General features: G+C 47.1%; 1 protein-coding gene and 4 long non-coding RNA genes across 5 annotated transcripts in view; 3 read left to right on the top strand and 2 right to left on the bottom strand.

Moving 5' to 3' along the window:
• Nucleotides 1–8,133: 8,133 nt before the first annotated feature.
• Nucleotides 8,134–11,958, top strand: LOC140216850 (uncharacterized). Its single transcript, XR_011893557.1, has 3 exons — nucleotides 8,134–9,010; nucleotides 9,651–9,710; nucleotides 11,738–11,958. It is a non-coding gene; the product is annotated as an uncharacterized lncRNA (long non-coding RNA).
• Nucleotides 11,959–16,570: 4,612 nt separating this feature from the next.
• LOC129385746 (uncharacterized) lies at nucleotides 16,571–22,391 on the top strand. Its single transcript, XR_011893556.1, has 2 exons — nucleotides 16,571–16,945; nucleotides 22,223–22,391. It is a non-coding gene; the product is annotated as an uncharacterized lncRNA (long non-coding RNA).
• A 7,541-nt stretch (nucleotides 22,392–29,932) lies between these two features.
• On the bottom strand, nucleotides 29,933–59,566 carry LOC126536588 (uncharacterized). Its single transcript, XM_072287018.1, has 3 exons — nucleotides 59,244–59,566; nucleotides 36,101–36,194; nucleotides 29,933–31,129 (listed from the first exon to the last, which is right to left on the bottom strand). Exons 1-3 carry the CDS (start codon nucleotides 59,564–59,566, stop codon nucleotides 30,014–30,016), a joined length of 1,533 nt encoding a protein of 510 aa, XP_072143119.1. The 3' UTR covers nucleotides 29,933–30,013.
• A 5,046-nt stretch (nucleotides 59,567–64,612) lies between these two features.
• LOC140216670 (uncharacterized) lies at nucleotides 64,613–68,519 on the top strand. The gene is made up of 3 exons (XR_011893247.1): nucleotides 64,613–65,357; nucleotides 65,997–66,059; nucleotides 68,103–68,519. It is a non-coding gene; the product is annotated as an uncharacterized lncRNA (long non-coding RNA).
• Nucleotides 68,520–71,590: 3,071 nt separating this feature from the next.
• The window catches only part of LOC126536734 (uncharacterized), a 5,254-nt gene continuing 5,029 nt past the window's right edge, over nucleotides 71,591–71,815 (bottom strand). The window contains exon 3 of the long non-coding RNA XR_007600705.3: nucleotides 71,591–71,815. This exon is cut by the window's right edge and continues 1,873 nt beyond it. This is a non-coding gene — a long non-coding RNA (uncharacterized lncRNA).

The following is a 71,815-nucleotide window of genomic DNA, read 5'->3' as shown; positions in this document are numbered from 1 at the left end:
GACAATGTCGGTGTGCCCTTCCAAATACTCGACGAGGCTTTTCAACTTCGGGTCTGCTCATTGCTGTTCAGCAAAGTCTTCTGCGCTTAATATTCCAAGGAAGGCGTCGTCATCCTCGTCATCTTGCGGCGGCGAGTCAATGGGAGCGCGTGATAGGCAATCGTCATCAAATTGTTTTCGTCCGGACTTGTAGGTTACAGTGATATCATCTTCTTGCAGTTTGCTCCACCGAGCCAGCCGTCCTGATGAGTCCTTTAAATTCGCTATCCAACACAACGCGCGATGGTCGCTGACGACTTTGAGTGGCCTGGAATAAGTAAGGGCGAAATTTTGCTGTACTCCAAACGATGGCGAGGCATTCCTTTTCAGTTGTAGAATAATTGCATTGTGCTTTTGACAACGACCGGCTAGCGTAAGCTATCACGCGTTCAATTCCGTCTTTGCACTAGGACGGCACCAAGGCCTAGGCTACTGGCGTCAGTGTGTATTTCTGTATCGGCGTCCTCGTCGAAGTGCGCAAGTACTGGGGGCGACTGCATGCGTCGTTGGAGCTCTTGAAATCCGTCGGCCTGCGGCGTTTCCGACTTGAACTCGACATCACAATTCGTTAGATGTGTGAGCGGCTCAGCGATACGTGAAAAGTCCTTGACAAAGCGCCTGTAGTAGCCACACATGCCAAGGAATGTACGCACTGCCTTCTTGTCGATGGCGGCTGTCTTCCGTGGGTCGGGGTGGACTCCAGATTTGCTGACGACGTGGCCCAGGAACAGAACCTCATCGTAAGCGAAGCGGCATTTTTCCGGCTTCAGAGTGAGCCCTGATGACTTGATGGCCTCTGGTACTGTCGCAAATAAGCCGCCTAAGGTGAGTGTCGAAATTTCCAGCGAAGACGACGACACCATTGAAAGTAAAGAAGGCAGGTCTGCCACTTCAATCCTACTAACACCGTGTTCATGACGCGCTGGAACGTTGCAGGCACTGAGCCATGCAGTCCGAATGGCATCACCTTTAACTCGTAGAGGCCGTCTGTCGTGAAGGCGGTCTTTTCGCGCTCTCTCTCGTCGACTTCTATTTGCCAGTAGGCAGACTTGAGATCCGTTGACGAGAAGTACTCAGCGTTGCAGAGCCGATCCAACACGTCATCTACCCGTGGTAGGGTGTATACATATCTTTCTTGGTGATCTTGTTCACTCGACGATAATCGATGCAGAAACGTAAGGTTGCGTCCTTTTTCTTCACCAAGACAATAGGGGAAGCCCACGGGCTTTCCGACGGCTGGGTGACGTCGTCACGCAGCATTTCGTCGACTTGTCTTATAGCTTCACGTTCTCCCGTTGAAACTAGGTAAGGGCTCTGGCGGAGTGGTCGAGCGCACTCTTCGGTGATTATGCGATGCTTTGGGACTTGCGTTTGTCGAATCCTCGATGACGTCGAAAAGTAGTCCTTTGTGACGACCCACTTATGGGGGCAAAGGTTCGTGTTCTCAATGTTTTAACGGTTCTCTAAGGCGGAGCCTCCGAGAACCCAATTGAGGACAAAGCCGTTGGTTTGAACACACACACAAAGACCTTTAATCAAACTAAAAAGGCATAAAGCAAATAGAAAGAAACAGAAAGCATGCATAAAATAAACATTCAAGAAGACATTGCGGTAAGTTAGAAAGAAAAGAGCGTGAAAATAAGCTACCAAAGATGACAAAGTACATACTGAATGCAGCTTCCGCGGATCAGTATGATCGCTCTACCCAGAGTCCGTGTCAAACTCCCAACAGTACCGACTGTGCTTATGTGGAGGACTTGCCAACTCCATCACCACGGTTTCCTGGCAAGAAGCAAGGTTCGACTCATCTTGGTTGTCTGGATCCTGTGAAAACGGCGCCAACCTCGGTCGTCCATATTTCTGAGCAACCGACGCTAACCGAGCCTTGCCCTGTTCCTGAGTCAGCAACGTCTATGCTACTCGGCCGGGCCCCTGCCATAGAGCTCCAGGTGTCCGGTCCGCCACGCCCGATTTCTACTACTGCTGATCAACAGGTGCCAAACCTCCCTGATGAGCCTCCTTCTACTGACGCGCGCCAGGAAACAACACTCCAAGAACCGACTCACTTGTTTCCTGTTAGTTTGGCTTCAAATAATCATGTTCCCACCCACAAAGTGTGCCTCGAGAGGACGAATGAGACGGCTTCTCGTCGCGGCAACAGAGTACAGACACCCCCACAGCAAGAGGTACGTTGCGAGTTTCTCCGAACTGACCGTGCTAAATGGCCGGACGTTATTACTCACAGCTTTCGGAGTGTATGCCTTGAGAAAGGGCCATTGTATTTTCAAAATCGGGCAGAAAATTTTCCGTCTTCCGAAAGGCAATACAAAACTCGGAAACGCTATATGTCACCTCATCTTTTCGTGCGAAAGGCTGTAAATGGGGAGGCGTACGAGCGACACTGGTTAATGTACTCGGAGTCCAAAGGTTCCGTTTACTGTTTCATGTGCAAACTATTTTCGATTTCAAACAACCCCACTGCTTTCACCACGCACGGCTTTTCTGATTGGAAAAGAGCAGAAGGTTTGCGCACATGAAAATAGCGTCGAGCACCGGAACTACGTGGCAGCATGGCTCGCCCGCTCTAACTCGAGCAGCACAATTGACAAGGAGCTGGTGAAGCATCTTGTCATTGAGACCGCTTACTGGACAGAGGTGTTGAAGCGCGTAGTCGTCGTAGTTAAGCTTCTAGCTGAGCGCAACCTAGCGTTTAGGGGCGTGAGGAGATTTTTGGCTCACCGAGAAATGGCAATTATATGGGAGTGCTTGAGACCATTGCTAAGTTTGATCCCTTTCTAGAGGAGCACATCAAACGCTACGGGAACAAAGGAAAAGGTCACCCATTGTATCTGTCAAAAACCATTTGTGATGAATTTATCGAGCATATGGCAAAGGCTGTCAAGGAACGTCTCGTTGACGAAGTGTTGATTCGACTCCAGACCGTACTTACGCTGATCAGCTGTCAGTTGTTTTACGATACTATTTAAATGGGAAAGTGTACGAATGCTTTCTTGGATTTGTTCCAATTTAATCGCCTATCGGCTTATCTTTTCGATACCGTGATGTCCCTCTTGACGACCAATGGCACCTCAATTGATGATTGTAGGGGCCAAGCTTATGATAATGCGAGTAATATGTCAGGAAAATACAAAGGACTGCAAGCTCAAATCAAACACCTGAACGAATTGGCAGTCTACGTCCCGTGTGCTGGTCATTCACTCAACTTGGTGCGTGTAGCGTTGACAGTTGCCTTGAGGCAGTCAAATTTTTCACTGTAATTCAGAGACTGCACTCTAAAAACAGTTGCACCTTTTGGGGTGTATATTTCCCACACAACAATAATCGTCGTCTGTCTTGTCCGCATTTCCTTTCTTTAACGCATTTCCTTTCGTTCGCAGTAACGAACGGCATGCGCGTTATCAGCATGGCATAGCAATACCGACAGGAAAGTGACGAGCGCTGCGTTTTCAAGAAAGGAAATGCGGGCAAGAAAGATGACGATTATTGTTGTGTGGCAAATATAACTCCAAAGGGTGTACACTTTTCTTAGAGCGTGTATGTGTTCTTTGCTGCCTCACCTAAGCGATGGAGGTATCTTTTGGACAGCATGGGCGGAACTGGCCAGCAGCTTGCTTTGAAAAGTCTCTCTGTGACAAGGTGGTCAAGACACGTTGAATCATGCAATGCCATTCTGAAAAATTTTAATGCAGTCTTCTGTTGCCTTGAAGCTATGTCAAAGAATGAGGAAGAAAACGGTGACACTAGGAACGAAGTGCGCTCTCTCTTCAAGAAAATGACAAAACTAGAGACTGTATTCATGGCGATTTTCTGGAGTGAAATCTTGGAGCGCTTTGACAAAACGAGCGTAGCACTTCAGAAACCAGGCCTAGACATTTCAACAGCTGTATTAGGCTTCTAGCCACCCTAGCTGTATACCTGCTGAGCTCACTAGAAGGCTTTATTAATTCTTTGCGACCTCTCTTTGATACCTTCGAAGAGAGAGCACGCACGCTAAGTACCAACCAATGTTATCAGGATGAGGGCAAACGCATCGTTTTGAGTAATCACCCGGACGGAAAAAGCGATAGTGCGCTACAAGGTAGAAAAAAGTTTATCTAGAGACCTACAATGTTGTACTTGATAGTCTAGGCTCTGCTTTGCGAGTGCGAAAGGCTGCCTACACTGAACTATAGGAAAGGTTCGGATTCTTAAAATTGCTGACAGAATTTGGGAGCGAGGCCTCTCTGGCACAGCAGGCTGAGAAGTTGGTGAAAACCTACAAAAATGATTTGGAGCCAGCATTTTCCGTTGAAATCGTTGTTTGCGAACTTTCTGCACAACTCTGTGTGCCAGGACACGAGTCCCCTGGGAATAATGAAGTTGCTGCACGAAAGAAAGCTTATTGATGTGTTTCCGAACCTTTCTATTGCTTTGCGAATGTACTTAAGCATACCTGTGGCAAACTATGAGACCGAACGATCGTTTTCCAAGTTGTCGTTGATAAAAAATCGCCGTCGTTCGAGCCTTCTTGACAAGGTGACCTCGCTTGCTATCATGTCCAGCTGTGTTGTCGTTTCTACGTTCTTGTTCGTCTTGAGTGCACTAAACTTTTCCTTAAAGCCTAGCTTGCTGAAAATAGAATGCAGATTAATCACAACGTGTTTGTGATTAATAACAAAGATTAATCACAATGTGTTGGTGTTTACAACAGCACGCGTATCAAGCAAGTTTTGTTGTTTTTCTTATAAAAATAGCAATCCTAATAATCCCGTTGATCGCACTTCGTTCTTTTTAATTTGGTGGAATTAAAATGAAACATGGCATATTTACAGTAGCGTAGCAGGCGACAGGGGGGCGGGTCAGTATAGGGAAAGGGGGCCTGCATGCGCATTAGATCAGGGCCCCCATTTTTCTTAATCCGGCCCTGATGATGTGACGTACCTGGTCCGACTCCGCCATCGTCGGGTTGACACGCCGGCAGAGGTCGACGATGTCCTCTATGTAGCTGGCGAACGTTTCACCAGTTTGTTGGGATCGGCTTTGTAGGCGTTGTTCAGCGCGAAGTTTGCGCACGCCAGGGCGGCCGAAAACTTCTGCGATGCCGGTTTTGAAGCTAGCCCAAGTGCGGAGATCGGCTTCGTGGTTTTTGAACCACAGCTTGGCGACGCCCGATAAATAGAAGATCGCGTTGCCGAGCTTGAGGGGATCGTCCCATTTGTTGGTGTTGCTGGCGCGTTCATACGATTGCAGCCAATCTTCAACGTCTTTCTCATCGGTGCCGCTGAAGATATCAGGATCCCGCTGACGCTGGGCACCGGCACATACGATGGCTGGAGTAACCGGTGGGGATGTCGGGCTGGGGTCGTCAGGCATGACGGATGGCACAGTTCGGGTGCGTAATTCCAGGTTGGGGGAAGACCGCAGCACCTCCACCAGAATCTAATATGAATGCGGTACAAGATAGCAGCAGGCAGCATGTCTTAACCAGAGCAGCTCAGGCAATCTCGAGCTCTGCCTCCCGGACGACTGGCGATGTGTCCATGTGTCTGCAGCGCCGGGCATTCCTCTTCACTAAAATACGTATAAGTCTCTAATAAATCTACGTGTCTAAGCAAAATTCACTGTATACAGGGTGTTTCAGCCAGAGCGCCTACGAAACGCTTGGTCAACCACACGCTCTGGTTGGGCTCCGTGGGCGATAAGCGATTGATGACACGACGAAATGCATGTTGCTCACTTTCGCATGTAGTGTGTAACGCTATATTTTTGTGTTTTGCTTACTTAGATTTTTAGTCAAGATTAATTAACCAACTTCTGAAGTAACTAAGCTAGGAAAAAAAAATTCAATTAGAAAGTTGCAGAGTGGTTTGTAAACGCCCGAATAAACAGTTTCTGTCTTTTTATCATTAAGTATTAGTGTATTTTACCTTACTTATGATGCCCGCGAAGTACAAAACACCACGTGACATGACCGCACTGCTCCCAAACGTTCTGCGCACGAAGAGCCATAGGTGCGCTGCCGCTTAAAAGGCGACAAGGCAGCGATGTAGGCGTTGGCTGTGCCATTTACGCCAGCTATGTGCTCCAATCGTGAAAGTTCGTTATAGCGATAAGCAGAGGCAGCGGTTATCGTTTGCACTGCCGGAAGCAACAGGTCCGTCATTTCCCGATAGCTGTAAGCAAATTGAACATCCCTAAATACAAGAAAACTCAGTTTTCAGAAGGTTCAAAAGGGTAGAATAAGAGTATCCTAAATGGCCAGACGCTGTCTTTCACTGAATTTGCGTTTATATTTCATGCGCTTTCACAGCAAGTGCTCGAAAAGGTCACCTTCTGGAGCAAGACAACACTGGGGTCTTCTGAGAAGGCTTGCTGTCGCTGCCTTGAGCACCGTCGGTGAAATGCTGTGGCGGACTTCAGTTAGCCTCTCCTGTAAGGCTTCTGGAGTCGTCGTTTCCGTCGTGTATACGTGATCCTTAACGTAGCTCCACAAGAAAAAGTCGAGAGGGTTAAGGTCGGGTGACCTTACCGGCCACGACAGGCCCGTTTCTCCCTATCTATTGCCCTGGGAAGGTAACATCAAGCCATTAGTGCTTGACTGTAGCTGTGGGCTGGGGCCCCGTCATGTTGATACCACGTTGTGCCAAGCCGGGCTTGTGGCATGTTGCAGCAGAAGTCTTCAAACGGCCCTCTGAGCAACTCACTTACATACCTCTTGCCGGTCAGAGTGTTAAAAAACACTCGGCCAATGAGTGTGCTGTCTTATATTTCGCACCAACCGTTAAAAGACCACTGATATTGGTGGCGGGGTCTTCCTAGTGAGTGGGGATTTTGCTCCCTCCAATAGTGTGCGCTGTAGATATTCACTTGGCAATTTTAGGAAAAGTTCGCCATCAGTCCGGAGTACCTTGGTGAGAAAGTCAGAATCCTGCTCCTCCTCAATCAAAATCCAATGCGCAAAGTCGAGTCTCTTTTGGAGATCCCTTGACTCCAGGCATTGATGCAACTGCAGGTGATGAGGGTGCAGTCCAGGTGTTTTCAAAACCATCCAGGCAGTTGAGCTGGACACACCGAGCTGTGCGCTCACGCTGTGCTTGCTAGCGTGTGGATTAGCCGCCATGAAAAAAAAGAACGCTGGAGTGAGCCTCATTATATATAACTGAAGCTCTCTGCCTCTTTCTTGTGAAGCTGTCGGTTTCCTTCAGCGACTCGTAAGTAATGAATATTGTCATCACGTTCGGTCGCGTTCCCGGGTGCCAGCTTCGAAGTATTCTTGCAGCCTGCCGTTTCTATCCGCCTGCGGCTCCTAGGGCAAGGATCATGTCTGCTTTTTCCTCGTTGGAAAAAAGGCATCACGAAATTGCTCGCGTTTTAGCAGCCCATGCACAATAGTCTGTTTATCACTGTCTGGAACTGCCACCGCCACGTCCGTCAGTCGCTTACGCAGCACAAGCGATAACGGTTGCTAGCTTAAATCGAACAGCCAACACTTGCGTCGCTGCCCTGTCGCTTTTTGAGCGGCAGAGCGCATATGACTGCTAGTGCGCGGAACGCTTGGGAGCAGTGCAATCACGACGTGCAAGCGGGCGTACACGTTTCTTTTGTACTTCGCGGGTATCCGCATTAAGCTCAAGAACACTCAATACGAAACAGATGGAAGGACAGAAACTGTTTATTCGGGCGTTTTGCAAACCGCTCCTCAACTTTCTTTTTGGATTTTTTCCCAGCTTCGTTGCTTCAGAAGTTGATCAATTAATCTTGACTAATTATCTAATAAAACAAAATACAAAAAATAGCGTGACAGACTACATACAAAAGCACGACCTACTGTATAAAGAGCGACCTGCGCATCCCGTGGTCGCCTACGGCAGCGCGCGGCCGAAGAAATACAACATGATCATTGAGTGGGGACCAAGCGTGCCGGTAGAGGCCCTCAGTGCTCACCCTCACAGCAACGCCCGAAACGCTCCGGCCCTGCCTTCAGGAGTACGACGATGACGGTAAAAAATCGCAGAGGAGCTGCAGTAAACTCGGCATTTCACATTATTGACAGGGTGCGGCTAGAAAAATGCGCGTCGATACATCCCACGAAACACAGAACCTCTTAAAAACTTCTTGAAACGGCTACAAACGGCTATAGACGTCTTGGTCTATGATAAGACTGAAAATAGAATTTCTTCTAAACATAACCTCAGCACTTGGAATATGCTAGTATATATTCTATCTGCGGCAAAACCCACTACTGGTGTCACTAGAGTCTGTTTTGGTAAACGCATTCAGAATGTCTAACTCAAGAACTTTTCTAGATCTTTTTGTCTAAAAGTGCATAAAATGCCAAACGGCGTGTTAAAAGTGCGGTTACCGTCGGCGTTAGCGAATAAAAGACGCCACAGACAAATCGAACTCGTTGGAAGCAACATAAGTTAATTGGCTTTGATATTAAATAATTTCACACCAAAACTTCAACAATCAAGGGCGTGTTATCGTTTTCCATACGGGGCGCGCACACGACGCCTGGAAGCCATTCTATGCTCGCGCAGCAGGTATACTGACAGCAGCAGGAGCGAAACGCCGGCGTTGCACAGCGGTGTCACAGAGCCACCGCGCTGCGATCACTTCGGCGACACAATCCAAATTTGTCGGACATCTCATTCTGTGCTGGAAACACAGGGAGGCAGGAAGTTTGAAAAAACGGCCACTGCCGCCCGCAATGTCTCGGTCGTGGGCTGGTCGTGGGTTCGTTATGCCAGTTGTGCGTCATTCTAAGCCGTTCTGTACATTTATACTGGATATTAATTGGAGTCATTTAGCTGTGCTGATGCTGTTTGCCGTGTGTTTTGCATCAGTGCTTCGTGACATCGGCTGTATTGCGTGTTTTCGCCGACGGCTTACTACCGGCGGGATCTGCGTTCGCCGCCTTCGTGTCTCGGTGCGTCTTTGTACGTCGCACGTTCGGATAACACTTTTTCCGGTAAGTGAAATACATTGCACTTCGTTTTTCGTCAACAATGTGAATATCTTTAGGTGTTACCCGCGGCAGTTCTTGATATATGGGCTCTTCTGCCCTGCGAGTTTTCGTCATTACTTTTATACGAGGGTTCTGCTTGTGTTCAGCCGTTCAGCACTACCGCGCTCCACGACTTCCGCAACACCAGTCAGAACTTTGCCCTGCTTGTTAGTCTTTGTGGTTGACGTAGCACGAACCAACCGAAAGGAGTGCATTCGAAGACGACGCGCTGGCTGTAATGCTGAACCAGGCTGAACTCGCCCTATTTTGTGTCCTTTTGTTCTTGCGTGTGCGCCCGTGTGTGTCAGTGACTATGCAGTTTGTAGCGTTCCCATATTATAGCAAAACAAAAAATATAACTGCTATGTTTACTTCATCCATACAATTCCAAATTAAATCGTCTGCTGATGTACAAATTTCACTTGTGTTTTGTTCTAAATAAGCAGCAAAACCTTTAACCTAGTAGGTGCTTCATCTGGGAGTGAAAACACGACAGCTTGGCACTTATTATTGAATGACTGTGACTGGGTCACCTTAGTTGTAATTGCAAATCTGCCTTTCAACTGACTTGATGCTATCTTATTTTGTTCCTTTCACTCTATAGACAGCTGGACATCCTTCTTGTACCTTGGCGCCAGCTGGATGACGGGACACCATGATCAGTGTAAGCCAATGTACTGTACCCTCTCTGGTCCTCCCAGTGCTTTTTATATGGGTTAAGGCCAGGGAGTGCTTCGTGGTAAAATAGCTAGTTGGTGTCTCACAAACGGGCATTTTTTTTGCGCTGGTCCATTATAAGCTGCCACTATTATAACCAATTTCTCAGTGCCAGTGTACATACACAGTTCTACTAATAATTAGTTTCCCTAAGCCTTACAAAATGTACCTGTAGGTAGTCATTGTTATGTAAGAACTCAAAAATTAACTCTGCTATGTCATACAAGTGTACCATACATGAGTAAAAATTTGCTACAACAGTGTACATTACACCTTGCTTCCCTAGTGCACAAATGTATTCAAGCCAGTATTTGAATAGTTTGGTATTCTAAATGTTTTCTGTGTGATTTAGTTTCTTTACAGGAATTTACTGTACAGCATCAGCAAGCAGTGTAATTTAAGATTTATGTGTGCTGTAAAAGGTGTGCTTTGCCGCTAGAATTGATAAAACATGGGCTGAGGCTTCCATACAAGGACAAACTTCAATTTCGCTCTACCACCATCAGCACTTGGCTGGCGCTTGCAAAATGAATCACATCAGGTAGCTTGTGCCAGACTGTTTTTTAATCTTATTGTGAGGAGATCACAAAGTGATGTGTGGAGGCGCCTGCGTCTGAGATGTAGATTGCGCTGCAACATATGTGCGTGTAGAACAGGCATGATGCTCAGGGTTCCAGCAGTTTGCAGAGGTGCTTTTAAAATTTTGTCATAACTGCAATTTTACCTGTGCTGTTTTTTATCAGCTATTTCAATAATATCATTGGAGGTGTTATCAGAATTTAGCAATCTATTTGCCCTAGCCCATTAGCCTGCCACATTTGCCTTTTCACTAGGTGGGAAATTATTCAGCATGGACCATTACTTGAATACACCTTTTTGTGTGCAGTGGCTTCTCAACTGCGAGGCAACATAGATTCTCAGAATTACCTGAGGCTATAGATGCACTGATGAATTAGCTACCTATATGAATCACTTTGCTCTTTCTTGCGCAAACAGCATGTTAACACTTCCAAGACAGTGGGGAATGTTATCGTTTGATCACATCATGAGATACTTTCAATTTTGTGTGACGCATCATCCAAGGTGTTGCATCATTTGTGTGAGGTATTGCCCTAAACCAATTGGGGTCACATCAAAATATATCAACAAAAATGATTGATCCAGCTAGGAGTGTTGCTTTGGAACACTATTTTATCACCAGTCCTCCTTTGCATGCTACCTGCTTACTCTGTACTGTGTCATGTTTAAGTTTGAAAAGAAGGCAACAGCTAGGCAGTGCAAAATGTCAAACTTGCTTTTAGTTTAACAATATAAAATGCTATTTAACTTTTTAATTAAGTTAGTACATCATTTACCTGCAGAGTGAATTACTGTTTTAAACTGATTATATTTTGCAGGAAGCTTCTCAGACTTGTTTCACAGGTTGATAAGTGGCTTTTTAGCCACAAAACACCATATAATAATTTAAAGGCTGACTCTGCTATGCAACTTAATGACTATATGGCAGGAACAAGGTCTCCGAGTTGTGGCGCTGGCTAACACTCCCAGGGTTCTACTAGAACACATAAATACCCAAGAAAGTGGATGGGAAAACGACGCCGCTGTAGCTCAATTGGTAGAGCATAGCATGCGAAATGCGAAGGTTGTGGGTTCGGTTACCACCTGCTGCAAGGTGTTCTTTCATCCACTTTAATTTCCATTAATTTATCGTTTCTTTATTTCATTTATTAAGCACAAGTAATTTCCCCTATGTTGTCCTTAGTGTCAGTGTTTGTTGGCTTCTTATGATAGGAAATATACTAGTCAGTTAAACCTTAACCTTTTTACCTTAAGATACCCATAATTTAAGAGAAAGGAGTGCTTAAATTTATTTTTAATGTGAGCAAACTTCTTACTTAGCACATATTACTAATTGAAGTTCCGATTTCAATATTCCCATTTCCTCCCTCGCCTTCTTTTTCCTCTTCTGTGCAGGTATTGCTTGCCTATGTCTACAAGAACCGTCACGCGTGGCCTGTGACAGCAAGCTTTTGTGGGCAGCAAGTGCTCTCCTACGAAGGCTGGCCTACTCTGGCAGCGGCGGCAATCATCTTCAAGATTTATCCATAATCACCTTTGCTGCTTTTTGTCACTCTTGTTGATTACACTTTCTGCGTCTTTTCTAATTTATTAGGTAATAAAGTATGAGTATGTGACACGGTGTGAAGTTGATGTCTTGCTGCATTTTCGCTTGCACTCATCTTTTATGCATGAAAAGCTCATCGTACAGTTTATGAAAAAAGATAACAGCATACTATGATTTATCTTTCAGTTCTGGTAACATGCAACGTACAAGGAATTCACTAATGGATGATATGCCGAAGAACTGGCCATTATTTCTGCGTGATGCTGTGCAAGCATGTGGCGTTACTTACAAGAGGCACCCACAAAGTAAGTTACAATGTACTTTTAAATGAAGCATGGACATCAGAAAAGATATATTTATATTGCTAGTTAGAGTGGCTCGCAGAGTGTTTTTCCAGATGTGTACTATCCTTTATTTCTTAACTCATTGCAGCACAGTGTTCTGTTTCGTATACTGGTGTAATGCTATTGTGCCCCCTGTAGCTGAAACCAGGATGTAATTTTTGCCTGAACTGCAGCATCACTGACAATTTTTCTTTGCTAGAGGCTATTTCAATTTGGTGGAACCCAGCAGGGCGAAGTTTTGTCAATAATGACGTGTTTCATGCAGAGATGTTCTTGTTTAGGTCAATGGGTGAACATTGGAATGATATCATCGTACAATACAGATCTTGTTTCATTTCCAAATAATTCTGACAGGCGGCATTCAATTGATTGGTCTAATTAAAAAGCACTAATTGACCAATGAGGTCTTACTACACTATTCCCATGGTTCACATCTGGAAAAACTACCTGTGCATCACACTTACCACAATATAAACTTTTCTTTTTTCTGATGTCCATGCCTCGTTTAAAATAAATTGTAACTGTGGGAAAACGTCGTGTTGCTGTAACAGCTGCCGCAAAAATTTGAGGGAATGTCTAATAAATGTCTTCAGTTGTTCTTGTGAAGCTGTCCATTAGCCAACTTTTAGCGTAACGTTAGCAGGGCTTACTGAAGTACATCTAGACGTCCATGGCTACAAAATGTCTTGATCAAAACAGCTACTAGGCTTTTGAATTAGCCGTTCAAGACATCTTTTAGACATCAAATAGCTGCTTGCGTGTTTCGTGGGATGCGATACATGCCCCAGATATTTGGTATCTTCGCTGTGCAGTGCAATGAAATTTGAAACTACTTTGAAGGCGCGACCGCGCGGCTGCTAGGATTGAAATAGTGTAATCCCTTAGAGCTTTTTTTTTCCCCTCATTGTCTGCTAAAATGTTGGTTAGTGCTGTGGTGCCCGTACGGTCTGGTGTGCACTTACAGTAGGTCAGTACAATTCAGTAGGTCGTGATCGAGGCCACGACCTTTCCGCGCTAGCCGAGCCCTGAGCGCGCCCGCACTTCATTCTCCCGTAGGTTTCGCTAGTCCCGAGCCGGACGCAATGAAAGCACTACGTACCGCTTTGCAGGGCCCACGCGTTCCTTTGCTGCATTCGGCACGTTCACTGAAGTGACGTGCCGTTGAGAGCGCGGCAGAACGTGAGTAGTTTTAATTGCAGTGCATGCCACAATCGTAAAAATGTGCTGTTGTTGACGTATTTATTTACGCCGCTTTACCAAATGATAACGAAAGTCTAGCTTGAAAAATTCCAAGGGCGCTTTATTGTGCCATCACACAGATAGTCACTACACTTTAAGCACTTTTCCGGAGTTGGGCTGTTGGAAGGAAAAGCTTCACTACGCTAGTCAACACCGCGCTTCGCGCGAGCCGGCGTATGTCGGAATTGGCTCCGTAAGCGTGTTCGGAGTCGGCGCAGGTGGCCACGGCCGCGCGCCGCAAGCGCGTTTATCGCGGAGGCCGACTATATAACAGCTTGCCAGAGAACAGGCGGGTGCATTCAGCATGGAAGGAGAAGAGAGTGATACTACCGATACAGAAAGCTGTGTTTATGGCTGTACAGAAATCACAAGACAATGTGCCCAACAATGATGAATAAAGAAGATTAATAATCCTGCATAACTTATGGTATATATCATTGATAAGCAATTTGCATAACTACACAAGGCACACGTATAGCATAACCATAAGCTTACCAAAGCATATCCATAAGTGAAACCGTAATAGGCTGAATCATAAAGCATAACCATAAGCTAAACCGTAAGAATAACCATAGGCTAAATCATAAAGCATAACTGTAAGCTAAACCATAAGCATCACCGAACCTTTACGCTTCGAGATATCCAGGCTTAACCTTAGCTAAGCCCCAGCCAATTTTTTTGTTTCTTTGTTCAGGTTTCAACCATTGGTTCCCAATATCGGTCACGGGGAACTCATGAAATTACTCTTGATGCTCGGCCGCTTGAATTTCACAACGGCATGCAGAAGTAAACCATCGTGCATGAAGAAGCCGCAAACGCGAAAGCAGGCGCCCACGAGGCTGAGAATCACAGTGTCACTGAAATAGAATCTAGTAATCAAGATCTAGCGACACCAACAGATCACGATTGTTTCGTGCGCGTGCGTTTGCGTCATTCCGTGCTCTCGCTAAAGATGCTTGCTGCCCGTGCGTGCGGCCGGCCACGGGGTTGGGGTAGGTGGAGGTAGAGTTCCTGTATAGCATTATACGGGCCCGTGCACGCCGATAGCCGCGCCACTGGTGGCGGCCTTGCGCAGAACGCACGGGAGAGGAGCGAGCCGCGCGCCGTAGCACGCCGTAGTTTGTTGCGTCGCTGATAGTGCTTCTTCGTCTTATCCGTGTTTTCAGAGCAAAATAGGCAACACCCTTCGCATGTGTGGGATGGCCAAAGCTTCCGAAGAATGTCGAAGAAGAATTGTTGCAGGGTGGGGGGCTCAAATACCGGCGAAAACGTGCCGGCGATACGGTTCTAATTATTGCCCGCAAAGCCTCATCAGCAGGAGCAACGGTGGCAATGGATTGTCGCTTCGGCGCGAAATTTCTTGTTCTCATCCTTTCCTTTGTCGCTTCGGTGTTTTTCTTTTTTATTATTATTTTTTTACTCGATTGTAGTTAGACGCGTAAGCCACGAAGTTCGTCTGCAGTGCAACATGCGGTTTAAAGGCATTTCGCTAAAGTTCGGAATGCCGTTTGCCGCTTATATTGTTTTCCACTTCTTTACCGCGTTGGGCTAGCTAGGCAGCACGACTGCATGAGCGCATTGTGTTGTATGTTAAAGCTACAGAAGTTTGCAAGAACTGAAATTGTTAGTTTTATGTGGCCCGGTAAATCCTCGCACCAGCTGTCGCGCACTTCATGTTTTTACATCTATCTTATGCGTGGTTTCGCACATGTTTAACTGTTGCTTGTTGCTTCATGCATAACTCTTGATTCTTTTGAGCTGCGAGGTTTTCACCCTGCCTCGTTTGTAAAGGGTATAAATCACGCTGTGTCTTATCGGAATGACACCAAGCAAGTGCTTCTTTAACAGCTTTATTAATTTCTCCCGAGGGCATCTTAGATATTGTGGCTTTTTGGGAAATGTGTTTAGAAAATAGGTAGCCCAGGGCGAGAATTGCTAATAGTTGCTGCATATGGTATTTTTGTTCCATTTTTCGCTGATCCATTTTTCGCTGAATAGTTCGCGTCACGTTTGGTAAGTCATCACACTTTGATGCTGTCTGAGCAGACTTAACACGCCGAGTGATTTGTTTGTTTCACAACGTAGTCGCTTCTTGCAAGTGAATTTTGTACTCAACTGAATTATTTCTTATTATGCTTACGCCGCATAGGACTAAACCCGGCCTTGCCGCCAGCGCTGGATCTAATTTGACTGGCGCTGCTCTGCCTTTAAATATATCATGTGGCACCTCTCTCTAGTAACATTTAAAAAAGTACTGCAACGTTAGTCAGACTATAGCTTTGTACGTTTCCAAGCAGCTCCCTTAGGGAATTTAAAATTGCGAAAACTGCAGCGCGAACGGCAGTTCATCGGTGGTACAGCGCTAACACGCGCTTTTATTAACCCGTGCGTTTGGTGGCTTCGTTGACTATAGTGTACGCGTTTCTATCAATAAATTCGCAATTATTCTTCTTCAGGCGACTTTCATTACACTTATTCGGCGGCGTCACATGTATTCATCGGCAGAAAAATCACAACGGCATATGCAGACATCGCACCGTGCGGATTTGTTATCTAAGTCTGCACTAACGACGGGTGCTTATTATTGAGGTACAGAAGCAGCATTACGGCAAGGGTAGAATAAAAAAAAAAAAAAACACGGTCGAGACATCGCATTAGTCAACAAAATTTGTCGGCTAGTTTACATGAGCTCCATTTCATGTAAATGGTCTTCATGGCGTTTGTCTGCGGGACGCACCTGGCGCGTATGTGGACCATGTTGCCCCAAACACCGGTAACATCTTGTTCATATCCGCTCCCACAGAGGTCTGCGTCTTCCCTACAGCTGTCACCGCAGAAGAAGCAGTCTCGCGCCCGAACAAAGGACAAATCGCAGCCGCGAACTTCAGTCACCCTTGCTGCAAAGCGTTGTCGTCTGCTATTGCTCCCGCGCGTATTGTTGGAAGCGCCCGCTAGGTGGCTATCAGTGGCGCGGTGCACGAGGCCTATAGCTAAAGCCCCTCAATTTTTCAAAAGTAGCGCCATTCTTAGATCTTTCCGCCACCCCGCTCACCCTGGCGCGTCCTCCTCCACGCCTCGTGTCGCCCCAGCCTCCTCCGCTCCCCCATTGGCCAATCTCTGTCACGTGGAAGCAGGCGCCGCGCTTTTGTACATTTTTTTCTTTCCAGCGCGGAGCAAGCGCCGCGCTTTTGTATATTTTTTGTTTCCAGCGCGCGCCGACCTCCATTGTTGGGCCTGCTCGACGAAAGTACGGCAGGCGGACTGACGGAGTGCGTTAGCGCAATACAATGTGCAGGGCCGAGAACTTAATTGCGATGCCATGCTGCTGCGCCTTCGGTTGCCGCAACAGACAAAGCGAGGGCAAAAAGCTTTTTGCTTTGCCGTCCGGCGGGCGCAACGCAAGAAGAAGTGTGGATTCGCAGTATCGGGCGGCCTGACTTCGAGGAAGTGGCAAAGAACGCACGGCTTAGTCAAGTAAGGGCCACGGCTACTCACAACCTCTTATTTTGAGCCTAGTTCACGCCTTCCGCTTCGAAAAAGTGTGTGTTCATGCTTTGCGTGCTTTTTAGCGCGTTGCTTGACTTTATTTTTTTTCGAACGTGCTCTCTTTGTTTCATGTAGTTTCGTCTTGCGGTGGAATACACGCGTCTGCAGCTGGCCTGTGACTTAAAAGCGACTTTATTCAGGGTGTGTTTTGAGCTCCACCAGACGTTAGCACATTCTCGACGCTTTTGCAAGGCTCACTATGACTTACGATGCAGTCTTTTAGCTTCGAATGTACGCCCGCATGTATTGACTTGGTTTGTGGTGATTAACGTTTTTAACGTTCCGAAGCGACTAAAGCTAGGATGGAGGTCGTAGTGGATGGCTCCGGATAACTTTATCTAGCTCGCCTGGGGATGTTTAACGTGTACTTTGATCGTAGAGTCGTACGTGTGCCGGTAAATTCCTCGTTGGCGTTTCATAATACTCGCGCGCTAGCGCTGCTTTAGAAGTTGGCGACTCGGCGCGATTGTATTCCTTCAATAAATTTTATTTACTAGTTGTAACAACTTGTCATTATTTCGTATTATTGACAGCGCCTCCAGGGCACCAAAGCGGCAACGGGAACACCAAAGCTAGAACCAGGGCTGAATGGGGCTCGCTGAAGCCTGTGCATGCCACGGGGGTATAAGATCGCGGACAGCCAATTTTGTATGCGAACACTCCCTGCGACGCCTGCAAAAATGTTACGTGCTCTTCAGAGTCCTCCGTTAGCCATTACATGTGCCCTCCTGGAGCAGTACTTGTAAAAAAAAAAAACAATATATCGTCACGATTACCAAAGCACCCCGCAATGAAAAAGCGGCCCTGTTGCCAGGCATTGCTGACCGCACACAGCCGGAATCTCTCACGCGCCGACCGAACAAAAGTGTCCTGCAGGTACGTGAATGAACCTACGAAACCACGTACACATACTTTCACGGTGTCAACACCTGAAACTTTGGTAATTACGCGCATGTTTGAGTACACCGCGTCCTTGCGTCGTGCTTCAGCAACACGAACTCTCAACGTCGCGCGCTTTACGCCTTAAATACGCCTTGAATAATGGTCCGTTTCTCTATTTCTTCCGCAATTCCAACACGAAATTCTAAAGGCCAATTACCGACTGACGAAGAAAGAGCTCGATTGAAAAAAACTGCTCCGCAGGGCTCGAACGCACTTTTCTGCGGATTTCCTCCCGTAGCGTGTTAGCCGTCGTCTGCTACGGCAGGCCCACCACCGGCGGCGCCACCGTCGAGGCCGCGCCGAGCGGAGGAGGAGGGAAGCGAATGGCGCTACTTTGGGGGAGATTAAGGGGTTTTACCTATAGCGGCCATAGACAGGAACACTAGGTGGAGGTGAGCACTAGCGCCACTGTTCGCGGCGGCGGTTTGGAAAACTAAAAAAAAAAACACACACAAGCAAAAGCAAATCAGCGGCGCTGTCGCAGCGCCGCACGCGCAGGTCGCCCCTTATACAGTAGGTCGTGTACAAAAGTGAGCAACATATGCGTTTGGTCGCGTCGTCTTTTTGAGCATCGGCATATTTTTGAACTCTGGCTAAAGTTAGCTGAAACACCCTGTATAATGCGTCAAGCAAGGCAAATAAACATGTTGCTCAATCACAGATCACAGAATCTTAAGGCCCGCCCCTCCTTCCATCTCCCCCCGATGCATCACGTGCGGCGGAAGGCGGCGCGCTTGCTCCCCGCTTTTCTTCGAGGCTCAGACAAGACTGACCCACCATCGTCGGCTCCCCACATCTCTCCCCCTCCCCCCTTACGCCTTCACTCGCACATACAGCATGCGGCGCAGGGTGACGATGTTATCGCCCGTGGAATTCACACGGGACATGAGAGCGACGGCGACTACAGGTATGCGCCTTCAATGTCCATATAATTACTATCGCAATAATATAATACGAGTATACGGCAACTGAAGAGTGCCGTGGGCCATTAATTTCCGTAAAAGAAGTACCAAAATCGAACTTTCACCATGCGACAGTTGGCTGCGCCGCAACAATGTCTTTTTTTAAATCTTTTGTGGGGCGTGGGCACCAAGATGAAAAAACGCAAAGGAGAGCATGTTGACCACAAACGAATGCCTACTTTGGGCACCTAATGTGGTTACCGAAGGAATATAGAATAAAATGTGAGACGATTGTTCCACAGAGAATCATAGGCATGGTACTCGTTATCCTACACTGGCGAGACAGAAGACTTTTTGGGACAAGTTGCGATAACATTGAAGTGAAAGTGATGCCTCGAGCGAGCGTGTTGCAATCCGTTGAGTCCCTACAGAGATGGCGATGAGCGACCATTGTTTCTTTTTCTCTTCTGCTAGCCAGAAAGCATCCAAAATTCTGTGAGGCCAAAATCCACTCGGCCAGAGAAGAGCAAATACACACCGAAGTTCACCGTACGGTTGTCAGGGCAACACGTGAAAAACGCATGACCTCTGGCTGGCCCAGGCATCTTGCGAGTAGCAAGAACAAAAAAACTGAAGAGGCTTAATGTGTCCTTGCGAATAAAATTCAAAGTAGAAAAAATAAATAAGAATGTAGTTATCTTTGCTGGCTTTAGTGTCTTGGCATGGATGGAGGTGGAAAAAATGTTGATATTCTTTTCTGTGACATGACGGCACAAATGAACCATCACAACGCTTCATCTCATCGGACCTTGCTGCGTGCTTTGTCAACTTGTCTGATATAGTGTTGATTTGGCTTGTCTCGTTGTATGGTCTGACGCACGATTTTAGAAAAGTCAATGTACGTTTGGCGTGAAATGCTTGTAAGAACATTAAATCCACAAAGATCTGGAATTGCGCTATGCGACTCTAGGTGCATGGGCGTTGCCACGAAACCCAGCCCAAGTTCACAATCTTCGCCCCAAAATGTCTTTTCGAGCGTGAAAAATACATTCTAGACAAAATCCGGAATGATCTGGCACTGGGGTTGTTGGGGTCGGCAATGCATGACAGCACAAAAAAATTTCGGAGGGGGGGGGGTTGAAGTCCAATAAGCCCTCCCCACCCCCCACCCCGGCTATGCCCCGGCTTCCAGCCTCTCCTGCCCTACTGCGACGAATCGCTTCGTGAGGCTCACAATACGTTGCCTCAGACAGACCAGCAGCAACACCAAGATGACACACGTTTGACGGTTACGGGGTTGATGGATGGTACGCCAACTACGACGCTGAGACCAAGGAACTCCTCCTGTGAAAGTGCATTATAACTTGTACGCCACTTCATTACGGTTGCTACTGGGCCTTACCAGGAGCTAAAACGTGCAAATGGAGTCAAGCGTGACAGCCCCGTCTTCGAGCATACCCTTCTTTCCCTGGGACTGTGAGCCGTGTGCACCTGGATTTTTTTTTTCTCCAATGGCGTTCCGTGAACAAAGGTGCCAGAGTGATTGTGCGCACTCTTGCCCTCAAGGCGACTACGAGTGCTCCGAATGTCAGATGGTGTGACTGCAGAGTTCCCTGTCCTAGCGATCTAGGGAGGACAGAGGGGTAAAAAGCGGACGTCTTTAATGAGTCGGTCATTTGAGGGATTGCCCGACGTTTGTGCACAGGCGCGAGTACAAGTGGGTGCGATAGAGAAAATCTGGGGGCTTTTGCTCCTTCAATATCTGCCTTTGCCTATAGGTACTATGGCAGAGAACTTTCCTTATTCGTTTTGTATGTGCTCATCACTAGGCTAGCCAGAATGTTCGTTTGCATCTGTTTTAGTCGTCTGCTAACCAGGGAACTTGCAGAGAGCAGCCAGGCCAAAATCGTCCTGGCTGTTTCTGGCAGCCTGCGAGTAGCCAGAACCGTCCAGCCCGAGCAAAACAAACGTCCAGCGGAGGTGTGTGGTGCAGTGGGTGGAGCAACACGAGAAGAAGGCGCTCTGGCTGGCTATGGCAAGGGTGGCGCTATGGGCTTGTTGGTCGGTCATCATTGAAAGGTCATCATTGCGGAACAAAACAAAGACACCTTAGAAACCTCTTTAGCACATTTAAATAGTCAGATGCATGTACATTTCACAGCGCTACCAGGTTTTCAGGGAGCTTTTAGATTTGTCGATCATTTTTTTATGCTCCTAGATTGCCCTAGTAAGTGTTTCCAAGAACGTACCAATGCCTTTACGATTTATCGCGAGTGTTTGAGACCTCTTGACGTGACTTTTGAAATGTCTGTCGACAATAAGCTTCGGTTTCTTGACGTTCAGTACATCTTTAGTGATAGTAAGACCTGCTGGTCTTATAGCCCACGAGCTAACAAACCTCTTCTCCAATTTCATTCAGCCCATTCGAAGTTGGTGAAGAGGGGCATAACTAACATGTGTTTCAAGAACGCCCTTAGAAAATCATGCCCACACCTAACGAAAACCAGTCTCCAACAGCAGTCTGCGGGTCTTAAGAAAGCTGGTTATCCTAACCATGTGTTGGTGTCGGTGGTGGAGAGGTTGCTAAAACAGCAATGCTCGAGAGATTGCCCCGGTGAGAATGTCAGAGCTAGCAGCCGTGAGCAGGTGAAAACCGCTGTGATTCCGTACATACACCAGGTATCACATAGCCTGGAAGTCACGCCAATGTACGGGTTGTTTTTTCAGCTACGGATAAGCTGGGTACCTTGTGCAAAACCATGGATCCAATAAGGACAAAAAGGCTGGTGTATGATAAGAATTGCAAAGATCCGTTCGTAGGATGTGCGGTGGGGGTGATCCATCGCATTCTGCTGTCATGTGGTAAATGCTACATAGGCTAAACTGGCAGATGCATTAATGAGTGCTTAAGAGAGCACAGAAATAAGAGTCACAGTGTATCAAGCGATGGTTTTCTAGCTTTCCATTGTAAAATGTATCCATGTCAGCCATGTCGCCCTCTTCTAGAAGATACCACTATTATAGATAAGGATAAGCGCGAATGTGTAAGTTTAATAATAGAAATGGAGTAGATCCTCTCGGCGGCTGACCGAGAGAGTTGGATTATTTGGCCATGGCATAAAGGCTGAACTGCATTTTCCATATGCCATTTAGATTTTCTTGTGTTTTCCTGTTGTATGGTTTTAGATTGTTTTCATACCGTCATGTATGCAAGTGCATGCTCATGGTTGATATCATAGTGTGCACGTGGTTGTTTGCGGGTACTATAAGTATGACCGATCCGGGAAGTAAAATTTTCGTTGTTGAGAGTTAGCGCTTGTCTTCATTTCTTCATGTACATTTGTTTTGTTGCACTATACAGATACCTTTCAATGGCTCTGGCAGTCCGCGGATAGCCAGAAGTGGATATAGAAGAAGCCCAGCAACAGACACGCTCAAGTAATCATGACGTGGGTCTTCGTCCTCATCTTCAACATGCCACAGAAAAGCACAGGAGCGCATCTGCTTCACTAAAACTGTTGCAGAAGTTTCGTAGGCTCTGTTCTCATGTTTTGTGCTAACCGTTCCAGCGTTACTGATTGAGCTGGAACAGTTCGCAGAGCTACACAAACTCAAGCAAATGGTAGAGGATGTGCAAACAAAAGCCGCAGGCGTCCCCTGAAAAACGGTCAGTCCGGGCGCTCTTACCAGGACACTGAAAGCTATAGAGCACACTGATAGTGACAGCAGCGACAGTACCATCCATGAATAGGATGGCAAACAACACAAAGACTGGACACATTGAAATCTGGCAATGGAATTACTGCCCACTACGCAAGAAATTGGCTAATTTCACGCACTACATAGAATCGGTGCCAATCACTGCCGATGTTATCTGTATTCAGGAAATAGGGAAACACAATCAGAAACTCAAAGGATACAAGCTTTGTGCTCACCCTCACGTAGCCACCTTTACCAAGAAGGATGCCGTGATTAGCGTACATTATTTTTTGGGGGAATCTATTCAGCGCCAGATAATCACGATGTGGCAGCAGAAAAGAGGCAAACCTAAAACAATCATTGTCAATGTTTATAGTTGTCCCAGAGAAAAACAGGCGGATTTCCAAAAAGTGGTGGCCGCCGCGATGCGACTCGCTCAAGGTAAGGACAAATTGATATTGTTAGGCGATTTTAATGTACAACACTCAAATTGAGGCTACAGTAGAGACAATCCCAAATGCATCTTGTTAGCATACATCATAGAGCACTACGGACTTTTCCAGCTAACCCAACCTGATCTCCAAATGTGGATCGGAAACAGCATGTCCAAGGACACTTCCCCCGACCTTACATTCACCAACCACAATAGTGAGACACGATGGACGAACCTAGGTGAAAACCTAGGCAGCGATCACTATATTTTAAGCATATCGGTTAATGCAGCCAGGATTTGAAGAGCTATTGGGAAGGCAAGGCTATCAGACTGGACCAAATTTCATGAAAAACAGATAACGATCAGCAGCATAACAGACATAGGAGAATGGGTTGAGCGGGTCAGAGTTATTCATGCCGGGGTCACAAAAACGATTTAAAGTACAACAGAGGCTCCAGCCGTGGACCGTCACCTCTTGCATCTCTGGGAAGCCTGGAGAGGCCTCACAAAAAGATGAAAAAAGCAGAAGCTTAATCGCAAATTCAGGATACGGATAGCTCAGCTAGCACAGGAAGCTAACAAATACGAACAAAAATTAAGCGACAGCAATTGGCGTTCAGCGACTCCATTCGGGGCACGCTGACTACAAAGAAAATATGGCGCATTCTTCGAAGTACGATTGACCCGGGAGGAACAAAAACAGTCGCTAACAGCACGTTTATGTTGCTGGAAAACGAGTTTGAAGGTCGGGAAGCCGACGTGTTAGACAAAATAAAGCAGATATACGTAGGAAGTGTTCTGACCAGGCAATCCACCAAATCTGTTTACGAAGGTCAGGACCAACCACAACTGGACGCCTTCATAACCTTTGATGAGGTTTATGCAGCGACACATTCATTCAGGAAAAATACGACCCCAGGGATAGATCAGGTCACGAACACAATGATTCGCAATCTAAGTGATGACACGTTAAAGAGCTTGACCAAATTCTTTAACAACAAACCAATTTGGCTGTCATATCTGACTCATAAGCGGCTTGCCATCTGTTTCTAAATGGAACGGCACCCCAATCAATAATCAAAATTTTAGGCAATCAACTAGAAGGGCACCACACTATCATATGGTGTCTGGCACACAAAGGACTGGCAGGAAACACGAGGGCAGACCGTATTGCTCGAGGATTAAACGTTCGAGCAAGGGCATGGCCCAGCAACGACCTTCCACCAAATTCTCGTGGCATCCTCCTACAGCAAAGGCAGGAGCGAAGACGTTTCGGACATCCTCACCCCAATTTAAACAGCCAACAGGAGAGGGACTGGCGTCGTATTCAAAAGAATACATACCCCAACCTACACCACCTACGCAGAATACACGCCACGAGGTTCATTGACGAGTGCCCGTCAATGAACACCCACACTAAAGCACATCAGATGGCAGCGCCCCAAGAGGCCTCCGCACATAGATAGTCTCATAATACACAAAATCCACTAATGAGCAACAGTCAGTGGGAGGCATGGCTTGCGGACAAGGGTCGGGAGAGCCAATTGGCTCTTCTGGACCAAGCCCAGTGAGCCGTTCGTGCCAGTGGGGCCCCGGAATAGGGGCCCCAACCATCGTGCCTTATTTTATTTATTTTCAATAAAGTTTTTACCCACTCACTCACTCTGTTCTGACACACGTTGGCAGCACATATTACCGGCAGCTCGTAGATATGCAAGTTCAAAGCTCCCTCTTATCTGCTCCAGCGTGCTGATTGTAGGCGCAACGGCAGATGGCACACCAACATGGCTGCCTTTCCGGCTTCAAAAATGCGACGTAAAGGTCTCTCATATTTGTTTCTTTCCTCCATGCCCGCTGCAGTACACGCCTCATACAAGGAACAATTCTCACTGTTCGCTGGCACCGGCGTGCAAAGCTGGTCTTGGAGGCCATGCGCCTTTGTATATGTTCCTAAAGGGAGCAGAGCTGTGCTTACTTTTCCTTTCGCCACTCAAGCTACTACTCGCCGAGGACCATCACATGGTCTAACGTTATGCCAAATGTTCCTCCACAATGCAAAGAAACACACTTCACGGACGTAACGTCGTCTTTTCCTTACCTTCAATGCAACATCGCAATCTGCCGTTTCCATAACATCGGTGACTTGTATGATGTGCACGTATGACATACAGACATGATATGATGCAAACATGACATCATTCATGTCATGCTAGAATGACATAACATGCATTACATAAATGACATGTCATGACATGCCAAAAATTGTACAGGCTCAGTAAATTGACCCTTTTAAGAGTTTCTTTCGCTCGAAAAGTGCACCAGACAATGTCATGGTGACACCTTATTTGCGACTTCAACTAAATGCTCGCCCTCTAGTAGCCATGCGGAGAACCAGCCGATCTAGGTCCAGTTACAGGTTCTCAACCTTGCCTCATAGTTCTCAAATTGTTGCGATGCCATTGCACACAAGTACGAAAAAGAAAAAAATTATGTCGAAATAATTTTGCTGTGTACCATTATGCCCATGTCATCACGGTGGAAAAACAGCAATTCATAATTGTTTCCTGAAAGTAGCAGATGTGGGACAAGGGTAAGAAACTTGCACTTTGGGAAAAAAGGTGACTGACACTATGGTGGTTTGTTCGAAACACTTCACTCGTGATGACTTTGTTATTTGCAGCATGTACACCATTGCTTTCCTATATATTCTAAATAAGTTGCTTGCTTTTCAAGTCGCAGAGCAAGTCACTTTCAAGTCGCTTTGTTTAGGCAGGCACTTTCATAAATTCGTGATGTATACCTAAGTTTCATTTGGTTTAGTTAGTTTAGTTTTCTGCCCAGCATTAGTGTTACCAATGTCTTAAACAGCAGGAACATTCTTGCTAATGCACTTTTGTCCACAGGCACCGGTAGCAGCAACAATAGCTCAGGTCTGAAGTTGACTCTGACACGTTATGCTGCAAGGCAACATATCATTTTGATAGCATGTTTTAGTTTAGCGTTGTAAAAAAAAATAATTATGGGGTTTAACGTGCCAAAACCACTTTCTGATTATGAGGCACGCCGTAGTGGAGGACTCCGGAAATTTCGACCACCTGGGGATCTTTAACGTGCACCTAAATCTAAGTACACGGGTGCTTTCGCATTTCGCCCCCATCGAAATGCGGCCGCCGTGGCCGGGATTCGATCCCGCGACCTCGTGCTCAGCAGCCCAACACCATTGCCACTGAGCAACCACGGCGGGTAGTTTAGCGTTGTAAGCAACATTCCCATTTAGTTAGGCGATATGTCAGTTTACTTGATCGCAAGATATTTAGAAGCAACTGAAAACAGTGCTCATTCAATTTGGAGCATTCGGCCTTGCCACAGAGCCGCTAGCTTGCTATTCTACTTTGCCATTCAATACTGTGCACACAGTCAAATTCTATTACAACTCGTTGAACTTGTTTCAGAGTCACGCAGTTACACTAACACAAGTGACATTGCTCAAAAGAAAACCCTCACTAAATTTCAAAACCTACTGGAAGAAACGCAACTTGGTCCGATTGGTTATTTACTTCTTGCGTTTCATCGGGGTTTGAGAATTTGTATGGACAGTGGGTGTCTGCAGTGTTCCCAGGCCTGAACCCTACCTAGCGCACTCTGTACTGACAGCACAAACAAGCGCCAGTCATCAGACACAGACTACCTTATCACACGGATCAGCTAACTATATATATAGCGAGGTTCACCCTCAATGAACTGAACAGTTTTTAGCCTCCTTCTATCCATGCACAATATCCGTATTTACCTTCTCAAAGCACAACATACGTTACTGGCTACATGTTTTGGGATGCAACACGAATCACAGTGTGGAGTAGCAAAAAGCGGATCTATTCCATATTATGTGGTCGTGCCCAGCAGAAAATCACACAAATCACGGAATAAGTAATACTGAGCAGTGGGAGGCCGTGTTGCTCAGCTCCGACCCTGACCTGCAGGCCAAGGTCATCGAGAGAGCTGAAGAAGCCGCCCGGGCCCAGGGGCTTGTGGCTGCCTAACAACAGGGTCATCCGTCAATACCTTGTTTTCAAATAAAGTCTTTACTCACTCACTCTGCCTATGAAAGTCGAAAACAGTCAAGTATCCTAACTGTAGCAGTGAAGCAACGCTGCAAAAGAAGTGTTTGCACCTTTGCGTCAGTGCCATTTCAGGTTTCAACACTATTCCAAGTACGGCAGCCACACACCTGAAGAGTGCCAACTTCAAAGTGCTGGAACAAAATGGCGGAAGTATGCATAACTTCGCTACATTTGGGAGCTGATACAGGGACACTAATGCAGATTTCTAAGCAGCACCACCAGATGGCACAGCATGTCCAGAAGCACAAGGGGCCCAGCTGCCGCATTGAGTTTCTCAGAGTTCGCACACACCGGTGTGCCATGTATTTCGGAGGCCACGTGTAGGCTTTGCGGTGGCTCCGCTAGATGGCACTTATTGTTCTTAGGGGAACGCAGTAGAGTTGTCCCACTGCACTACATGCTTCATACACAACTTGTTTTGATGGTGGCAAGATGTTGCTACCAACATCATTGGTGTCGTTACGTTGACTCAATGTTAAACGCACTACCATCAACAGCCATCGCGAGATGGGTTCTGTCGACCTTTTTAGCCTGAATTCCTGATTCCTGGCTGTTGTCCTGACAGTGTGTTAATCGACTCAGTTTGACTCAGCTAGCACTAACTTGGTTCTTTCCAAAAACCAGCTTTATACAATAGTGCTAAATAAAGTATGGCACCCGAATGACAGCAGTTACACTGCAGACTACTTATGGTGCTTTCCAGACCCATTGATGTGAGGCGAGGTCATCTTCTCCATCCAAAAGGTGTGGCCAGCATAACTTGGCACGAGGACAACAGCAAAGAACAAGGGACACTGTTGTTGGCCACCTTTCGTGCTAAGCTGGCTGCATTCATCCAACTAGCCCAACCAAATACTCCTAATTTTCCATCCATTTTGCAGTGACAATCCTCTTTGCACAAGATTTCTTTTTTTCTTATAGTGTCTAGTACGGCAGTGCATTCCTTGTTATCTTTTCATTCATTCAGTTTTGTTCCTTTATATAGGGAAGTTGTTCTTAATTTTCACTAGGCAGCTCTTAGGGAAACCCAACCAGTGGCATTTGCAGCCTTATGAAAAACCAGTCCATTTTATTCGATTGCAGCAGCACATGCCTGTTGCAAACATGTAGGAGCTCTGGCAGACATGGATGAACAGCAGCAAACTGATGCACGGCATAAACAGCTGCAGCTGAGCTACACTAGCTGCGCTGCGAGCATAGCCCATTTTCGTTTTGGCTTCCATAATGGCTGTCATCAAAACCATCAGCAATGCAGTTGTGCTGCTGGAAACAAAGGTTTCCACAGCCATGGTCACATTCTGCATTATCCCAACACAACCTAAAAAAAATTATGCGAATCCCACACACTGTGGGAATCGACGTAAGCAAAGCTTTCTGTGCTGGTTGCTTTGATTGATAATTAGCAGTGATGTTGATGGCAAAAGCTTAATTTCTTCAATGTTTAGTCGAACACGAGAGTGCCGAGTTGATGTTAAATATTACCTTGCATGCACCACTGCTGCTTGTCTGTGTAGTCCACAGAACACACGAGGAGAGCTGCTTGCTTCAGGCATTGTTGGGTGCCATATTTCATAACCTCCGAGATTTGAGCATTTTCATTGCCTAAGTGGCACATCACACCGTGGCAGAAGTATTAAACTTGAATTGGATTATGGGGCTGTACATGCCAAAACCACAATCGGATTATAAGGCATGCCATAGTGGTATACTCCAGATTAATTTAGACACCGTGATGTTCTTTAATGTGTCCCAAAATCTAAGTGCACGTGCGTTTTCTATTCCGCCCTCGTCGAAACGTGGCTGCCGTGACCTCTAGCAATGCCATAGCTGTAAAGCTACCGCGGCGGGCACAGAAGTGTTGATTTGATGTGCGACCGCTTCTGTAGTGTTGCCTGGAACCTGTGGTGCGCTTTAATGCGGCTGTCCTTCTGCACGTCCCGATGAAGTTGTCTGCTTGACATATTTGCATGGTACTTATTTTTCAGATATAGCAGAAACGTACTGTACCGTACCTTGAACTTAAGCTTATCCAGTTTCCCCATAACCGCTGTCGTGTGATAGTAGCGCTTCCTTGCCTTCTCCTGTCACCTTTTCCCTATTTCCCCCCTTTGCCCTTGTATGGGAAGTGCGAGTGAAGAGTGGCAAGGCTGTTACTCGTATAGCGACTGCGTCGGTTCTGCCCATTCTGAGCCTCCTCTCCCCCTTCCTCTCTCCAATTCTATCTAGCTTCCCTCTGAACTTGCACGTTAGTGGAAAGGCAAGTGCTGCAATTTCTGCTATGCTTTTCCGGAGGTCACGGATGATTACAGCTGTCAAGAGGCTAAGCAGCGACTCCAAGGGAGCTCCAGAGGGCATTGTGCATTCAACACGGTGCGAAAGTCCAAATAAGTTTCTCGCATCCATTTTACTCTCTGCCAGGCTCCTGCCATGTATACACACGCTCTAACTAACCACCAACGTGGTGTGCCAGACAGCAGCAGCAGCAAAGTTGAAGGAAGAGGTATCAAAAGCTTCGCCTTAATAGGGATGTATCTAGGAGGAATCCCGAAACTGCCATCATACCAGTCTGCTTTTCCCAAGCTTTTTGAAGGATGCATACATACTATTAACCATTCTTTGCTTTTAGATTGGGCACACAAGTAGGAGCGAACTTGAAAGCAAAGACCAACATGCAACAACACATTCTTTTTTCTAGATAACAGTGGCTTATTCAGCAACTTGTCTGTATAAAGATAGCTTGAAGCAAGTATCCCTCTCCCTCTGGTGTCTTCTCAAGACTTTCAGCGGAAGGTTTATTTAGAGACCAATGAGCAAAAGCTTTTTGCGAGCAGAATTTATTTGTTGTGCAACACTCGTAAAATGAGCCCAATTTTCTTAAATTATATGCTGTGCCAGTGATTTATTTCAGCTCTTCAAAAGGGTCCACTCTGCGGTTGAGGTCCAGCAGTTGGTTGACAAAGTCTACATCCTCGTACAGGTCAGCCATGCCAGTGAGGAGAGCGAGCAGCTTGTCGGGGGCCATGCCTATCTGTTGGGCACACTCAGTGACTGGTGGCATGGCAGAGCCAAATGACCCGAAAGGCAGCTTCGTCTCAGTTCTCTGGCCATCCTTATTATAGAAGAGTGTGAAGACAGGATTGCGGTTCAGCTCGTCCAGTTTACAGTAAACTCCTGCTGTAGGGCCACGACCATTGCGACGTGCCACTAGAGTCCTGAAGTCATAAAGCAGATTTCGCTTCTCCGAGTAGCTGAGTGCGCTCTGGAAGGCACCACCAACATACAGGACATTGTCCCATGTCTTGCTGCAACCCATGCGAGTCTCGGTCACTCGCCAGAGCACATAGCCTTCGCCCACAGCCTCGTAGCAGTACTCCTTGGTGGATTTGGATGTGCGTGACTGGACGAAGTGGCCGCTGTGTGGAGCGCAGCCATCGTCCATGACGACGACTGGGAAGCCCACATGGTATCCCGGGTCCAGCAGCACCAGACCCCGACGGGTGCCTGCCAGCACCCGGAGGGCAACCAGCACGTGCTCTTTGACACTGGATGCGTCATCCGGGGGGTTGTGGCTGCAGTAGGACACCACGTCAGGGATCCATTCTTCACACGAGACCAAGAAGGGCTGGGCATGGGGAAACTGCTGCTTCATGGCGTCGCACAGATGCAGACTCAAGCCAACACATGAGAGGCCTTCCTCAAAGACTTCAGCTGGGTAGTTACGGAGGAAGGTCGCCAGGCTGCTGCTGCTACTGCTACGGTAGTCCCTGTAGAAGCGCAAGAGGTTGCCCAGGGTGTTGTAGTGCCTATGGCAGAGTTCCTTGCGCAGCAGCTGTCCCAGCTGTGCCAAGAAAGCCTCCAGATCAGCTGTGGTGTCAAAGGTCAATGGAGCACCACTGATTGGTGCCCAGCGAGGCCGTGGCAGAAGCCGTAGCTCTTCGGCATGGGTGGGGGTTCCACCCCCTACAGGATGCTTCACATTTTGGTTCAAAGGCTGCTCTGGCAGATGGTCGTTCACCTGAAATTATATTAGCAGTACTCTCTTGTTGGTCAGCTTGTCAAAAATAATCCCAACAAAACTAAATGGTAAAAAAAAAATGAGGACGCAAAGAAAAAAAATGTGCGCCAGAAGTCTTTACACTCTCAATGCCAAGCAAAATACTTCGGAGTTGTAGCACCAGATCAAGGAACAGTATGCCACACATACAGACATTTCTTACAAGGCTAGAAGACGAATGCCAACAGTGCCAGATTGACTGGTTACCTTGAGGTTATTCGAGTCTGGCAAATGTTGTTCATCTGCAGGCAGAGAAATTAAAATGGAGTAGGCATTGCTTAATTTCAAGTGTTCTTAAGACTCTCGGCATTCAAATAAATACAAAGGAAAACAGAAGTCGGGAAGAAGTTATAGAGAAGCGCCATGAAAGAGATTCATGATAATCATGGTGCAACAACCTTTGTTTTGCAAGACTCGTTTAGGTGCCCTTGCAGAAGAAAATACAAGCCAAACATTGACTGAAAGCTTGAATTATATTAAACAACAAGGCTTTTCAACTGGCCATGTAGGACAGCTAGCATTGATTGATAACCTCAAGCAAGTTTTCATGAAAGAGTGCTTCCAACTCTCTGAACAGGGCCTCACGTAAATAGCTGCACAGATGACGCATATATATTTAGTGTTGCTTGTGACTGAGAGTGCACCACAGTTCACTTCAGTCGAAAAGCTGCAGACTGGTCTGCATCTACACGCACACACACACACACTGAATACAACATACTGTTAAAGGACACTCCCGGTCATGTTGCCAAGAATAAAAAACACGAACTGAACATACAGAAAAAAAAGGCACAAACACTTCCTTATGGAATACCAACATGCCCAAACTACCATGCAACTTTTGGAATGAAGTTAAGAAAATAAAACTGACAGTGCTCAATTTCAATTAGCGTCCATATACTTAACCAGAAGGCATCTCTCGTAGCCGCAGTGTTGCCTTGGAAAATTCCAAATGGGGGGCGAATACCAGGTGTGTGTGAATATTTGAAACATTCGAATGATCAATTGAATAGTGTCCTATTCAATACAACCGTCAATTGAACAGTCAATTCATAAATACATATATTTCTCAAATAGCTTTTGAATATTTGGAAGCAACTGTGTGCAATGAAGCAAAATTATAGCAAAAGGACAATAAGGTTTATTCCCACGGGCAGATACCTTCAATAATTTTTTATTGGTCATGAAACTTCCACTGAAGTTGGCTTGGGGACAGAAGATGCTGCTGAGGCAGTGGTTGTATATCTGGAGTACCGAACTGCATGCTTGTATCCATTGTGAAAGTGAATAGAAACATGCCTGGTATAATGTAGCAGATTCTTATTCATGCAAAATAACAGTAGCCATGCTGAGTGCTCACTGGTGATGATAATGCGTATGGGGCACCTGCTGCGCGAAATGGTGTGCCAGAAGGAACGGAGTGAAATTAAAATTATTCTAACTTTTTAGTCGTTCATATTGAACGACTACATTATGGCGGCCTCCTACAAAGCTGGCCAGCAGCACCATTTTACACCCTATAAGGGCAGCTCATAAATGGGCAAAGTTATGTGTATACCGAAAAGACTCTCCGTATGTAGACTAAGCCAGTGCTTGCCTCAGTTCAGTTTGCGCTACGTGTATGCTAAAGCTCCTTCATCACAGCATTAGTAGAATGGAAGGGCTTTAGTTTACACCTCCGCCCATCTGTCAAAATGCCCAGCTCTCCTGTGGCTAGTGGAATACCGGACACACTCGGTGCTGCGACAGGATACCTGTAATGCATGCTGCTTGGATAGCTCTCACTGGGGATTGACAGCCAAGTGGCTGGCGGAGATGTTGGAGAGTCTTCGCAGGCTGGCTCCAAGACAAGCAGTAGACGACACGATGTCACATCATGATGTAGAGCCAGAGAAGGCAGAGCTTAGCCCTGATCTCTCGGCGAATGAGTTGAGGAGAAAAAGCATGGCTAGCTTGGAGGGTAACTTGCAATCACCGTAGCTACCGTATTTACTCGCATAATGATCACAATTTCTTGTGAAAAATATTGACGCAAATCCCAGGATGCGATCATTACTCGAGATAAATTTCTTGCGAAAAAAAATTTTTTTTTTTCATTCAGAATTTGCTGCGGGATGCAAACAGGTCAACAAACAGGCAGCTGCCGCTGCAACAGTGCGGGATACCAAAACAAAAAATGGCCAGGCTTAGCTTGGTTAAGCCAAGAATGCGTTGCATATTGCGCGGTCTTTTTTTTTTTTTTGAGGGCGAGGTATTGCTTGGCGGCACTCGATTTTCTCGGCAATACTTGGATTTACTCGGTAATACTCGGTTTAGCTATTTTTAATTCTTGGTCATTCTGTGTGCATGTACCTGTAGTGAGGCGAGAAGTGCTGTAGTGGCTATATACGTGGTTGCCGGTGAAGCTAATGCAGAATGTACAAACGCAGCTCCAGCACCGGCTACAACGGCGTTCTTGGCACCCATGGAGTCAGGTGGTGGCTGCGGCCACGCGCGACCGCGCGAGTTGGGGCCCAGCTTTTCCTCCGGCTGTCGCGACGTCACGCCACGTGGTTGTGCTAAAGGTCAATGGTGGCTGCCCGGACGCGCCCAAGGGCTAAACTGCGTGATTGCAATATGCAACGCATAAAATGGTGGTCGGCGGTGCAAGCCGAGCGCACCGAGTGGCATTTTAACGCAGTAGCGTTAAGGAGCTCGTGTCGCAGAAAAGCCGGTGTCATCGGCGTTGGCCATGAGCGATAAATCCCGGAAGGCACTTCATAAATAAAAAACAACTTGCAAGATGGACACCGGGATGGGCACCAGATGGGAATCGAACCAGGGTCTCCGGAGTGCGAGACGGAGACGCTACCACTGAGCCACGAGTCCGATGATTCAAAGTGGGATAAAAGCGCCTCTAGTGAATGCGGTGTTGCCTTAGCAACGTGCCGTAGAAACTTATACTGCGGTGTATATTGGTAATTATGAGCATGTAAATACAGAAGTCGCAGTTACACGAGTAGCGAAGTACGTTTCCGCTACATTTCTGCTGCGCACACGCAGAGCCATCTAGCGGCAAACACAGAAGACTCCTCGCAACGTGCGGCGCTGCCCCGACACGTGGCGCGCCACTCGCCCGCTTGTCCCCTTCGGGCCGTGCGGGGACCGGTGCGAGAATGCCCCAATACCCTTGCGTTTATAAGCTTTCTTGCTCTCTCCCTTTCCAACTTCCAGCGTGCGTCACTCAAACCCTCTTGTTTAGGCAACGCGGCTCCTCTTTCCGCTCACAGCGCGATTCCTAGGTGCAGCGTCTGATGCGGGACGCCTCCGACGTGATCGCTGCGCCGTAGCGCATCTGATGGGAAAGCGTCCCCTGCGATGTATGCCGAGCTGCTTCCGAGAAGTCATGCGTCTGCGCAGCGCTCCCAAGCGAGATAGAGGACGATCCCATCGAGGCGTCAGCCCCATGAACGCGTCCGCCTTCATGGCGTGTCGCGGCCCGGCTGTCCGTGCCGAACACGACGTTTGGCTCGCGTAGATCGTTTCTCCCTCCGAGACACAGAGTTCTTTGGTTCGTTCCGCTTGCTCAGGCGCACGTTTCGTTGCCGCGTCGAACGCTGCGTGCGACTCAAGAGCATGCCGAGCGAATGAGTGGCGGTGCGAACGGGGTGCGATAGCTCTATCGCATTCCACTCTTGAAGGCGAAGCTTAAGCGTTCTCCAATTATTTTTTGCTTCTCACGAGTATATTATATGCATTAAAACTGTTTCTTCCGTATCAGTAACGATAATATCATTAATATCTGCAAGTTTGCAGCAATAACATAGCCATGTGCACTTTGTGGGGACAGAAACAGATGGGCACGCTTAGCTGTCAGTGACATAGAAACACATGGCGGGCATGCCGAGAAAACTGCAGCATTTGTCTTCACTACAATCCTAATATGGCACATTTCTACTAAGGGTGGGCGAATATCTTAGCTGTGTTACAAGCATCGGCGTATGAATAGGGTACACTTCTAACGTATCAATGTAAACGTGGCTGCTATCATTGCCACTTGCGATTTTTTGCGTGCCCCACAAGTGCAGACAAGAGAAATTGAAAGGCACCTCTCCTTTGTTGTTGTTGACCACAACCATTATAATGCCTGCAAATTATAAAGCCAAGGCAAGTTTGGTTGATTTCTTTTTTTTTCATGGAAATGAGGAAAGTGATGAAAGGAATGAAATGGGGCATCTGCTTAAGCACACGACATATTGCTGCGACAAGTTTGGGGTGCAATCATTACACGGGAAAAAAAAAGAATCGTATTTTGACAACAAAATTCAGGGGTGTGATCATTACGCAAGTGCAACCATTATGCAAATAAATACGGTATATTAATACGAGATGCTTCACTTAAATTGCGACGCGAATGCTTTACTGTAGCTGTACCCTACGAGTCTACAAAATTTGTCCGAACCGTTTCAGGGACCCTTTAATAAAGTCATCCACATATGTGAACACGTGGAGGGCACTTGCACCATTCAGGCGAGATGCGGGGTCACAATAAATGCTAGCTAAAGAAATGCTACTTGAAGCCGGCGCAACACACTACCCGAAGCATATGCTGCTATGTTGTACACAGAAGTGCTTTTATTAGAAGAAACCAAAGTTGCCTAAAGATGAAACTAGGAGAGACTAGAAGATTGCAAGAAAGATAAGTATGGTGTTTTGGATATCGATGTCTGTTTTCCTGTCTGCAGTGCTTGACAGTGACCAAGATTGCTTTGTGGGAAATATTATTACGCGTCTTGCTTGCTTTCTCTCCTCACCAAGAGTCATTGGGCGACCATAAATCACCTCCTCCTGTGCCAAGATGATTCATACTTTTGAAAAAGTTATTTAGGAATGAAAAGCACTCATAAAAATGTTCCGTGTCCCTTTAATGAACATCACTCAACAGGCACGTACCGTTTGGGCCGCTTCATGGTTGACAGCCGAGTAGTCATCCCAGGGAAGGAAGAGCAGAGTCCCACACCGAAAAATGCCCACAAGGCCAACCAACCTGAAAGGCATCATTCAAATGGATTGAAGTACATTGTACATACAGCTTGGCAGCAACAAGACAACAGACAAGAGAACCTGTGTTAGGCCAACACACGGAGGTGTTCATGCCCCCTTTCTGGCCACTGCAGCCATAGCTGACAGTACTTGTGATCCAGCTGCAATAAGTCGCAGCGTTTGTATTTTACATATTCTGCAGCCTACCAAGTTTTTAATAATCTCATACAAGTGTCAACCTACCCTATGTCAGAGTGTGCCTCCTGTGAAAGGGTAGGCATCTCTGAAGATACAACCCCTTATCGGCTTCTAATGCAAACACACATGCTTTTGAGCAAGCACTTTTCTGCATTCAACCATAGTCTCCTATGGTTTGCACACAATGGTTGCAGTGCAACAGATAAGTAGCAGTGCTTTGTGCCTAGCAGACAGAAGGATAATCTGCATGCACGTAAATTTAGTAGGTGCAGTACATTTCAGTACATTGGTTTTCTTTACGCTGCCAGTGAAAAGAGCTAGCACCGAGATAGTGTGTGCCGTTTACTTCACCGTATCACAGTTCTTGATCGCACCAGAGGTGTTCTTCAGACAGTCACACTTCCAACATGAATTTATTTAACTACGTCATGCCAACAACACTTTTATGTGATAGTGGTAAGGGCCTTGGCTGGGGTCATTAGAATGGCAAAGGCTGGCAGACATTACACATACTAAATCTGAACCAAGATTAGTTGCAGTTGTATCACAATGTACCAGGGGGAACCCAAAAGAGAACAAGAATTTTCACTTAGGACAAAAAGGACTGTCCCATCCGAAATAATCTTCAATGGAAACAATATACTTGTCCAACCCTTTTCTCCCACTGTTTGAACCAACTCTGCAGGGGCCACTCAACAGCATTAAGCTTGAGGAGCTAGAGTTAACTTCACCTCGTGCACAGTGCAAAATTTAAAAGCTCGTTCGTTTATTAAATTTCCTTCTTGAAATACAAAGGAAAGAAATCAGACGTAGTGCGGTCCGATAAATAGGGCACATGAGAATTGCAGATCAGTTCCTTTCGAGTTACACTTGATGCAAATTTTCAGCATATCATTGACTGCAAATGAAGATGGGAAAGCGGAAGAGAACACAAAAGCAACACAGGTGGCAATATGATATGCAGTAAACACCAACTAGGCTGAACTGAAGTTCTTATGAAGCAAATTTTCATATCCTGGCACAAAATCAAACAGGATTTCTACATTTTGCTTTTTGTTCTCTGCCAACAGTTGGGGAATAAACACTGCGACAATGTGTCTCATGCCCGATTCTGCATCCAAAATTTACTACCAAGAGCTGCAAGTCACGCCAGCAGCTTCTGAAATCTTGCCAGTTGTGTAGCAATAACTCACTCTTTTATCAAACCTTTCTGACAATCTTGTACGTACGATTGGTAGGAGGTCAGCCAAAATAATAAAGGTCTAACACATTTTTCTTTTCTTAAAACCACCCAAACCACCAAAAAACTCTTGCAAGGCTCAGTGCTTTCCCACAAACGTAGTTTGAAGCAGTTCAAATGTTTCTCTCATTGTATTTTTCCAAAAGGAGCCAAAACCTCAATGAAGTTTGTGGTCCATTATAAACACAACATCGCAATTTCGCAAGAGTAGCCCAAGAACAGTCAGTACAACTATCAGACAAGCCCATAAAACATTTCACAGCGATGTTGGCTTAGGTAATGACTTGTGAAGTGTCTACCTACACCCACCTAGCGGGACAACACAGCAATACAATAACAAAGAGCTGCATGAAGCTAGACAGGATTTTTTTTTCTGGGCCACCCCTTGTATACAGGCAATGGGTGCAGTGTGATCTCAATACAACTAGTTCGAAACCTACAATGTGCAATCGGCATGACAAGTCATACATCTGATCACACACCAAATAGCACCATGTGTGTCCTGCTTAATGTAGAAGCCTTGCCAATGTCGTACAACACGAGAGAATTGTAAGGGACAGCCTTAAGGGCCAAAGAAGCTTTGAAAACCTAGAACCTGCTTCTAAAACATGTACACATGCATGTGATAAGTATGGTAGGCAGGTAAGAAGTAGAAGTGCATAAACGTTTATCTCATTTGCCAATTTTCTGGCAGAAACCTGTGTCACCTTTAGGGTCACTTTCTGTGGCACATTAAAAAAAAAGGAAAGAATTAAGCATGGCGACTGCCGAATATGTAATATACAGGTTGCCTTATTTCTAGCTTTAGAAAAAAAAAAACGAAAAGAGTCAATTGTGGTACCATATAAACAATTTGTGTACATTTATTAAAAAAAAAAAGATGTTGCCATTTTGTGTTCAAATCAACGTATCTGTTCCTCTCGCACCTTCCATACATAACATGGCGCTTGAAAAAAATGAAAAATTTACACAAGGAATGATTTCATTTACACAACACAGGGCCACAACAGCTTGTAAGCATTACAAGCAAGTCAGACAGGCTAATTTAGCAACACCTTAATGCAAGCATCACTTGCACTGCTAGATGTCATTTGGAATTGATGGTGTGTTGACCAGAGGTAAATTGTCGATCACATTATCTTATTATAGGCATTGTTTACAATCTAACACTAACATCGTGAATATGTGTTTCATGAAAATAAACTTTAGTTCGAAGTCAGCGCTCGTCTACGTCACACCTTTCCTTCCTTTGTAGACTATTGCGCAGTGCAGATCAAACAAAGCAAAGAAACGGTTCCTTTAACATCCGAGATAACATGTGGTTTCAGAATTAGTGCCAATTTATTTCCGATTCGTAAACAAGGCTTGGATGCAGTGCGATGCTGGCGAGTTCACATAGAGAGTGCTACAGTGTGATCAGTAATCACTCAAAGTAACACTGAATAAGAGGTTCACACATTTAAAAAGGCTAGAGGAAACAGTTATGCACCAAGACATTAAGTAGTGCAAAGAATTTTAAACCTCCAATTTAGAACAACAAAGTTGCACGTTAGTTCTACTATAGACAGTAAATATCTACAAGTTTATTGCATTTGCACGATTCTAACATGCAGTTTTTTTAAAATAAAAAGTGTTGAAATTTGCATGCGTGTTACAATCCTAGCTAAGTCTACTCAAAATCAAAAATGAAACCAATTCTTAAAAAGAAAAAAAGGAAAGCTCAATGCAAGGTAGCCAGCCACACTGCTATTGAACGGGTTCTGTGAAGAAAGTGGTGCTCGGAGACATTGCAAGGTGGGTCTGTGGTGCACGGAATGCCCTCCCGCAGACAATGGTTGCGCGAGCCTCCTGAAGTGTGGCATTTGTAGTGCAATAAATGGAACTGAAGAAGATTTTCTGTGGTCGGTAGACAGCAAAAAGGTGGCGTCAACGAACTCAGCTAAGGACTAGCCACCAAAATTCAGCTGCACGTCTGTGGTTTTGGATGTTCCACGATCTTGTACAAATACGGTAGGACACTGCAAACTACTGGCATACATGTTACCGAGCTAATCGATTACATTCAGGAATGCTAGCAGTACATCCGATATTAGAATAGGGGAACGAAGAGAGCCCTACAAGAAGAAAGAAGTGTCCGAAAGACATATGGAGTGCAACAGGTACACTTTGCATTCAATTTTTTTCTCAAAATATTGAAGGCACAACTCGGTGACATCTCTTTGCCACAGAGCAAAGCTGCCTTTGCCAAAATTAAGAAGGAAACAGAAAAGGCCAAGCCTGCTTTACAGCATCATAAATGAACTGGTACTAGTAAACAAGCAGTACTATGTAAATTAAACAAAGTTGCAGGCGACAAGAAATTAACATAACAGGTATGTCAAGGAGATGAGTTTTTTTTTTAAGGACTGCTACAGGCACTCTTGTTACGAATGGCCCGCGAGTGGAATAAACTGGAAAAATGTGTGGCAAGTGGTCGAGAACGTTTTCTTCCTCTTACTCAGTTCCACAGGGTCTGGCTGCAGTGCTTCAGATTTGGGCTTGAGGTTCGTGCCACAGATAAAGGCACAATTGAGATTCCTTCAAAATACTGTATTGTTGCATTATTGTTGCAAAATTCAACACCATAATGAGCAATATTGTTTGTTAAAACACAATGTATTGTAATATGCAATTCGACATGCAATTTTGTTATACGCGTTTTATGTTACAGCATCGTTGTGCATATTGCAGTACAGATGTAGCCCACTCCTATCTAGGTCCTGTGTAAGGGGCCGATAGTATATTCAAATAAAAGATAGAAATGTCTGAAATCATTCCGGCACAAATAGCTCAAGTGGTCTCGTAGCCGTGCTACATGGGCACCCATTGACTCCTTTGTTTCAAGGGAGTCGGTGTCGCATGGCTGCCCGTCTGCAACAGAGTGCAATGGGCCTTTTTGGTGCAGGGAGTGGAGCAGTGTTCCTCTGCAGCTCAAGGGCGTACACTCATTCTCACAATCTCGCAATGCTCGACACAGAACTGAAATATTCATTTTCATTTGCTATATTTACAAGAAAGAGCAGAAAAGAATCTTATTCCCATTGTAGAACAGTTCAAGCAATGCTTGGTCCCTTTTATGCCTGCCATAGTCATTCTTGACGTGCTTGTACACACAGACGCCATTGTTCTCTTGCCGACCAAAAGGCTTACTCCGCATCTGCTGCAATGTGGTTTTGCCCAGTCTTGCTTTGCAGCTGCGTGCAAACCGACAGGAAACAAAATGTGGTTGGGTCACTTGGATTGTAGCATAAACAGCAAAAATCGGTAGCTTGGCAACCGTACACAAACGCAAGCAAACACATGGTTGCCAGCGTCACTCAAGGCATTACAGTCGAACCTGGCTATATCGAACTCGTAAAAAAATGCCTATCAGTTGGATATAGAGCATAATTCGATGTAAGCCTGCTAAATAATTGGATGTCATTAAAAGCACATACCATTTATAAAATCATTGTATTGATGAAACTAGCTTAGTTTCGCATTAAATAGTCCTGCATTTTCTTCTGCTTGAGAAATTTCGCTGCCTGCGACGCACGCACTTCTCCACATTGTCCAAGGAGTCGGAGCAGCTGAGGCCGCAACCTTCCACAATCGCGCAGGAGCACTGGACTAGTGCAAGTGCACCAATCACTTCGAAGGATGTGGGCAAAGGACCATCGTTGCTTTCCTCATTGCGCCCACTTTCACTTGTGCTCGGTACGGTGTCAACAATGTAGTCTTCATTTTCGGGCTCTCCTGTGGTCGCGACACCATCATTTGCACTCGTATACTCGTCCACCGTTGATTAGTCAACAGTTTCCGGAAATTCTGACAGCTCGCTCCAAACTTCGGCAACGCCAGCAGCGGCTTCATCGCATTCATCAGAATTTACAGTCATCACCGAGCATGCGGGAGCCAACTCGCACCTTTGCCATCTTGCATGACGAGGGCACAAGAGCCCAATTGGCTGTCTGAGAAAGTGCTGCGGGTGGGCCAGGATCATTTCTTGCAGGGGGGTATTGGCGGCTCGTCCGAGGCAGCGCAGTCACGATAGAGAGAGCGGTTGGATGGAGCCACGCTGCCGGGTTTAGCCGTTGCCGCGAGGGAAAGCCAACTTCTGGGGGCACTCTTTCACCGCTTGACGTTCTATATATCGGGAGTCGCTGCTATTTTTGTTCAATGTAAGCATAGTTTTTGCTATATGTAGTCGTAACTATACCATGGCCAGAAATTGTTTGATATATAGAATAACTCAATGTAAATGGGTTTGATATAGTCGGGTTCGACTGTACTATCTTTATTGAGAGCATTTTACAAGAAGCAGTCAATTTCTTGCATAAAATTTTATTAACAATTTTGCATTGAAAGCTTTTGGTAGAATAGTTTAGGAGCAATTAGAAGTGAAATTTCTTGAGCATATATGTGAACCAAACAATGACTGCCTGGCAACTTTTGTGAAACACCATGACAACCACGCCTTTGAGGTCCAACTCCTTTAGGAGTCTCGCGCTGTATTAGTAAAAAGAAGTTCCCGAGTGGCCGTGTGACAATGGCATTATACCTGCACTCTCTTTTAACTCCCTCTTTATCACTCTTCCACTAAGAGCTTGTTCCCACAGAGCTTGAGATACAACTTGCAATCAACTTTCTTGAAAGTTACAATTACAACCATCTTTCTCACATAATAGAGCAGTTCAGGCACCAGAATTTGAGTAATTGACCTGGAGTTCTTGTACACACAAGGAAATCTTTTTTACTGCAACGTTAACTGCAGGAGTAGCTGTGCCCAGTTGCGTTTCACAACTCTGTGTGAAATAATCAGTCTAGCTGTACAGACCTATTGGCTTCAAGGACATACCATGGCACCATTTGCTGGAATCTCTCCGCATTGTAGAAAGAGACATCACGCGATACCGGCGGCGAACTGTTCAGTATCCCCAGCAGTTTAACCACAGTTCATTCCGAACATTTGCACGTTTGAAGTGCTGTATGTGTGGTGTCATTGCAAAACAACCTAGTGCATACATCCCAAGCAGCGAAGGTTTTCAGCGATTGAGCAACCTGATGCTTTCAGTTCGCATGATCTTTGATAAAATCAGCTATAAGCGTTGCTACCCAAAACTTCTGGGAATTTGAAAAGCGCAGGCAAACAGTGTGGTACACATTTCCTCCGCAAGATGTAGCTAGCAATATGCCTTGTGGATCAGTGTGCTGAATGACTTGCACCTAAGAAGTATTGTGTTGCGAAGTGTTGCTTTGCAACGCAATGTTTCACCAATTTGGTGCATTTCTTGGCAACAAATATGGCAGACTTCAAGGATTTGCATCAAGTTTTGTTTTAAACTTGGCAAAACCGCGGCAGAAGCTCACCATATGCTTGAGGACGCTGTTGGAGTCAATGCCATGCTGGCCTTGATCACCAGGCTAAACCTGCCCGATGCTACACCACCACCACCATGAGCCAAAGTAGGACGTTTTTATGGCATAGTTCCTTCAAAGAGGGTCGAATGTGTGTTTGAAGACTATGAAAGTTCTGGACGCCCATCAGCGAGCAGAACCCCGAAAACAATAGGGGATGTTTGCAAGGCTATCCTTGGAAATTGCAGGCTAACTATGAAGAATGTCTGTGACATTGTAGGACAATCGTATGGCACAGTTCAGCAAATTTTGTTGGATGTTTTGAACATGAGGTGTATTGATGCAAAATTCATGCCAAGAATGCCCAATGTTGAACAGAAGCTGCACCGTGTGTCTGTCTGTACGGAACTGAAGAATTAAGTCAGAGACCATCCCACATTCCTCCCCAGTGTAACAACTGGGGATGAGACATGGGTTTATGGCTATGATCCTAAAACCAAACAGCAGTCGTGGCAATGGAAGGCACTAAATTCTCCGTGGCTGAATAAGGCACATGAAGTTTGTGGCAATGTGAAGTTCATACTCTTTTTTTTTTTTTTTACCTACATGGAATTTCCCACAACGAATTCATACCTCCTAGATAAACTGAAAGCGAGCTTTACTGCAATGTTTTGAGGCGCTTAAGAGAGCATTCGTTGCAAACGTCCGGAGAAGTGGAAGAACAACTGGCTTCTCCATCACAACAATGTGCCCACTCACAAATCATTCGTTGTTCGTCAGTGCCCGACTTGCAGTACTTCCGCACCCACCCCGTTTACTGAACCTTGCCCCTTGCGACTCTTTCTTGTTCCCAAAGTTGAATTTGAGGCTGAAAAGATGTCTGTTTACACTGTTGAAGGGCTCCAGTCAGAATTGCAGGCATTGCTCAACACACTGTCGCCTGGGGAGTTCCACGAATGCATGGAATAGTGGCAGAAATGCTGGGATTGGTGTAGCATGCGCAAGGGGACTACTTTCAAGGAGACAGTGCCAATTAGGCATTATGGTGAACACATTTATTTTTAAGACTGAATTTACTGAACTTTCGGTGAGCACCTCGTACACACTATTGCCGGAATAACAATACTGCACACAGATGCTTTAGCAGCGAGTGCAACTTGCTCATTTTCCCAGAACTATTGCAGGACGATGGCTTATCACTGGTCTATTATAACATGCGGAACTACAACTGCTTATATTTTTGTCACTGCAATCGACACTTCTGCCCTGTGCACGCATGCAAGTTGCATGCATTTCTGTGCAGGGCATTTCGACCGATGTCATATCAACTGAGCACGCTACAAGCCCTGTGCAAGTTGCTTACTTTACACTTACGATCACCATATAATTTCAATTTCAGCGACTTTATCAGCCAAGCACGCCGTTTTGTTTTGGGGTACGCGTCAAAACTCATACTGGGCTCGGTTGAATATGTCCGTCAATGTGACACCGAGCAGTAAACAATGCTGCAAGAGTGGGCAACTAAATTGCTGCCTTGGGAAGGAAATGCATTACTTACAGTCCTACAATCAACGCTTCAATCGACAAGCCAGCGAGCGGCGTTGGCTGTGGCAAAGGCACGAGTCACATGATGCCACACAATAAATCATTGCAATAGAAGCACCAACCTCTCCAGTAGTGGCCTTCGAGGCCAATAGCGAGAAGGCTAACACTATTGCTGGGCAGGAATTGCTGGAGCAAGATTTAACAGCAAGGAATCAGTATCCACACAACACCATATGGGTAAAAACAAGGTTGCCAGCAAGGCTATGTTTACCGAGTGCACTAAAAAATTTAAGAAATTTGCCACATGTCATTTTTAAAGCAGCCTTTTTTTAGTGAAACAAGGTTAAGTAAAATAGATTAAGGCATAACTGGAAGTCAAATTCTTGTGTGTGCACAATAAGCAAACAGCAGCTAATGTGGCCCTGACAGCTAGTTCAGAGCTGTATGACACGACCACAACTCCCTTGAGGTTCAACTCCTTAAGGTGGCCTTGCACTCCATTATCTGAAGAGAGTTTACGAGTGTGACAAATATTTACACCTTGTTAGTTGAAGATATCCCCACCCCAATTTTTTTTTACTCACAAGCCTGTCTTTACTATTATACCCAGTTCGATTTTAATGCTGCCATTTATTTGGTCAATCTCTCGCATCGAGTTCTTGACATGTATACGCGGACTCTTTTGCTTTCATTTGCACCACTTGAGTGAACACAAATAAGTTTCTTGTTTTTTCAGGGAAAACTAGGGCAGTTGCCTTTAATACACATGCTTTTCCATTTTGAAGACACCATGCAGTCTCACCATGATGATGAGAAGTGGAGCCATACTCTGAGTCAAGATGGCCATTCTGAGACAAAAAGGGAAACCAGGGACACCAGTGGAGCCAGGTAGTTGCCTTTCAGCTTTAGCTCCTGATCTGAAACACAGGTCACAGCAGTCTGGCTAAGCACACCATGTCACAAGAAGCACTCAAAGACCTCCACTTGTGATAAAGGCCACATTATCAACATGCGCACCATGCTGTTGCATCACATCCCACTTCAAGTTACTGCAGGGGACCTGATAACTTGAATGGCATCTCTACTACATAAGATTTTCAACTAATACACTCCAAGCACAAACACCTAAATATTGTCACGTGGTGGTGACGCTGAACAACACAGTAGCAATACTGTGAACGAGAAAACTAACTTTTATTGGGCGAACTTGTGCCCACAAAACAGGCTACACTTATAGCACAACGAAAGCGGCGAACACAGTCGGCGATCGTCGGAAATCTGATGAGCGGGTCAAGCGCGTCGGCTTTTATACAGGATCGTCGAATGTTCCAGACTAATCGTTGGGACCCGCGTGCCTTCCACAAAGTTCTACACCATTCGAGTCAGGCGAATAAATCAGATAACAGAAGGTTCGTCGACAACAGACTGTGGATAGAAGCATCGATAACTTTCCAGAAACTTCGGATACATGCAAGCGCGTCCCGCGCTGTGCGATAAGATTTGTTAGGCGGCGAAACGTGGTCGCCCGATAAATATAAGTACACGTGTCAATACCCCCCTCTTAAAAAGCATCGTCCCGATGCTACAAATATAAGAGAGCGACACACAAAAGGACACTTATTAAACATAAGTAACAAAACAACGAAAAGAAATAAAGTCTAAAAGTCAGTTACGCGAAGTCCCAAAGTTCGTCAACGCTGGTGGTACGGCTTGAGTCGCACAACGTGGACAATTTCAGGTCGTGAGCGACGCCGCTGTGACAGCGAAATGCCGTCTGGCACGACCTCATAGTCCAGTACGCCAATACGTCGGATGATCTTGTACGGTCCGAAATAGCGACGCAAGAGCTTCTCGCTCAGTCCTCGTCGGCGTATAGGGGTCCAAACCCAAACACGGTCACCGGGCTGGTACTCGATAAAGCGTCGTCGGAGGTTGTAGCGTCGGCTGTCGGTCCTCTGCTGGCTCTTGATCCGGAGGCGGGCGAGCTGTCGGGCTTCTTCGGCGCGCTGGAGATAGCTAGCGACGTCAACATTCTCTTCGTCAATGACGTGGGGCAGCATGGCGTCGAGCGTGGTCGTCGGGTTCCTGCCGTAAACCAGCTTAAACGGCGTGATCTGTGTTGTTTCTTGCACCGCCGTGTTGTAAGCGAAGGTTACATACGGCAGGACCGCGTCCCACGTCTTGTGCTCAACGTCGACGTACATCGCTAGCATGTCGGCGAGGGTCTTATTCAGGCGCTCCGTGAGACCATTAGTTTGCGGATGGTAGGCAGTTGTCCTCCTGTGGCTTGTCTGGCTATATTGCAGAATGGCTTGGGTGAGCTCTGCTGTAAAAGCCGTTCCTCTGTCGGTGATGAGGACTTCTGGGGCGCCATGTCGCAGCAGGATGTTCTCGACGAAAAATTTCGCCACCTCGGCTGCGCTGCCTTTCGGTAGAGCTTTTGTTTCAGCGAATCGGGTGAGATAGTCCGTCGCCACGACGATCCACTTATTCCCGGATGTTGACGTCGGAAACGGCCCCAACAAATCCATCCCAATCTGCTCGAATGGTCGACGAGGAGGTTCAATCGGCTGTAGTAACCCTGCTGGCCTTGTCGGTGGTGTCTTGCGTCGTTGACAGTCTCGGCATGTCTTGACGTAACGGGCGACGTCGGCGGTAAGACGCGGCCAGTAATACCTTTCATGTATCCTCGACAGCGTCCGGGAGAATCCGAGGTGCCCAGCAGTGGGATCGTCGTGTAAGGCGTGCAGTACTTCTGGACGCAGCGCCGACGGAACAACAAGAAGGTAGTTGGCGCGGACTGGTGAAAAGTTTTTCTTCACGAGTAGGTTGTTTTGAAGCGTGAACGAAGATAATCCACGCTTAAATGCCCTAGGGACAACGTCGGTGTGCCCTTCCAAATACTCGACAAGGGCTTTTAGCTCCGGGTCCCCTCGTTGTTGATCAGCGAAGTCTTCCGCGCTTATTATTCCAAGGAAGGCGTCGTCGTCCTCGTTATCTTGCGGCGGCGGGTCAATGGGGGCGCGTGATAGGCAATCGGCATCTGAGTGTTTTCGACCGGACTTGTATGTTACAGTGATGTCGTATTCTTGTAGTCTGAGGCTCCACCGTGCCAGCCGTCCTGAAGGGTCCTTTAAGTTAGCTAGCCAACACAACGCGTGATGGTCGCTGACCACTCTGAATGGCCTGCCATATAGGTAGGGGCGAAATTTCGCTGTAGCCCAAACGATGGCTAGGCATTCCTTTTCCGTTGTGGAATAATTGCCTTCCGCTTTTGACAACGACCGGCTAGCGTAAGCTATCACGTGTTCATGTCCATCTTTTCTCTGGACTAGGACGGCACCGAGGCCTAGGCTACTGGCGTCAGTGTGGATTTCGGTATCGGCGAGCTCGTCGAAGTGCGCAAGTACGGGCGGCGACTGCATGCGTCGTTTGAGTTCTTCAAATGCATCGGCCTGCGGCGTTTCCCACTTGAACTCGATGTCACATTTAGTTAGCTGTGTCAGCGGCTCAGCGATGCGTGAAAAGTCCTTGACAAATCGCCTGTAGTAGGCACACATGCCAAGAAATCTACGCACTGCCTTTTTGTCGGTGGGCTGCGGGAACTTTGCGATGGCAGCTGTCTTCTGCGGGTCGGGGCGGACTCCAGACTTGCTGATGACGGTGAAAAGTTAGTTTTCTCGTTCACAGTATTGCTACTGTGTTACCCAGCACCTCCACCAGATGTCACGTGGTGGTGACGCTGAACAACACAGTAGCAATACTGTGAACGAGAAAACTAACTTTTATTGGGCGAACTTGTGCCCACAAAACAGGCTACACTTATAGCACAACGAAAGCGGCGAACACAGTCGGCGATCGTCGGAAATCTGATGAGCGGGTCAAGCGCGTCGGCTTTTATACAGGATCGTCGAATGTTCCAGACTAATCGTTGGGACCCGCGTGCCTTCCACAAAGTTCTACACCATTCGAGTCAGGCGAATAAATCAGATAACAGAAGGTTCGTCGACAACAGACTGTGGATAGAAGCATCGATAACTTTCCAGAAACTTCGGATACATGCAAGCGCGTCCCGCGCTGTGCGATAAGATTTGTTAGGCGGCGAAACGTGGTCGCCCGATAAATATAAGTACACGTGTCAATATGAAATAATACATGCACACTTTCACTATGCTACAACTGTTGTCTTAGTTGAAATAAAAATTTGGTCTAGAAAACAAGCCCACCACATGGCCACAACAGCTCGGAGCTTGAACAAAATGCCCAGGTTGAAAGTTAAACTGCCCTAGTAAACCAACCTCTTTAGAAAAAAGTCCAATACAAATTTCTGTGAGTTAAAATAATTTTTGTATCCGATGTATGTTTATTACTCTGATAGAGTTTGCATTAGTCTACAACAATTGTTTAGTTTCTTGCAGTTCACTGCAAACTTCCGAAGTCCTTTGTGTTAGTGTGATAGTGCCTGCAGATAGACCAACAGAAAGAAATGCATAAGAGGTCCACTGCCAATGAGTGAGCGACTTATGTAGGTCATTCAAGAATAGAATCCGAAGCTTAGTCTTTAGACTAAGCTTTCTAGCATTGTATGCTGTAGCCTGCTACTACAAAAGCCCACACATTTGTACTGGGATTAGAACGAGATCCCAATCTGACCCAACTGACAGTCATTGGATGAGCGTTACCGTGAAACCCAAGTGAAAGTTTATTACTCTCCGACACGAAGAGGGCACCACGACAAAAGGGCAAGAGCCTGATGAGGTCCAGGTCAAGGGTAACAAAATCACATCATGGATAGTAAATATCACACCTGCCAACCTGTGAACTATAAAATTTGTGAACATCCCACAAACGAGATGGAGGAGGGGATAACAAGCACCTTTAAAAACTTTTCTCCAAGAACACATCTTCTGTGACATACATACAAACTTTAACAAATATTTAGCTTTGCATGCAGCTAAGAAGCAGTAGCAAAGTTGGCACAGCAGTGACTCACAGGCAAAATCCTGTTTTCAGATCAGCAACATTTAGAGCCAATGCTGATTTCATCAGCTTTAGGAACTATACTGGATGACATGCTGGAAGCAAGCACCCACCATTATATAAGAGTCTTGCAATGATACAACAAGGCGACACAAGTACCAGTTCTTTTTTGCATGCACTTTTTCCGATCTCGTACTGGCTCATCCTTCAACACTTTTAAAGCTTTTTCGCAAACTGAATTTGTTTTTCGCAAAACATGACGCAACAATAGTAAAATAATAGAACAAGCCCAAATTCGTAAAGCTTAAGAAAAATTCGAGATAGTTGGGAGATATGCATACATAGATGGATATAGACAGTGACAGTATCATAATGCACATCCTGCAATGAGAAGTCTTTAGTGTCCCTAGATCAATCGAAAGCAGCATTTAGCTTTTATATCGGTTAAATGTATGCCCTAAAACTGTTTCTGAACCCCTCTGCATGACAGACTGCACATAGTGGCCCTCCAACACACAACCGACTTTTAAGATATTACAGCGGGAGACAATTCTGCTCAAAATTGGAAATGTTCTGCTTTTGACGTCCCTATAAGGTTTTTTTTTATAGGTTAGCTCCAGGGTGAGGGTTATTCCACAAGCGAGGCACAAAAACCACACACAAAAAAAAGAAAAACAATCAGCTATTCTTTCCACACGTGGAAACGCACGGCCGACGGGTCCACAAAAATTGTCGCAGCAGAAAAAATTCCCACGCAAGTGCTGCACTGTGTACTTCGATGGAGGTCAGTCATCACGTGTGTTAAAAGTACTATTATTAGCACACCTTGCCTCTTATTAGGGCCTCAACAGCAAGAATGTGGAGGCTTGAAATGGCTTGAGACAGCATGCATAACACAGCCGCCATGCAAAATTATTGAAGCTTAAATGAAACATTTCGCCGAGGTGTAATTTCCTTGTCACTTGTGCCTACCACTACAAGTGCATTGTAGTTTGACCGGATTTGCTGCACCTACGAGAACCGGCGCGCCTACAAGAAGAAAAGTTTTGCCCAATACCCCACAATACATTTTCTGGCATTCTGGGAGAATAACGCCTATCCATTCAAGCACAAAACAAAAAAACTGGTTCCTCAAAATCCAGTGAAATGCGCTAAGAGTTGGAGGTGCTTCCTATACGGCCGTTGCATCTGTATGCTGCAATAATATGCCTCGGGAACAATTCAGCGAATGATGCCACGACGGGCTCACATTGTTGGCATAGTCTGTAGTGCGGAAAACTTTATCTGCTACAGAGACTACGACTGTTGTCTGTGTCAAGGCTGTCTGCAGCCGTCACGTGAAATACACGTTCCTGCTAAAGGGCACAGCAGCTGGCGTTCGCCTACGTTCGCAGGAAGACCGCTGCCAAGGCGCATTAGGTAAAGACTGGTCGATTTGGCATCCATCAACGAGGACTGGCCCAGGTCGCCTGACGTCCTTCAACTCGCGCGATTCTGTTTCCTGAGCACAAATGAAATCCAAGACCGGACAATTCTAGGAATTCGGTGTACATGAGCGGGCTTTTATGGCGCTTGAGTTAGCAGTCAGATTGGAATTTTCTCGACAGTGCATATCACACGTTACCTCCCAGGTAGAGAAGGCCATTGAACCGCGTGGCAAAGAGCACGCGCCGCAAGCAAGTGGTGCGCAGAAGGCTCACGCTTTCGTCGAGCTGGACGGAAGTCCAGTGTCAGTGACCCTACTTCGCGACGTTCCCTCCAGGCCATTACGTTAGAAGTCGCTAAGACTTACCCATACAACGGTGCACTTCGACAGAAGAACCAAGGAAAGAACGGAACGTCTCTTGAGACGGTAGCACAACTCCCGCACCACACACGCCTTAATTATTGCACGAGTAGAGCAGTCTTTTATACAAAGCGGGTCGGTACACGTGACCCGCGGCCAACCTCTGCGGCTTGTCGCCGATATCGCGTCGCCGCCGCAGCTGTTCTAGCCAACCGATGACATCACGACGATGACATCATGAAGGCGTGGTCTGCGCTTGCGCTGTCGAAGCGAGCGCATGCGCAATAGGAATAACCCTTGGTTGCGAGAGTGCTGACAAGGCGCGACAATGAGGAGGAGGGTAGCGCAGTGAATTTGTGCTGCTAGTGCGCTGCGCCAAGCAGGGATGCATCCGCTGCCACGCGCGCATCACGAGCAGCGGATAGCGGCGGCCAAGCCAGCCAGCAGCTGCTGGCCGAGGTGGTGGCCTTGAAATAACGTTCTTATATATTGTTAGACATACTTCGGTTTGATAGCTCCCTACGCGAGCCCACTGGCCGATGTGGCCGCAGCGGCTGTCCTGGAATTACCGGCGCTGCAGTCGCTTCTTTCTTCACGCGCCGTGCGTCGTCTGCTCCTGATGCGATGCGTCGTTTGCGCCAACTGGCCTGTACCGCTTCCGTCAGTAAATGTAGGTTAGATTATTGCTTACCCGTCGGTAAATGTTGTTTAGATGCGCACTCCGAGTTATGTGACAAACCTGCCGCGCTTAAATAACAGCGACTTTACTGTGTCGGTGTATCTGTGTTTATGTGTCTTTCAGTCGCGTTTCTCTTCACGCACGGTGCTTCGTGTACTATGATTGCTGCGATGCATCATTTGCCCCACCTAACCTGTACCGCTTGCACGTTAGTGAATGTGGTTTAGCTGCCCGCTCAAATTTTTATGCCAAGGTAAATGGAAAAAATGATATTTGCCTGTGCCGACCTCGAAATGCACGTGTGGCTGGCGCATCGATGTTGTAGCTGTACGGCGCAAATGAGCGGCCGGGTGCGACGATTCGGTTTTCCAACCAACTTGTCCTAGTCAGAAGCACCACACTGGTCTGCTCAGTGCTTTTTTCTGGCAGCGTATTCATACCGTGTGTAATAAAGACGAGCGCCTGTGTATATAATCTGCAGCGGTATTAAGAACGTATCGCACGTAGCTGGAGATTGTAAGGCGCACCAAATGCGCCTTACAACCAATAACCACTGCTGGTAAGCTAGCTCTCGTTATTTTAATGCATAAACGTTCTTTGGCGAGCACCCTTGCAAAATCTGTCACGCGAAAAGTGTAATGCCTTGTATCGGCACAAAAATGCGTATAATTTGCGAAGTTAAAGGGACCCTGAAACGATTTTGACGATTTTCTAGAAACGTACTGAGTCGTTAGAGTAGGTCCTTCTGATCATTAATTGACACATCTAAGTGCTCCACGTAAAGCGTGTAATTTATTATAACGTTTTAGAAATGCACATCGCTGCCGATTGCAGCACGCTGCTCGGCGCAATTTTAAGCCGCCCCTACCCATATGCCGGAAATCACCCATATGACGTCAGTGGGGCGAGCTATCCGATTGGCCTGGGAAACCCCACTGCCAAAGGAAAATATGATTATCGAATCGGCTAGGCCACCCCCAATGAAACGCAAAGGGGAAGACGTTGATCCGTTGGTGGCACTAGAGAAAAGATTAGAAGCCAAAATCGAAGCTAAATTTGATTCTTTCATGGCCCAAATTATGGGAGCAATACAGCAGACTCAAAGCCAGATCCAAGCCCTTACGGGTGAAGTACAAAAGCAAAGGTCAGAATTAGTAGCCATCGGAGAATGGCAACTAAAAGCAGAGGAACAACTCGACCAGCTCCAACATGACCGCGCAAAGTGAGTCTTTAATCTGGCAGTGGAACTGTCGCGGCTTCCAACGCAAGCGAGCGTTAGTACCTGGCGCTATTAGATGAGAAACCGCTCGCTATAGCCCTGCAGGAGACGGGCAAAGCAGTACAACTCTCGGGATAGCAAGCTTCTTCAAGTGACAGGGGTGAGAAATCTCGCGTCACTACGTTCATTAAAGGGACCCTGAAACGCTTTTGACGATTTTCTACAAACGTACTGAGTCGTTAGAGTAGGTCCTTCTGATCATTAATTGACACATCTAAGTGCTCCGCGTAAAGCGTGTAATTTATTTTAAGGCTTTAAAAATGCACATCGCTGCCGATCGCGGCACACTGCTTGGCGGAATTTTAAGCCGCCCCTACCCATATGACCGAAATCACCCATTTGACGTCAGGGGGCGAGCTATCCGATTGGCTGACCAGGGCGCGTGATCGATCATTTTTCCAACTTTATGGTAAACAAATGATCTTCGTAATAGTTGGAATGTTAGTTAATTTGTTTTTATAAAAAGAAAGTAACATAAGGAGAATGAACAAGAACAATTTTTCAGTACACTTAAGCACTTCCGGCAAACAGCAATGGTCGTCGCCTTGTGTACAACGTACTCCATTTTGACGAGAGCTCCGCGGTCAGAGTCGCGAGCACTATGATTCAACTTGGTTGCCATGTGGACTGCAAACGTAGTGACTGGCAATATGTCAAGCTGTGACATCGTGTCCCTCTGCAAGGCAGCGTACGAGCGAACTGGCTGCTGCGCATCGGACTGCCGCTATCCGATCGGCGCCAGAATTTGCGAGTTCGGTATTAGGGCAAACGCAAGCGCAAGGGGACAGGGTCTGGCCGCTTGACTGTGCCGTAACGGGATGAGCCATGAGATGAGCAGAAGGGCAAATGTGAATGGTCTGCACGGTGCAGCCACCTGGTGGCACAGAGCTCAACCATACACAGTAGCAGCAACGAAGTGTATTCGTCTTTGCTGCTGGTGTGTATTTTTCGCAGGAGTGTAATCATCAACACGTTGTTTTTATAAATGTTTAACGCCAACAAGTGTCTAGACCGTGCAGACCGATCAGGCCGCTCACGTACGTCTACGCTAAACAGGCAGCTTGGCAGTCATGCAGTCAGGCAGTCATTTGCCGAAATGACCAGCTTGCCTGTGGTTACCGGAATACCAGACACGCTCGGTGCTACGACAGAATGCTCGCAACGCACGCTGCTTCGATAGCTCGCGCTTGGTGTCGACGGCCAAGCGGCTAGGTCTCGCGCGGGCGAGGGCGTGCTCCAAAACAACCGGAAGTGGACGATGTGACGTCGCATCGTGACGCAGAACCAGTGAAGGCGGAGCTTAGCCCCGCTCGCTCGGCGAACGAGTTGAGGAGGAAAAGCATGGCTAGGGAGGAGGGTAACTTCTAATCGTTTGTAGCTCCATTAAATTGTGGTGCGAATGTTCTACTTAAGCTGTACCCTACGCGTCTACAAAATTTGTCCGAACCGTTTCAGGGGCCCTTTAAGAGGAATATTGCAGCAATTGTGCACGAAATCAACTCGAGAGACATTGAGGCAGTGCTTCTGGAAATTATTACGGGACGGAAAGAGGAACCGAGCGTGTTCCTATTAAACTTGTACACTACTCCACAGCAGAGAAAGGTGCGATTCAGGGCCCTCTTTCGCAAAGCTATTCAGGCAGCCGGGACTAATCCCTTGCTAATAGTAGGTGACTTTAATGCAGCGCATCCGGAATGGGGTTACGCTAAACAAGATCCAAAAGGTAGGCAGCTATGGGAGGACGCGCACGAGCTAGGACTCACCCTACACACGGACCCTAGCAGTCCGACCTGGGTGGGTAACAGCGTGTGCGCAGCAGTGGCGTAGCTAGGTCGTCTGGCACCCGGGGCCCATAGGTCTTCTGTCACCCCCCCCCCCCCCGGGTGTAGCCGGCGGAAAGGGTGTCTTCAGGCGTATATGACACCCCCCCCCCCCACTGGCCCCTTGCACCCGGGGCCCACGGCCCCCCGGCCCCCCCTGTTGCTACGCCACTGGTGCGCAGACACCTCCCCTGACCTGACCTTCTCAAAAAATATGACAGATCTGAATAGGAAAAACTCGGAGCTCAATTTCGGAAGTGATCATTCCATTCTGGCCTCGATCCTTAAAAAAGGGGTGAAGACGCGTCGTGTGCGTCAACCGAGGATCACCGAATGGGGATTATTTAGGGAGAAGCGAGAGAGAGCTGCCATAGGGAAAATCACAAACAGAGAAATGGACGGAGGTCATCGCGCGTCACGTTGAAGAGGCAACCAAGACGCTTGAAGGGGACGATGCACCGGAAATCATCGATATCAAACTGCTTCACATGTGGGAGGCAAAACGTGGTATAGAGCGCAGACTAAAGAAGCAAAAATGGAACCGTAATCTTAGAAGGCGGGTTGCTAGACATAACAAAGAAATTGAAAATTACGCGATCAAATTATGCGAACAGAATTGGTGCAGCAGATGCGACGAGATGGAGAGGGGCATGAGTCTTTCCAAAACATGGGGTCTGCTGAGACACCTATTAGATCCGACCAATTCGAAAACCCTATCGGGAATTAGATTATCAAAAGCCAGGTACGCGTATGAGGGTAAGGACGCGGAATTTATGGACAAACTAATCACCATGTACATTGGCGATACGCATAGCACCCCCCTCCCGGAGTACGACGGAGCTCCCAATGAGGAGCTCGACGCACCCATCACGGAGGCGGAGGTCAGGGCAGTAATATTGGGACTAAAAACCAAATCAGCCCCGGGCCCTGACGGGATTACAAACAAAATTCTAAGAAATCTGGACGATGCCTCCATCAGCGCTCTGACGGAGTACATGCAAGAAATTTGGACTAAAGGCCACCTGCCACGCCAGTGGAAGATGGCAAACGTGATCCTAATTCCAAAGCCGGGCAAACCCCCTAAACTAGAAAATCTAAGACCTATTTCCCTAACCTCATGCATGGGGAAATTGATGGAGCGCGTAGTCCAGACCAGATCTCTGACTCACTTTATGGAGTAGAACGACCTGTGGCCGCACGAGATCATCGGCTTCCGACCGGGCTTGTGTACGCAGGACGTGATGCTCCGACTAAAACGTGACATAATCGACTCATGTTCTAGAGACGCCAAGGTAATCCTCGGCCTGGACTTGACAAAGCCTTTTGATAATGTTAAACACGAAGCGATACTCCACGGTCTCCAAGAAATCGGGGTAGGCGCGCGAACATTCGATTATGTCAAGGACTTTTTGTCAGACAGAACTGCCGGCATGAAGTTCCAAGATATTGAATCTCCAACACTGAAATTAGGAAGCAGGGGCACGCCGCAGGGCTCGGTTCTTTCCCCGTTCCTCTTCAACGTGGCGATGAGGGGCCTCCCCGAAGCTCTCAGAAGCATACAGGGGCTAAATTTCAGTATTTATGCGGATGACATCACCCTCTGGACCAACCAGGGGAGCGATGTGAGCATCGAGGAGCGCCTGCAGGCGGCGGCGGACACTGTCGTGGACTATGCTGCCAGTAGGGGTCTCTCGTGCTCACCGCAAAAATCGGAGTTATTCGTCTACAACCCAAAGTCGCTCCGGTGCAAGCGTAGCTGGGAATTTGACATTAAAATAGAGGGGAAACCAGTCCCAAAGGTAAACCAAATCAGAATCCTAGGACTTTTCATACAGGAAAACGGATATAATGATGGGACAATCAAAAATCTAGAGGGATTTGCCACACAAGCACTTGGCATGTATAGTAGGGTCGCGCTGAAAGGACGAGGCCTGAAGGAAAGAAGCTTGCTTAAACTTACCCAAGCATACGTAAGAAGCCGCGTGTGCTATGCCACGCCTTTCTTAAACATCAGGTCAGAGGAGAGGAGGAAACTCGACTCGCTCATTCGACGGTGCATAAAGAGGGCCTTAGGCTTACCAATTACCACCTCCACAGAGAAGCTCCTCTCTATGGGAGTGCACAATACATGGGACGAAATAGCGGAGGCTGTCAGAATTTCGCAGCTTGAAAGATTAAGCCGAACAACCACGGGCAGAGCTATCCTCGAAATGGTAGGCCTGCAAACAGATAGGGGACTACGAGGCAAGACAAACATCCCGCTGGACTGCCGAGAAAATATAATCATTCCCCCCCTCCCTCGTAACATGCATCCCATATTCAACGTGGAGAGGAGGGAAAAGAGAGCAGAAGCACTAATCAAACGCTTTGATTCAATAGACAGCAAGTCGGTTGCGTACGTGGACGCGGCAAGTGGCAAGTCGGGTGCAGCGGTCGCCTCGGTGGTCGGCGGCCGAGGTGCCCCCGTATCGGCCGCCACCATTAGAAGCCGCAACTCGGAAACGGCTGAAGAAGTTGCGATAGCGCTCGCTTGCGTGGGAACGGAAGCAAATGTCATAATTAGCGATAGCAAAACGGCCATCTGGAATTTTGGAAAGGGTAGGATCTCGCCGGAAGCGGCAAGGGCTCTGGCCAGTAGACGGCTGAACAGAAAAATTATCCTAATTTGGACCCCTGCACACACGTCCGTTCCTGGCAACGAGGCGGCCCACGAGTTAGCCCGAGCTCTCTACTTACGGGTGGCTGTGGAACCGCCCGACTGCCGGAACATGGACGAGCGTCTGCAAAATTATACGGCGATTGTCGAAAATTATCGGCTACGCAAGAGACTGGTGCCACCACCGGATAAAAGTCTAAACAATAGAGAGGCAGTCGCATGGCGGCGCCTGCAAGCTGGGAACTTCGTAAACCCGGTCTGGGCATACCATGTTATGCATGATAGAGAAAACGATGAGTGCAAACACTGTGGGGCGAGAGGGACCCTCGATCACATAATCTGGGAATGCGCTAGCTCACCAGGGGCTAAAGCAAACATAAATTGTAGAGAGGCCTGGGAAGCCCTGCTGCGGAGCGAGGACCCTACTCCACAGCAACACGCCATCCGCCTTACGGAAGAAGCCGCGAAGAGTCAAGACCTCGTTGTTTGCTTCTAATCGTGGAGGTTCCGGCCCCCGTCCCCAAGGCCTGTGTGCCGGGGACGGGGAGTAGGGGTCTCCTTACCCGGCGGTACAACAATGCTGCTATCATCATCATCATCTATCCGAATGGCTGACCAGGGCGCGTGATCGATAATTTTTCCAACTTTATGGTAAACAAATGATGTTCGTAATAGTTGGAATGTTAGCGCAGAGCTTGTTAGTTAACGCAGAGAATGTTAGCGCAGAGCTTAACCAGCCAAAGAAAGAGCTAATATTGCTCTAACCAAGTGTAAAACATTTTAAACATTTACAAAAACAACGTGTTAACGATAACACTCCTGCGAAAAATTTACACCAGCAGCCAAGAAGATTACATTTTGTTACTGCTACTGTGTGTGGTTGAGCTCTGTGCCACCAGGTGGCTGCATCGTGCAGACCATTCACATTTGCGCTTCTGTTCATCCCCTGAAACCACACGCAAGGGGACACGGACAGGCCCTGTCTCCTTGCACTTGCGTTTGCCCTAATACCGGACTCGCGAAACGCTATTGCGTTTAATCTTCCGGTGTAAAGTGACGGCCGCAATCGCACAAATCCTGGCGCCGATCGGATAGCTGCAGTCCGATGCGCTGCAGCCAGTCCGCTCGTCTACTGGCTTGCAGAGGGACACGATGTCGCAGCTTGACATATTGCCAGTCGCTACGTTTGCAGTCCACAACGCAACAAAGTCGAATCATAGCGCTCGCGAAAACACAAACCGACACTGACGGCGGAGCTCGTCAAAGACAGAGCACGTTGTAACACAAGCAGACGACACTTGCTGTGTGCCGGAAGTGCTCAAGTGTACGCAACGTCGCGAGCGCTCTACGCGCTCCCACTCACCAACACTAGTGCAGCCAACTGGAAGGCCGTCGACTTCGAGCACCTCACCGCAGTTCGCCAAATGTACGCGCTTCCCCGCTTCTCGCAAGTGGGGGCAACTCTCGCCGAAGCCGGAAATTGGCCGCCCTCACTTCGCGCGCGGAAACAAGCGCTTCACCACATCGAGCGTCTGCAACGGTCGCCACAGGGCACGTGGTTTCAGGGCAGGTTCCCGCAGCTCTGTTCCAGCCCACAGTGCCTCCCGAACGTTTGCTAGCACAGGATTTTTGGAGGTCGCTTCAGTCACTACAGACGGTACCAAGACCTTGGAGTAAGCAGCCTCGAGCACGAAAACTTCAGCTGGCTGCTCGACGGAATGTGCAGAAACAGGCAGCGGCAGGCGACTCAGGCAGTCGGCATTCGCGATGCTGGCTCCGGGTCGGTACTTCAGCTTGTAGTTGTGAGCGGCCAGCATCAGCGACCAGTGCAGCACTCGCGGAGAGCACGTCTCTGGCACAGGTTTGTCAGCGGCGAGCAGGTTAAGCAGAGGCTTGTGGTCGGTGACCGCCTCAAACTCTCGGCCCCATACATACTGTCGAAACTTGGTCAGTCCGAACACAAGAGGGAGAGCTTAATTATCCAAATGACTGTAGTTGCGCTCAGCTGGCGCGAGACTTCTTGATGCAAAAGCGATCGGACGCTCAGCACCCGTGTCGTCACGGTGAGCCAGCACAACTTCCACTACATGCGGTGATGCATAACAAATCAGCACCAAGGGCTTCCTAGGGTTGCAGTGTGGCAAAACCGCAGCAGGCACCAGCAACTCTTTTCCGAAACGCACGCTCCTGGTCAGCACCCCACATCCACGATGTCTTGGCTGCGAGCAGCTCATTCAGTAGATGAAGAGCAGTAGACAAATTTGGCAGGAATCGCCGGTAGAAATCTACAAGTCCGAAATAACTTTGCAGTGACTTCACATCACTAGGTCTTGGGGCTGTTGGAATCTCAGCGCAGACGCCCGTTGTTGCAAATGGGTCGCAAGCCCCAAGGGTAGCGTTGGCCTGGCGGCCTGGGGCACAACTGGAAGCATCCGAAGGTCCCGGCAATGCATGAGTCGACTGGTAACAGAACAACTTGTTTATTCTAGCATCGCAAAAGAGCGGCCGGTCAGGTCGACCGAAGTGGAGAGATGGGAGAGCACGTTATTCAACAGCAGAAATCGGAGCCTCCCTCGGCGTCCGGGAGCAGCTGCTCTTATACTCTCGGAGTTGAGGGCAAGAGGGAACGCCTCGATAGAGGCGCACGTGACTGGGCACGGACAGGCTGAGAGACACGTTGGGACGAGTGTAGTGACGCATCCGCCGGGCCGGCGCCGGTCAGACCTCCTCGCTTCACACTTGGGGAGCTCCTCTCCCCGGCTGCCGCGCTTTGACAAGCGTGGGCACCAACATGCACACACGCACACTTGAAGACACGTGGCATTGAAACATGCCTGGACGCGCTTGGCGGGGAGGCGTATCGGCGGCGCTGAACGGGCCAAAATGTCCGCCGCTTTGAACGAAGCCCCGGCGTCCGTTGCATCCGCGCCGGCTATACCGCGCGTCGTAGGCGAAACGTAACAGACCGCCCCGCCGGGGGAAGGAGATCCCGATGGTCAGGGGACAGCATCCGCTGTCCGGAGGGATGTCGCTCGATGATGCTCATAACCGAAGTCGGGCGTCCTTCGGCGTTTCTCGTTCTCTCGTTCAGGTTCACACAGGGCACTGCAAAGTGACTTCGGGAGAGTTGACATATTTGTTCTCGTTCCCGGCAAGCGTTTAGAACTACGCCGAAACTCAACCGCTCAGTCAGCAAGCACGAAACAACCCTCACCAAGTCCTGCCAGGCTCTTTCCCTTTTTATACTACTGCCTAGTTCCTTACAGTAGTCTAGCAGCACTCAGAACGCGTCCACAAATTGGAAAATTGCACTAGAAAGCACGTCATCACTTCGAAATACTACACAAAAGCAATATGTTAAAAATCCTGCCTCACGAAGAAAAACATCAGTAACAAATAACTTTGAGGCTGATTCTTACGTTAGGGGCTTCGACTTAAGCCATCGGCGTTACCGTTGAGACTCCCCTTTTTGTAACGCACCTCAAAGGAATATTGTTGCAAAGCGAGGCTCCAGCGCAGGAGGCGGCCATTTTTGGGAGAGATGGTCTGCAGCCATTGGAGAGGGCAGTGATCCGCCTCAATGATAAACCTCGAGCCGGCTAGGTAGCATGACAATTTCTGAACGGCCCACACGAGACACGCACACTCTTTCTCGGTGGCGCTGTACGCCTGCTCACGACTGGTCAGCTTACGACTAGCATACAGGACGGGGTGTTCCACTTCTCCATTTTCCCGTTGGCACAGTACAACGCCCATGCCTCGCTCACTAGCATCGCACTGAACAACGAACCCTTTTGTGTAGTCTGGCGATCGTAGCACAGGCTGGCTTGTTAGGGCGCTCTTTAAGGCGCTAAAAGCTCCTTCCTTTGTCTCGTCCCATACGACTGTTTGGGGCTCTGTTTTTCTTAGAGCATCCGTCAGGGGAGCCGCGATATCAGAGTACCTGGGGATGTACCTCTGATAGTAGCCGGCGACACCAAAGAACGACCGAATATCGGTCTTCGTGCGCGGTTGCGGGAAGTCTCGCACAGCGGCCACCTTTATTTCAGAGGGGCGGCGGCGACCCCGTTCAATCACGTGACCGAGGTAGACAACCTCGGCGTGTGCTAACTGGCACTTGGGAGCCTTGACTGTCAAGCCCGCATCGCGCAGGCGGGTTAGGACTGCCCGCAAGTGGGCCATATGCTCAGGCCATGATGCGGAGAATATCGCTACGTCGTCTAGATACGGTAAAGCGAATTCTTGCTGTCCCCGCAATACTTTATCCATGAGGCTTGAAAAGCAGTATGGCGCGTTCTTCAAACCAAAACTCAACACTTTAGGACGGAATGTTCCCATTGGTGAAATGAACGCCGCATACCTACTAGCCTCTTCTGTAAGTGGAACCTGCCAATAACCCCTGACAAGATCTAGGGTGGAAATAAACTGAGCGCTACTAACTTTCTCAATGCGCTCCTCGATGTTAGGGATCGGATAAATTTGATCCTTAGTGATAGAATTAAGCCTGTGGTAGTCGACGCAAGGACGAGGTTCCTTGCCCGGTACCTCAACTAAAATCAAAGGGGAGGTATAATCCCTCTCACCCGCCTCAATAACACCGAGCTGTAGCATTTTCTTTACCTCAGCCTCCATAATATCGCTCTGGCGGGGTGACACCCGGTACGCCTTGGATCGTACTGGCTCTGGGGAGGTAAGTTCTATGTCATGAGTAAGGACAGAAGTCCTACCAGGCCTCTAGGAGAACAGACCTTGAAACTCTTGTAAGAGCTGGTGTAGTTCGGTTTTCTGCTCAGGCGACAGCGATGCTTTACTGATTAAGTCACTAATGACTTGATCGGTGTCTTTCCTGTTCGTCACTGAGCCTAGTCCCGGAAGCTCGACCGGAAGCTCTTCGGGAACGTTTACCATCATGCACACCACTGCTTCCCGTTGTTTATAGGGTTTGAGCAGATTACAGTGGTAAACTTGCTGTGTTTTCCGCCTTCCTGGCAGACTCACCACGTATTTAACGCCCGACAGTTTTTGAACAATCCGTGCTGGGCCCTCCCACTGCACGTCGAGTTTGTTCTTTAGCGACGTGCGCAATATCATGACCTCATCGCACACCTCAAAACGACGGGCCCTGGCTGTCTGATCATAATAAACCTTGGCCCTCTGCTGGGCCTTTGCCATTGCTTCACCTGACAACTCCTGTGCCCTTCTTAAAGGGCCCCTGAAACGGTTCGGACAAATTTTGTAGACGCGTAGGGTACAGCTTAAGTAGAACATTCACACCACAATTTAAGTGAAGCGTTACGTATTAATGGAGCTACAAGAGATTAGAAGTTACCCTCCTCCCTAGTCATGCTTTTCCTCCCCAACTCGTTCGCCGAGCGATCGGGACTAAGCTCCGCCTTCACTGGTTTCGCGTCACGATGCGACGTCACATCGTCCACTTCCGGTTGTTTTGGAGCCCGCCCCCGCCCGCGTGAAACCTCTCCGCTAGCCGCTTGGCCGTCGACCCCAAGCGAGAGCTATCGAAGCAGCGTGCGTTGCGAGCATTCTGTCGTAGCGCCGAACGTGTCTGGTATTTCGGTAACCACAGGCAAGCTGATCATTTCGGCAAATGACTGGAGGCATAAACTCAAGCTGATGAAGGAACTTTAGCGTAGACGTACGTGCGGCCTGATCGGTCTGCACGGTCCAGCCACTTGTTGCCGCAGCGCTTAACCAGCCAAACAAAGCGCTAATATTGCGCTAACCAAGTGTAAAACATTTTAAACATTTATAAAAACAAAGTGTTGATGATTACACTCCTGCGAAAAATACACACCAGCAGCCAAAGAAGAATACACTTCGTTACTGCTACTGTGTATGGTTGAGCTCTGTGCCACCAGGTGGCTGCACCGTGCAGACCATTCGCATTTGCGATTCTGCTCATCCCATGGCTCATCCCGTTACGGCAAAGTCAAGCGGCCAGACCCTTTCCCCTTGAGCTTGCATTTGCCCTAATACCGGACTCGCGAAACGCTATTGCGTTAGTAATCTTCCGGTGTAAAGTGACGGCCACAAACGCGCAAACCCTGAGACGATCGGATAGCGGCAGTCCGATGCGCAGCAGCCAGCTCGCTCGTATGCTGCCTTGCAGAGGGACACGATGTCGCAGCTTGACATATTGCCAGTCGCTACGTTTGCAGACCACAAAGCAACAAAGTCGAATCATAGTGCTCGCGAAAAGACTGAGACTGACTCTGACCGCGGAGCTCTCGTCAAAATGGAGTACGTTGTAACACAAGCAGACGACACTTGCTGTGTGCCGGAAGTGCTTAATTGTATTGAAAAATCGTTCTTGTGCATTCTTTTTATGTTACTTTCTGTTTATAAAAACAAATGAACTAACATTCCAACTATTACGAAGATCATTTGTTTACCATAAAGTTGGAAAAATTATTGATCACGCGCCCTGGTCAGCCAATCGGATAGCTCGCCCCACTGACGTCATATGGGTGATTTTCGTCATATGGGTAGGGGCGGCTTAAAATTCCGCCGAGCAGCGTGCTCCGATCGGCAGCGATGTGCATTTTTAAAACCTTACAATAAATTACACGCTTTACGCGGAGCACTTAGATGTGTCAATTAATGATCAGAAGGACCTACTCTAACGACTCAGTACGTTTGTAGAAAAACGTCAAAATCGTTTCAGGGTCCCTTTAAGCGTTCGAGGAGCCTACCCACGAAACACAGAACCTCTTAAAAACTTCTTGAAACGGCTACAAACGGCTATAGACGTCTTGGTCTATGATAAGAGTGAAAATAGAATTTCTTCTAAACATAACCACAGCACTCGGAATATGCTAGTATATATTCTATCTGCGGCAAAACTCACTACTGGTGTCACTAGAGTCTGTTTTGGTAAACACATTCAGAATGTCTAACTCAAGAACTTTTCTAGATCTTTTTGTCTAAAAGTGCATAAAATGCCAAACGACGTGTTAAAAGTGCGGTTACCGTCGGCCGTCGGCGCTGGCGAATAAAAGACGCCACAGACAAATCGAACTCGTTGGAAGCAACATAAGTTAATTGGCTTTGATATTAAATAATTTCACACCAGAACTTCAACAATAAAGGGCGTGTTATTGTTTTCCATACGGGGCGCGCACACGACGCCTGGAAGCCATTCTATGCTCGCGCAGCAGGTATACTGACAGCAGCAGGAGCGAAACGCCGGCGTTGCACAGCGGTGTCACAGAGCCACCGCGCTGCGATCACTTCGGCGACACAATCCAAATTTGTCGGACATCTCATTCTGTGCTGGAAACACTGGGAGGAGGGAAGTTTGAAAAAACGGCCACTGCCGCCCGCAATGTCTCGGTCGTGGGCTGGTCGTGGGTTCGTTATGCCAGTTGTGCGTCATTCTAAGCCGTTCTGTACATTTATACTGGATATTAATTGGAGTCATTTAGCTGTGCTGATGCTGTTTGCCGTGTGTTTTGCATCAGTGCTTCGTGACATCGGCTGTATTGCGTGTTTTCGCCGACGGCTTACTACCACAATGGCGGGATCTGCGTTCGCCGCCTTCGTGTCTCGGTGCGTCTTTGTACGTCGCACGTTCGGATAACACTTTTTCCGGTAAGTGAAATACATTGCACTTCGTTTTTCGTCAACAATGTGAATATTTTTAGGGTGTTACTCGCGACAGTTCTTGATATATGGGCTCTTCTGCCCTGCGAGTTTTCGTCATTACTTTTATACGCGGGTCTCCTTGTGTTCAGCCGTTCAGCACTACCGCGCTCCACGACTTCCGCAACACCAGTCAGAACTTTGCCGTGCTTGTTAGTCTTTGTGGTTAACGTAGCACGAACCAACCGAACGGAGTGCATTCGAAGACGGCGCGCTGGCTGTAATGCTGAACCAGACTGAACTCGCCCTATTTTGTGTCCTTTTGTTCTTGCGTGTGCGCGCGTGTGTGTCAGTGACTGTGCAGTTTGTAGCGTTCCCACTTTATAGCAAAACAAAAATATAACTGCAATGTTTACTTCATCTATACAATTCCAAATTAAATCGTCTGCTGATGTACAAATTTCACTTGTGTTTTGTTCTAAATAAGCAGCAAAACCTTTAACCTAGTAGGTGCTTCATCTGGGAGTGAAAACACGACAACTTGGCATTTATTATTGAATGACTGTGACTGGGTAACCTTAGTTGTAATTGCAAATCTGCCTTTCAACTGACTTGATGCTATCTTATTTTGTTTCTTTCACTCTATAGACGGCTGGACATCCTTCTTGTACCTTGGCGCTAGCTGGATGACAGGACCTCATCATGATCAGTGTAAGCCAATGTACTGTACCCTCTCTGGTCCTCCCAGTGCTTTTTATATGGGTTAAAGCCAGGGAGTGCTTCGTGGTAAAATAGCTAGTTGGTGTCTCACAAACGGGCATTTTTTTGCACTGGTCCATTATAAGCTGCCACTATATAACCAATTTCTCAGTGCCAGTGTACATACACAGTTCTACTAATAATTTTTTTCCCTAAGCCTTACAAAATGTACCTGTAGGTAGTCATTGCTATGTAAGAACTCAAAAATTAACTCTGCTGTGTCATACAAGTATATCATACATGGGTAAATATTTGCTACAACAGTGTACATTACACCTTGCTTCCCTAATGCACAAATGTATTCAAGCCAGTATTTGATTAGTTTGGTATTCTAAATGTTTTCTGTGTGATTTAGTTTCTTTACAAGAATTTACTGTATAGCATCAGCAAGCAGTCTAATTTAAGATTTATGTGTGCTGTAAAAGGTGTGCTTTGCCGCTAGAATTGATAAAACATGGGCCGAGGCTTCCATACAACGACAAACTTCAATTTCGCTCTACCACCATCAGCACTTGGCTGGCGCTTGCAAAATGAATCACATCAGGTAGCTTGTGCCAGACTGTTTTTTAATCTTATTGTGAGGAGATCACAAAGTGATGTGTGGAGGCGCCTGCGTCTGAGATGTAGATTGCGCTGCAACATATGTGCGTGTAGAACAGGCATGATGCTCAGGGTTCCAGCAGTTTGCAGAGGTGCTTTTAAAATTTTGTCATAACTGCGATTTCACCTGTGCTCTTTTTTATCACCTATTTCAATAATATCATTGGAGGTGTTATCAGAATTTACCAATCTATTTGCCCTAGCCCATTAGCCTGCCACATTTGCCTTTTCACTAGGTGGGAAATTATTCAGCATGGACCATTACTTGAATACACCTTTTTGTGTGCAGTGGCTTCTCAATTGCGAGTCAACATAGATTCTCAGAATTACCTGAGGCTATAGATGCACTGATGAATTTGCTACCTATATGAATCACTTTGCACTTTCTTGCGCAAACAGCATGTTAACACTTCCAAGACAGTGGGCAATGTTATCGTTTGATCACATCATGAGATACTTTCAATTTTGTGTGACGCGTCATCCAAGGTGTTGCATCATTTGTGAGGTATTGCCCTAAACCAATTAGGGTCACATGAAAATATATCAACAAAAGTGATTGATCCAGCTAGGAGTGTTGCTTTGGAACACTACTTTGTCACCAGTCCTCCTTTGCATGCTACCTGCTTACTCTGTACTGTGTCATGTTTAAGTTTGAAAAGAAGGCAACAGCTAGGCAGTGCAAAATCTCAAACTTGCTTTTAGTTTAACAATATAAAATGCTATTTAACTTTTTAATTAAGTTAGTACATCATTTACCTGCAGAGTGAATTACTGTTTTAAACTGATTATATTTTGCAGGAAGCTTCTCAGACTTGTTTGACAGGTTGATAAGTGGCTTTTTAGCCACAAAACACTATATAATAATTTAAAGGCTGACTCTGCTATGCAACTTAATGACTATATGGCAGGAACAAGGTCTCCGAGTTGTGGCGCTGGCTAATGCTCCCAGGGTTCTACTAGAACACATAAATACCCAAGAAAGTGGATGGGAAAACGACGCCGCTGTAGCTCAATTGGTAGAGCATAGCACGCGAAATGCGAAGGTTGTGGGTTCGGTTACCACCTGCTGCAAGGTGTTCTTTCATCCGCTTTAATTTCCATTAATTTATCGTTTCTTTATTTCATTTATTAAGCACAAGTAATTTCCCCTATGTTGTCCTTGGTGTCAGTGTTTGTTGGCTTCTTACGATAGGAAATGTACTAGTCATTTTAACATCATCGCATACATACCTTAAGATACCCATAATTTAAGCGAAAGGAGTGCTTAAATTTATTTTTAATGTGAGCAAACTTCTTACTTAGCACATATTACTTGAAGCATATTAATTGGAACTTGAAGTTCCAATTTCAATATTCCCATTTCCTCCCTCGCCTTCTTTTTCCTCTTCTGTGCAGGTATTGCTTGCCTATGTCTACAAGAACCGTCACGCGTGGCCTGTGACAGCAAGCTTTTGTGGGCAGCAAGTGCTCTCCTACGAAGGCTGGCCTACTCTGGCAGCGGCGGCAATCATCTTCAAGATTTATCCATAATCACCTTTGCTGCTGTTTGTCACTCTTGTTGATTACACTTTCTGCGTCTTTTCTAATTTATTAGGTAATAAAGTATGAGTATGTGACATGGTGTGAAGTTGATGTCTTGCTACATTTTCGCTTGCAATCATCTTTTATGCATGAAAAGCTCATCGTACAGTTTATGAAACAAAATAACAGCATATTATGATTTATCTTTCAGTTCTGGTAACATGCAACGTACAAGGAATTCACTAATGGATGACATGCCGAAGAACTGGCCATTATTTCTGCGTGATGCTGTGCAAGCATGTGGCGTTACCTTACAAGAGGCACCCACAAAGTAAGTTACAATTTACTTTTAAATGAAGCATGAACATAAGAAAAAATATATTTGTATTGCTAGTTAGAGTGGTTCGCAGTGTTTTTCCAGATGTGTACTATCCTTTATTTCTTAACTCATTGCAGCACAGTGTTCTGTTTCGTATACTGGTGTAATGCTATTGTGCCCTCTGTAGCTGAAACCCGGATGTAATTTTTGCCTGAACTGCAGCATCACTGACAATTTTTCTTTGCTAGAAGCTATTTCAATTTGGTGGAGACCCAGCAGGGTGAAGTTTTGTCAATAATGATGTGTTTCACGCAGATATGTTCTTGTTTAGGTCAATGGGTGAACATTGGAATGATATCATCATACAATACAGATCTTGTTTTATTTGCAAAATAATTCTGACAGCCGGCATTCAATTGATTGGTCTAATTAAAAATCACTAATTGACCAATGAGGTCGTACTACACTATTCCCATGGTTCACATCTGGAAAAACTACCTGTGCATCACTCTATCCGACAATATAAACTTTTTTTTTCTGATGTCCATGCCTCGTTTAAAATAAATTGTAACTGTGGGCAAACGTCGTGTTATTGTAACAGCTGCCGCAAAAATTTGAGGGAATGTCTAATAAAAGTCTTCAGTTGTTCTTGTCAAGCTGTCCATTAGCCAACTTTTAGCGTAACGTTAGCAGGGCTTACTGAAGTACTTCTAGACGTCCATGGCTACAAAATGTCGTGATCAAGACAGCTACTAGGCTTTTGAATTAGCTGTTCAAGACATCTTTTAGACATCAAATAGCTGCTTGCGTGTTTCGTGGGTAAGCACGTACTCCACCACGACTGGGTCGTCGCCCCTGCCTTCCCACGATTCTCGAAGCATGCGAAGCGGAGATCGCAGCGAGCGATCGTACACCAGCTCAGCTGGCGAAAACCCCGTAGCCGCATGCGGCGCGGTCCTTAATGCAAACATCACCCCAGGCAGATACAGCTCCCAGTCAGTTTGTTGTTCAAAACACAATGCTCTCAACACGCGCTTCATGACCGAGTGGAGCTTCTCAACGGAATTCGACTGTGGGTGGTACACTGAGCTGTGTAACAGCTTTACCCCGCACCTTTCGAGAAAGGCTGTCGTCAAAGCGCTAGTAAACACCGTGCCCTGATCTGACTGGATTTCCGCAGGAAAACCAACTCGCGCAAATATGGACAGTAGTGCATTGACTATCTCAACTGAACTGAGTTCTTTAAGCGGCACTGCTTCAGGGAACTTTGTCGCTGGGCAGATCACAGTCAAAATGTGTCTGTACCCCGTGGCTGTTACCGGCAGAGGTCCCACTGTATCAATAACGAGCCGTCTGAAAGGCTCCGTAATGATAGGTACCAACTTCAACGGCGCCCTCGATTTGTCCCCTGGTTTGCCCACCCGCTGACAGGTGTCACATGTCCTCACAATGTGGTCTGCGTCCCGAAAACACCCTGGCCAATAGTACTCTTGCAAGAGACGGTCCTTAGTTTTCTTAACTCCTAGGTGTCCGGACCACGAACCATCATGCGACAAGCGCAACAGATCCTGACGGTAGCACTGAGGCACGATCAGCTGATCGAACTCCACTCCCCTGCGGTCTAGATACTTCCGGTACAGGACCCCACCTCTTTCCACAAAGCGAGCATTTTTCTTGGCGATACCTTCCTTGACATTGCAGCGTATGTTTTCTAGGCTGCCATCCTTTTTTTTGCTCGGCTATCAAAGCCGACCGGCTGACTTTTAGCAACCTGTTGAGTCCATCTGACGTAGGCGCGATGAGCAAATATGCAGATAGCTCTTCTAACTTTCCCGTGTCGGGCATTTCCTCTCCAGTATCTGGTGCCTTCAACGCTACAGGCTCAATTTTATTCAGTTCGGACGTGCTCTGAATATCAGCTTGCTGCGCCTCTGACCCTTTCTCATTGTTCGACAACGTCGGCCCCGCAACTACCGCCTTTGCAGCGAGCTCCCGAAGCTTCGATCTGGTTAAGGCCTGAACGCTAGCCTCACCAAACAAAAGCCCCTTCTCGCGCAGGAGGTGATCGGACCTGTTCGAAAATAGGTACGGGTACTGGGGGGGGGGGGGGGTGCAGCATAGATGACACTGCGGCCTCCGTCTCAAGTGCTCCGAAAGGTCCTTCAATAAGCACTTTTGCTACGGGCAGACACACGCTATGAGCTTCCACGGCTTGCTTGATCCATGCGCACTCGCCCGTGAAGATATCGGGTTCTACGTAAGAGGGGTGAACTACATCCATTGTAGCTGCGGAATCGCGAAGCACTCGGCATTCTTTCCCGTTCACGAGGAGGTCTCGCATGCAAGGCTCGAGAAGCCTCATGTTCTCGTCAGTGCTGCATAATGACAAAAACACGACTTTTGTTTTTGTTTCTGGACACTGCGCCGAAAAGTGACCCGGCTTCTGACACGTATAACACACGCGCGCTTGCCTCATCTCGAACCGTTTTCTGTGTTCGGCTTCGGTTGCCGCCGTCTCCTTTCGTTCGGTCATACTGCTTTCACTCGCATCCGCACTACGTGTGTCCCCCTTTGCTCTCATGGGTGTGAACTTCGGCCTCTCAAACTTGGAGCCAAATTCACCCTTTTGACCGTCCTTAGCTCCGCGAGCCCGACGCGTCACAAACTCCTCGGCTAGCTCAGCGGCTCTAGCCACCGTACTAACGTCTGGCCTATCCAAGACCCAGTACCGCACGTTCTCAGGTAACCGCCTATAAAACTGTTCCAGCCCGAAACACTACAGAACTTTCTCGTGGTCACCAAACGCCTTCTCTTCTTTGAGCCACTCCTGCATGTTTGACATAAGCCTGTAGGCAAACTCTGTATATGACTCACTTCTGCCTTTCTCATTTTCCCGAAACTTCCGACAGAACGCCTCCGCTGACAGCCTGTACTTTTTTAGCAGACTCGATTTCACTTTGTCGAAATCCTCTGCCTCCTCTCTCTTCAAGCGAGCGACTACGTCGGCCGCCTCGCCGGGTAACAAAGTGAGCAAGCGCTGTGGCCACGTTTCCCGAGAGAACCCCTGCTTCTCGCACGTTCGCTCAAAGTTAACCAAGAACAAACCAATGTCCTCTCCAAGCTTAAACGGCCGCATCAGGTCAGTCATTTTGAACGATACTCGTTCTCCTGCACCGTGTGCCTGACTTCCACTACGAGCGCGTTCCATCTCTACCTCGAGACGCTTCATTTCCAAAGCGTGTTGACGGTCGCGCTCTTCTTTTTCTTT

Source organism: Dermacentor andersoni, chromosome 3 (genome assembly GCF_023375885.2).
Source record: "Dermacentor andersoni chromosome 3, qqDerAnde1_hic_scaffold, whole genome shotgun sequence".
NCBI classification, from domain to species: domain Eukaryota; kingdom Metazoa; phylum Arthropoda; class Arachnida; order Ixodida; family Ixodidae; genus Dermacentor; species Dermacentor andersoni.
Note: the sequence above shows the minus strand (reverse complement) of the source record. Positions and strands in the feature narration are given on the sequence as shown.

What these genes read in the sequence shown, in the direction of transcription:
- LOC126536588 (XM_072287018.1), bottom strand. Translation starts at nt 59,566, where the DNA reads ATGCTGGCCGCTCACAACTACAAGCTGAAGTACCGACCCGGAGCCAGC. An exon ending in CGCTTGTTTCCGCGCGCGAA is followed by an intron (nt 36,195 to 59,243) that starts GTGAGGGCGGCC and finishes GATGCCTTTCAG; the next exon opens with GTTGGTTGGCCTTGTGGGCA. An exon ending in ACCATGAAGCGGCCCAAACG is followed by an intron (nt 31,130 to 36,100) that starts GTACGTGCCTGT and finishes ATATAATTTCAG; the next exon opens with GTGAACGACCATCTGCCAGA.